Consider the following 72,089-nt stretch of genomic DNA (forward strand, 5'->3'; position numbering starts at 1 on the left):
GTGATAGAAATGGCAGGTAAGAGATGAAGTGACTGAGGAAAACAAAGGCTTGATCTTTGATCTATTAAGCAATTCATGACAATTTCCTAACAAATTGGGACCAGACCAGACAGCCTCAGCTTAGGATTGGACCATGAATACTGGGGGAGATAGACTTTTATACATTAAAAACAATTAATCAAATGTGACCAATTAATTAAAATGAAATAATACATTAGATAATCTGTTTTCTAATTGGATGAAAGATTAGGGACTTTCCAAATTGGGAGGGGCAGAGTGTACAGGTGCAATTCCTTGGATTCAGAAAGAGATGTCCCACTCCTCCCACCCCAAGTGTCTATGAATAATAAAAGTAACATGGAAACAATATCTGACTGATCAGTATGGGGCCAGTTTTCATATAAGACTTATGAATTTTGTGACATGTACAATTATGAGAAAATTCCTTGCATCAGTCTTTGGATCTGACCAAGTTTCTGATCAACACAACCTGGGTCGTTGGTTAAGAGTCTCAAAACAACAGGTAGAAATAGTCCAGTTTCCCGGCCACACAGGCTGATGTTCAAACAGTGCAATAAGGTTTTCTCCTAATTCCCACAATTAAATAAACTTTTCTCACAAGACACAATTTGGACTAGACCTATAATTGAAAAGACTAGAAAGTGAACTATCTCCAGGACTGAGTCACAAGATGGGGTCAGTGTGGTCACTCAATTCCCACAATTAAACAATTGCTATCTTAATCCCCTCAATTATCTCACAGAGATGCATGAAATGAGCATCAAAGGAGGAGAAGTTTCAATGAGATGGCAGCATAGGAAGAGATCTGAAAGGGGCAAAGAGTACAACAAACTCATGAGCCCACAGACACCAGTATAGTTTAGTGGAAAGGGTCAGAGGAGCTGAGTTCAGTTCCAGATCTTGACCTTGGACAGCTCATCTACCATCAGTTATGGATGCTGATGGCCCTTTTAGTTCTAACTCTATGGTCCCATGTTCTTACCTGTAGGACCTTGGGGAAATCATTCAACTTCTCTGGGTGGGGTTTTCTCATCTGTAAAATGAAGGAATCAGAATAGACAGTTCTATTTCAGTTACAGATCTCTGATTCACTTGATGACCTGTCTCCTGACCCAGCTGTGCATGAGAGAATGAGCACTCTAAAATAGAAGGGATGACAAAGCATCCCAAAGCATAAGAAGAAGTCCAGTATGTAAGATGAAAAGAGCGTGAGGGAATGAGTTTGGGATGAAGAAGGCTTTATTAGCAACAATGCTGAAGTTTCTGATGACACAAAGGAAAGGAAGGGTGAGCAGAATACAGATGGAGGAGGGCAAGACCGAGGTGGAGAAAAGGGGAGGCAGGCAGATAGGACATGTGCCTTTGACTCGAGCACTGGGATCTGAAGGTAGGAAATAGGAATTTATTGGCCATAAGAATGGGAAAGAGCCAGCTGACTCAGACCACCACAATCCAGGGTTAGTCAATTGGGCAGCCAGTATTTTAAAGCACCTCCTAAATGCTAGACTGGGGACATGAAGGACAAGAATGAAAACATCCCTCCCCTCTGGAAGCTTACATTCTACTGAATGAGACAACATGCTCATGAATAAAGTTACACATAATAAATACAAAGTAAATATATGGCAATTTTAGAAGGGGGATTGCTGCCAGCTGGCAGGGGAATGGGGAGCAGATCAGGAAGCACTTTAGGTAGGAGACAGCACTTGGGTTGTCTTGAAGGAACCAAGGGAGTCTAAGAGGTGAAGGAGAGATGAGAGGCATTCCAGGAATGTGTTGACTGAGAATGGCATCAGGGTGTGGGTGAGAGCACCGGCTTCTATAGCTAGCCACTCTAATCACTGGGTAGCAGAGGCTGCAAAGATTGGGTATAAATGTCAGGTAGTTTGGGCCTAGGATCTTGGTCCACAAAGAGCTGAGAGAAGTCCAGTTTTGTAGCTCAGTCGAAGGTTGCTGGGTCATAGATTTAAAGCTACAAGGTCAGATTTGAACTCAGGTCTTTTTGACACCGAGTCCCACTCTTTATCCTCTGCACCACCTAGCTGCCCCAGAGGTCACTGAGCTGCTCCATGAAGTCATGCACTGTCTTGCTTTTTGTTGTTGTTGGTAATCCAGCACTTAGCACAGGGCCTGGAATATAGTGAGTGATCAATGAAAGTTTTTTCATCCATTCATTCATCCCTTGATAATTGGCTCTGACAGTATCTAAAAACAAGACTGATTAAACCTGTGTCTACAAAGAGGCAATGAGATTTTTAAAAAAGTAATTCTGTGAACTCCCTAAGAAAAAATCTCCAAGGCCACATGAATTTACAAGTGAATTTTACCAAATATTTAAAAAACAATTAATTCTAATACCATTTAAACTATTTAAAAATATGGGTGGAGTCCTATTAAATTATTTTTATGACACAAATATGGTGCTGATACCTAAACCAGGAAGAGTCGAAACAGAGAAAGAAAATTATAGACTAATTTCCCTAATGAATATTGAAGCAAAAATTTTAAATAAAACATTACCAAAGAGATTGCAGCAATTTATCATGAGGATAATATACTATGACTAGGTGGGATTTATACCAGGAATGTAGGGCTGGTTGGTTCAATATTAGGAAAACTATCAGCATAATTGGACATATCAATAACAAAACCAACAGAAATCATATGATTATCTCAATAGGTGCAGAAAAAGCTTATAACAAAATACAGCACCAATTCCTATTAAAAAACACTAGATAGCATAGGAATAAAGGAAAAAATAATAAATAAAATAAATGAATAATAAATAATAAACTTACAAATAATAAATGAAGTTTTCCTTAAAATGAGAAGTAGTATCTATCTAAAACCATCAGCAAATATTGTATATCATGGGGATAAGCTAGAAGTTTCCCCAGTAAGATCAATGGTGAAATAAGGATGCCTATTATGACCACTATTATTCAATATTGTACTAGAAATTTTAGCTTCAGCAATAACAGAAGAAAAGGAATTTGAAGGAATTAGAACAGGCAAGGCAAAAGCAAAGCTATTACCCTTTTGAGATGATATGATGGTATACATAGAAAATACTGGAGAATTAACTAAAAAACTACTTGAAATAATTAACAACTTGAGTGAAGTTGCAGGACATAAAATAAACCCACATAAATCATTAGCATTTCTATATATAACCAACAAAAGTCCAGCAGTAACAGAGAGAAAGAAAACTTCATTTAAAATAACTGTAGACAATAAAAATATTTGGGAATCTACCTGCTAATGCAAGCCAGGAACCATATGAACACAATTACAAAACACTTTTTACACTAATAAAGTCAGATCCAAACAACTGGAAAAATATTGATTGCTCATGGGTAGGTTGAGCTAATATAATAAAAATGACAATTCTACCTAAATTAATTTACTTGTCCAGTGCTATACCAAACTACCAAAAATTATTTTATAGAGCTAGAAAAAAATAATAAAATTCATCTGGAAGAACAAAAGGTCCAGAATACCAAGAGAATTAATGGACAAAATGCAAAGAAAGGTGGCCTGGCCACACCAGATCTAAAACTATATTTTAAAGCAGCAATCATCAAAACTATTAGATAAGAAGATAAATAGAGTGGCTAAGACATAGAATGGTGGATCAATGGAATAGGTTAGGTAAACAAGATATAGTAGCAAATGATTATAGCAATCTACTGTTTGATAAAACCAAAGACTACAACTTCTGGGATAAGAATTTAATCTTTGACAAAAACTCCTGGGAAAGCCAAAAGAAGTATGGCAGAAACTATTCTTAGAAAAACATCTCACTTATATGCCAAGATAAGGTCAAAATGGGTACATTATTTAGACATAAAGGGTGATATTGGAAGCAAATTCAGAGAGGAGGGAATAGTTTACCTGTCATATTTATGGAGAACAGAAGAATTTATGACCAAACAGAGATAGAAAACATTATGAAATGTAAAAAGATATTTTATGTTAAATTAAAAAGTTCTTGCACAAATAAAACCAATGCAACCAAGACTAGAAGGAAAGTAGAAAGCTGGGAAACAATTTTTACAGCCAATATTTCTCATAAAGGCCTCATTTCTCAAATATGTCAAATTTATAACAATACAAGTAATTCCCCAATTGGTAAATGGTCAAAGGATATGAACAGGCAGTTTTCAGATGAAGAAATTAAAGTTATATATAGGCCTATGAAAAAGTGCTTTAAAGCACTATCGATTAGATAAATGCAAATTAAAACAACTCTGAGGTACCACCTCACACATATCAGATGGGCTAATATGACAGAAAAGGAAAATGATAACTATTGGAGAAGATGTAGGAAAATTGGAACACTAATGCACTGTTGGTGGAGTTGTGAACTGATCCAATCACTCTAGAAAGCAATTTGGAACTGTGACCAAAGGGCAATAAAATTGTGCATACCCTTTGGTCCAGAAATATCACTAATAGGTCTGTATCCCCAAAACATCACAAAAAAGGTAAAAGAATCTATATGTAGAAAATATTCATAGCAGCTCTTTTTGCAGTAGCAAAGAATTAGAAATGGAGGACATTCCCATCAATTGTGGAATGGCTGATCAAGTTGTGATATATAAATGTAATGGAATACTATTGTGCTAGAATAAATGATGAACAGGCAGACTTCAGAAAAACACGGAGAGACTTACATGAACTGATGCTGAGTGAAGTGAGCAGAACCAGAACATTGTACACAGTAACAGCAACACTGTGCAATGATCAACTGTGACAGACTTAGCTCTTCTCAGCAGTACAATGATTTAAGACAATTCCAAAAGACTCATGATAGAAAATGCTATCCACATCCAGAGAAAGAACTGTGGAGTCTTAATGCAGATCGAAGCAGATTAACCTTGCTTTTTAAATTTTTTTGTTTTGTTTTCTCTCTCATGGTTTTTTCCCTTTGTTCTGATTTTTCTTTCACAACATGACTAATGTGGAAATATGTTTAACATGATTGTACTTGTGTAATCAGATTGCTCGCTGTCTTGGAGAGGGGCAGGTGAGGCAGGGATTTCTTCACACCAGCATGTAATTGAAAAAAAAATTTAAAAAAGCATTTTAAAAAGGGGGGAAGGAAGGAGTTGTATGAGATTCTGTTGGTGTGAAGAAATCCCCCCATCCCAAATTTGGCATATCAGTATCCCATTTGCAGTCTGACACTCCAACAGAACTGTGATCTCATCAGTTCCAGTATTCTCTCCGATGATACAGATTGGGATCCATCCATGCCTGCTCTTCCTATGTGTGTTTTGTCCATTTTATCCCCCAAACCAGAGACAAGGGGTTTATCGTGCCATGAGGCCATGTTTACTTTCTCCTGATATTGGTTGGGGAACAACAGAACACTCTGGCTGTTCGCCCATCATCCCTCACTGAGATGTTCACTGTGACCAGCCCATCTTTTCTGTTTGTCATACAATTCTTTGATGATGGTTTTACTTCCGTTCTTTCTCAGATTTACTCATAGGTTATAGGATGACATTTGATCCTTTCCATTGTCCTATATATAACCTCTGGTCTCAGGTGTTTACTGATTTGTGCAAGATCACACAGCTAGGGCTTCTTGAGTCCAAGGGTGGTTCTCCATCCACTCTACTGCTCAGCCTTTCACTTAATTTTACAGATTAGCCAACTGAGGCTGGCAGATAAAGCGATTTTACTCAAGGTCACACAGCTAACGCTCTGCCTCTAACTTCTCAGTCCAGTTTACTTTACCACATCTCTCTGGTGGCAGGACAAATAGTCCTAATAAAGAGGTCCAAAAATAAAGTCTCAAAATCCTTCAGTACTTATCTTACTGCAACAGGAAACAAAATGAATTCTGGAATCATCCCAGTGCCCTCCCAAATGTTTTCCATCCTTGAAGTGATCCGTTCAGCTTCATAGCTTTCTCTTTGATTTTATTTTTCCATTTCTCATGAATGCCTGTGCCCCACAGTGCCCCAGGATGCCTGCTGATACTTGCTGATACTTGAAGATTGTAATAAAGTAGTGTCTGACAGGATTAGCTAGCAACTTGCCCGTCAGCTCAATAATGCAATCTCACTTAGGGACAGTCTTTGGAAGGCAATCCATCAGGTGGAGAAAAAGGCAGCTTGTTCTTCTGAGGGAGAATGTGAGATTTTATTTTTAAAAAGTGGGGAAAAAGGTTTTCTTTCATATTTCTCTTTGGCAAGTTTTATCATTAGGATTTCTGAAGCAGGACTGGGGAAAACAGGTTGTTCATTCAAGGTGGGAGGACCTGTTAGCCAGGGGAGTGAGACTAGAGAATAGCACTACTAAACGCATTGGGTCTCATCAAAAACAACAACAAACATCTGTGACACATCAGCTATGCACAGAGAATAGTATCGGGCACTGAGTTAGAGGAAGAATGTAGATAAGACATAGCTCCTGCCCTCATGAAGCCTATAGTCCATTGGGGGATGAGACAGAAACACAGAAGATTGTAATATATGGTGATTTAGAGCTCTACAGAATTGCAAGGCAAAGTACTGTGTGGAGTCCTGGACTTGTTACTGGCCAAAGGCTTCAGGGAAAATGGACTCAGAGAATTTTCATTTGAATGATATTCTAAAGGATAGTTTTAACATCACAAACAAAATATGTCAGATTTGTGTGTATATGGATTTGGGGAGGTGATGCAATTTTTTTTCCCAATTAGCCAGTATTTTCTTCTTCTTCTTCTTCTTCTTCTTCTTCTTCTTCTTCTTCTTCTTCTTCTTCTTCTTCTTCTTCTTCTTCTTCTTCTTCTTCTTCTTCTTCTCTCTCTCTCTCTCTCTCTCTCTCACACACACACACACACACACACCATCATCACTGAAGAAAATAAAGGAAGAAAAACCCCTTGTAACAAATATGCATGGTCTATTTCAATAAACTCCCCTACTGGCCATGTCCAAAACTGATGACTTATTCTGCACTTTGAATCCAGCAAAGTCCTTGGCTAATAAAGAGAAGTGGGGCACATTGTTTTTCCATTTCAGATGTTGACCATTCATCCTAAGAACCAGAGGATTATAGAAGCATAGAAGTAAGGACTGGAAGAGAACTTAGGAATCATCTAATCCAATCCCTTCATTTAACAGATGAGAAAACCAAGTCCTAGCCATTCAAAGTGACTTCCCCAGGATCATTCATGTAGCAAGCAGTTGAAACAGCATTTGAACCTAAGTCATAGTTTAACAGCAGAAAGGGACCTCAGAGCCCTGTAGCCCAACCTCAATATGCTATAGATTAGGTTCCTGAGGACCGAGGAGCAGAGAGATTGCCCATGGTCACACAGGTAGGAAGTAGCAGGCGAGGGACTATTTGAATGCAGATCCTCTCACTCAAAATACAGTATTCCTTCCTCCCCATTGCTGCATCATACATTTTCATGGAGGCAGGCTCTGTCTAGGATTGGTGGTATAGTTAGCAGAACAAAAAAGTGTTATTAAAAGCATTGACCACCGTGCATAACATTCACTGAACTCATGATGTGGTCTGCTCTTTTTGGGGGGTGGGGTGCACTGTGAATTAGTATAGGAAACAGCAAGAACTGAGCAAAAAGGCAGAAATTAGAGCCTTCTTTTTTTTTCTTTTTACTTTTTTTTTCCTTTTCAAAGAATGTTTTACTGAAGCTTCTGGGAATATTGAAAATAGACTCAGAATCATAGAAAAGAGATAAGACAGGGCTACTTGCTGGAAAGTCCCTTTTTTCAAGCTCAAAATCTGCCTCCCTAAAATGCCTTCTCACTGGTTCTAGCTCTGCCCTAGAAGTAACACAGATTGAGCTACTCAGGATTCTGGCCTCCAGGCGAGCCATTTAAGTGATACTAAATCTCTCTAATCGCACCATTATCTAGCTCCATCTCCTTTTCCCAAAGGAGAGCAAGGGAAACCTGATCAAATGCTTGGCTGCAATCTAGGTAACTTATAGCAACAGCATTTTCCCCCTAGATGTTCACTAACCATCTCTCTAATTACAGGTTCTAGAATTTCCCAGTGAATTAAAGTCAAATTCACTGGCTTATGGTTTGCAGAGTTTCAAGTCGAGAGCCAGAAGAGACCCCACAGGACACCCAGTTATTTTTTCTTGTTATCCTTCATCCATGGCACTCTCTCCTGCTTTCTTTCCTCTCTGCTGCTCTGAAATGCATTCCTCCCATCTCTCAGAATCTTTACTTTTCTCCCAGCCTCAGTTTGTGTCATTATATATATATATATATATATATATATATACACACACACACACACACACAAATAGATATAGATGCAAATATAGATAGATAGACAGGATAGACAGACAAGATAGATAGATAGATAGATGATAGATAGATAGATAGATAGATTTGTATGCATTTTAAAATATCTCTATAGGGACAGGCTATCTCCCCAGTTGGGTTGAAAGCTCCTTAAGGGACTTGCTTAAGGTTTTGCAGCTGTATTTTCAAACCACTCTCTCTGAGATGGAATGATGAGGATGAGGATGATGATAGTGGTTGTGGTAACAGCAATAACAATAATAATAGATGTCAGTGAATGTTGAAAACTAAAAAGAAATAATTTTTAAAAACAGTAGATAATGTTTACATAGCCCACTAAACTTTACAATACTATCTCATTTGATCCTCACAATGTGATAGTAATGGCAATTAAAGATTCCCCTGTATTGGCTTGGTTTTCAAATTGATTGTGTTAAAACCCAGAGTTTGTTAATCCCACCTGTGGGATGGGCTTGTTGATGTGAAAAGAAAGTCCTGAACTGGGAGGAGCTGGTGACGTAGATTTGGAGAGACACTAGAGAGAGGCGGAAGATTTTTTTTTTGGAAGCAGCACCTCGTGGAGAGAGAGAGACTAAGAGAATTGCTGGTGGCCGCTTTGAATTGCCCTGGACTTTTGAGACCTGCCCCCTGAGCTGCCAAGGACTGAGGAGACATGGCTGTTTTGCTGGTACTTTGTCTGTCTGTTTTGATGTTATTTTGCCAGATTTGTCCACTGGTGAAAGACTGTCCTGTTGAAGAAGTCCTGGAACCTGGCATTTGGTTAAGAAGGCCTGAGACTGTCCTGCAGACAGAGAGTGAATACTGTCCACTGGTGAGGGACAGTACTGTTGTTGCAGGGGTCTGGAGACTGTCCGGCAGACAGAATGAATACTGTCCACTGGTGAAGGACAGTGCTGTTGTTGCAGGGGTCTGGGAGCCTTTCTGTTGGTTCAGAAGCCCTGAAGAAGGATTTTCTTGTTGTATGTTTACAGAAATCCTGGGAGAGGGCTTTGCTAATGTGTTCAGGGGTTCTAGGACTGTTCTACAGACAGAGGATAAATTCATGAAGGGACTGGCAATGTATCTTATGGCCTTGCTAAGCCTTGTCTCCCCAGGAACTAAGATTGCTGAGAACTTGCCTCGTGTCAAGATGAAGAAAAGACCTCCATTTGGGTATTAAGTGCTGTGTTTAAACTTGATGTAACTCTGGGGTAGATTCAATTGTGATCCAGGGGTGGGGAACTTTTGACCTTTTTGTGTTCTATGGTTGAGCAAATGAATGTATTTTACTTATGTTTGGAAACTAATCTCCATTTGAGAAGAGGGGCTTTGTGGTGGACTTAATTAAGGTATAGCCTAGGGGTGGAGAAGTATTTAGAACAGAGACTTTGTAATTGATTGAATGATTGGAAGGTCCTGGGGTGGGGTAGTACTTGGAGATTATTTAATCATACTTAGTAAATACTGTATTTTGAATGATGTCATGTTTTGATCTTCTCTGTTCTGGGTTTGTTACTGAATAAAATAGAGAGCACCTATGCTGGTATTTTGAACCTGGGAAGTTGCCTTCGCTTGGTATTACATTACACACAATAACTGTGAGAGTTGGCTGCTACTATAGTCCCCATTTTACAGATGAGAAAACTGAAGCTAAAGGAGGTTAAGTGTCTAGGGTCAAGGGTCAAACAGCTAATAAGTATCTGAGAAAGACTTTAAACTCAGGTCTTTTTTCTGATCCCAATTGCAATACTCTTCTCACTGTGCCACCTGACTGCTTCTAATTGTTATCATTGAACATCATTTTTCCTGACTCCCAGTCTAACTCTAGACCCTGTGCATTTCTGCCACTTAACATTCACCAATGGTCTGGGAAGAGCTTTCTTTTTTGTGCTCCTAAATACATGTGGTCTGATATGAGGTAATCTCTCAGTCCCAGCAAAGGATCATCTAGACCAGCTCCCCTGTCATTCAGCTCACTTCTGTAACCAGATAAAAGCTGGATAAATTATGAGCTGGTGTAACACAGTAGAAAGGATGCCAGTGATTCTGAGTTCAAATACCATCTCCGTGACCTTGATTATGTGACTTAATCTATTTGGGGCTGTTTCCTCATTTGCAAAATGAAATGATTAGTCTAGATGGCCTTTAAGACATGTTATGTTATGTTATGTTATGTTATATGTTATCTTATGCATTTTGGTCATTTGTTCATTACTGATACTTTTCCTTCCTTGTTTTTTTCTCTTCATCAAATTAGTGGTTAAATTGGGCTGAGCAACACCTACTTTATAGGCAAGTGTGGGGAAGGGGATGGTAGACATCGTGAAAGTACAAGACAAGGAGAGATTAATGGAGGTGGAGGAACCGGAGGTAGAGATAATGATGTCAAAGAAAAGAAAAGTAGAGGAACGCAACATTTGGAGCCAGTTTCTATTGCACCTCTCTCTGATGGCTTAAGACAAGTCCTGAGGCAATCAGTCCAGGGCTGCAAAGCTTCTATTTCACTGGAAGTTCATCGGTGCCCCAGGAGAATAAAGATAATTAGCTGCTGATTGGATGTGCCTTCTTCTTCTCTGGATAATTAGGCACGTGGGGATCTGGCACATTCACAAACTTCAAATGCCATTATTCCATATATTATAAGGAAACATTAGCTGCAGTCAGTCAGGAAAGGTGGCCACCATTTTGGCAGTGACTTAAGGAATTAACTCAAATATCAAGTTTCGTGAGACTTGGGGAAGGTGGCTCTGTTGATGATGGGGCAAACTAGACCAGTGTAAACATGCGTTGCTTTTAGCTAAATTGTGTCTGAAGTTTCTGGTTAGTAACACATGTGTAGTGCTAACACCATAATATCATGTGTGTTTGCACATGTATCTCCCAGGATGCAGGACACTACCACATGTGAATCGTGCTACTATACATGCATGCCATAAGGCTATTCATGGTAACAATGCCTTCCTTCCCCAACCAAAATGCTTTCAGCTTGATCTGTAGGGGAGGGGAGTTGACACAGACACAGACACAACATACACACATGCCTTTGGAGAGAAAAAAATCAGATAAAGCATGTAAAATGCTTGGTAAATTGTAAAACACTATATAGATGAGAAATATCACTATTATTTCACCAGATGAGAGATAATATGGTGGGCAGCATAGTGAAATGAGTCCCAGAGTCAGAGAGATCTGGGTTCAAGTCCCTTCCCTGACACATGTAATTACACTCAAATGATCCTGGCCAAGTTATAACCTCCCAAGGCTTCAGAAATCTAAGACAGAAGTCTTGGAGCAGAGATGTTGGTGTAGACAGGTAGAGAGAGTTCTGCATAACACACACACACACACCACTAAACGGGGTCAGGACCATGGTCCATGCTTCAAACCCAGGATTCTGTGGTCAGCATGGCCCCAGAGAATGTTCTGTGGTTTGGTGTCATTGCCTTCCATCTTCGAAGGGGCCTTCCTAGAGGTCCCTTGGTCCGTTGCAGGACCTCATGCATGAATCTCATCTAGAGTGTCCTTGATAGATAAAAGCTATGTTTAAAGCCTTATAATTGTGGGTCGTACTCTACCTTACAACAAAGGGCATCCAGGGGCCCATGGGGTCCCCTATGTAGCACCAGTGCGAGGCACCTTATCGACATTTGCAAGTTTGTAAGATTGAAAGTTAAAGGGCACGTGGTCTCATTCTCCCTCTCTTTAAAATGAAGGAGTTGGTTAGTAAATTAGTTGGTCTCCCAGTTCCATCCTACCTTTAAATCTCATATCCTATGATCTGGACTCGAGGTGAGAAGATGGTCAGTATAGAATTGGATGAAACCCCAGAGACCACTTAGTGTAAACAACTCATTTTAAAGATGAGGAAACTGATGCAGCAGAGAGATTAAGTAACTTATGTAGGACCTCGTTGCTAGTAAGGATTGATCAGGTACAAGATATGGAGCCGGGTCTCCCTGACTCCAGGACCAGTCCTTTAACCCCTATGCCACACTGAGAGTGAACAGAAGAAGGACACACAAATGGAGCTTCTCTGAGAGCACCAGAGACCCAAGTTCTGAAGAAACCAACTGGGCAAAGGGTTAAAAGACAGACCCAGGAGCCGGGGCTCCTAGATGACCCTATCTCATTGTGTTTGATGGTGGGATGTCCACTGGCCATACCACCCAGGCTCTGCCTAATGACCAGCTGACTCGGTTTTTCTGTCGTGTGGAGATGATGTCTTCTTTGCTCAAAGGTTTCTCCAGCTTCTCATAAATTGGTAAAAAGTTGAAAGTGTAAGATTCACTCAATGCATGGCTTGTAGTTTTTCTTGGTCCCACATTGTCAAAGAGGACCAATGACATCACCGGTAATGTCTTGACTTGCACATGAATTGGATTTAAGTGAGCAGAGGTGCACAAAGTCATCTGCCTCATTCTCTCTTTCAGAGTCATTGAAGTTCAGTGGTAGGATGAAAGTCAAGATGATGGGACAGCCCAGGATGATGGATCAATATGACCTAACCATCCCTTTCTGCTCCAAGATTCTGTGCTCTTCATTCACCCAATGAAAGCTGATACTCAGTGCCACGTTACATGCTAGACATTGTGAGAGAATAGAGCTGAGCCTCAAGGATCTTACAGTCTAACACACCCTCTTGTCTTGGATTGAATCTTGGGAAGGGAGGCAGGAGACCATAGCTGCAGTCTCAGCTCTCCCTTCCCTTCAATTGCCTTTTTATGTAGAATTAGCCCGGGGTTCTTTCTAGAGCTGACATCTAGGATGCTGGAATCATGAAGGTTAAGCTGGTTGTGGCTAGATTTGTGCCTCAAAGTTGTAATGATAACATCATGGAGAGGCAGTAAATTGTTGCTTAGTCATGTTCAACTCTGTGTGATCCCATTTGGTGATTTCTTGGCAGATATACTGGAGTGGTTTGCCATTTCATCCTCTAGCTTACTTTTTACAGATGAGGAAACTGAAGCAAACAGGATTGAGTGATTTGCCCCCAGGGTCACCCAGCTAGTAAGTGTCTGAAGCCAGATTTACACTCAAGAAGATGAGTCATCCTGACTCCAGGTTTGGCACTCTATCTATTATGCCACTAAACTGTCACAAGAATCAGAAAAACCTGGGTTCAAATCCTGCCTCAGCCATTTACTAGTTGTGTGACCCTGGCCAACACACTTAATTTCTCTGGCCTCAATTTCCTTATATGTAAAATGGGGATGGGTCTTGAATTTATAACCCCTATAACCTTTAAGTTCAAAATCTATGATCCTATGAGCTATATATCCTAGTAAGAAATGAGTAATTATTACCTGAATAAGTTATAATTTTTTTTTGCATTTTGGAGGGGGGGGAAGTAGGGCAGGAAGGAAGGTTAAGTGACTTGTCAAAGGTCACACTGAGGCTGGATTTGAACTCAGGTCCTCCTGAATCCAGGGCCGGTGCTTTCACTGTGCCACCTCGTCACCCCTATAATTTTAGATTAATCATACCAAATACAGTATAACAAATATTTAAAAAAAAACAACAAGGAAATAAAAGGGTACATCACCAAAATGAAACACTGCAACGTAGGTAATGTTCTGTACCCATGGCTTATTTTTTTTGTTCCTTTGTTTAAATGTTCCAAAACTAAATGATTTGAAATCTGTGACGGGCACTGAAAAAATGGAGTTATTTCCATTTTTCCTCAAATTTCTTTCCTTTTTATCCCTCAAAGGGGTACAGTTTCACCTGTGGCTACAACATTTCCTAGAAATTCTACACCTGCCAGAAGGAGATAGGTTTGAAATTCAACCACTGGAGCTACTTAGAGGATTCCTTTAGAGATGAGGCCTCAAAATGGGTAACTTTGTGGTTTAGTGAGAAAGCAGGCAGCGGCCGGGCCACCGCAGAGGCTCCAGCAGCTCGCCTGGCTCACAGATAGCAGCAGCATCTGTAAGGTGGGCCCTTTTCCTTCTCTCTTCCACATTCTGGGCTCACAATATCATGGATCCAATGTTAGAAGGGGAAGAGATCCCAAGGGCAATCTAAGCTGCCCCATGAATGTTAGAGTTGAGGAAACTGAGGGACTTGGAAGGATTTGCTCAAGGTTCAAATGGATACTTGGCTCTAATATTAAAAGTCTTATTTTAAAAGTAGGGAAATAGTTGGAGTTTACCTTTCACAACCATGAAAGCAGGACCCGCCCTTTGCCTTCCTTTGTGTCCCCAGCAATCAGTACAATGCCTGGTGCATGATAGATGCATTAAAAATGAAGGTTTCTTGACTGACTAGAAATAAATTCCCCACCTTTTTCTTTTCTCTCTTTTTTTTGGCAAGGCAGTTGGGGTTAAGTGACTTGCCCAAGGTCACACAGCCAGTAAGTGTGTCAAGTGTCTGAGGTCAAATTTGAGCTCAGGTCCTCCTGATTCCAGGGCCAGAGCTCTATTCACTGCGCCACTTAGCTGCCCCTCCCCACCATTTTCTATCCCAAAGAAGAGGAACTTTCTTAGCCCTTTGATAGCTATCTCATTTCATAGAATTGTAAACTTAGCTTTAGTGAGTCCTGTTCCCCCCATGAGAGGCCTGATATATACTGAGACCTGCTCTCCTATTTGGTGAATTTGTCACCTGAAACATGCTTTCATGAGCAGCCTCAACCATGTTCACTTTAGCCTTGACTTGACTCACTCTCTGGATTTCTCGTCCTTGCCAGCATCCTGGTCCTCTCCCTTTCCATCTCCCTTTTGTGAGTTATGTTTCCTCTATTAGAATGGAAGGCTGTTGAGGTCCAGGGCTGTCCTGTTTGCTTATATTTGCATCCCTACACTTAACATAGTATCTAGAACAAAGTAAGCACTCTTTACAGGGTGTCCCCAAAATCTTAGAGATACCCTGTAAACGTTCTCTCTTCTCTTTTCTCTCTCTCTCTCTCTCTCTCTCTCTCTCTCTCTCTCTCTCTCTGTCTCTCTCTCTCTCTCTCTCTCTCTCTCTCTCATCGATCCCAAACTCTCAACTACAAAGAGTCGAAGGCATATTTTCAAGAAATACCATCATGTTTTTGAGAAAATTCCAAGGAAATACATCATCTTGGAATGGAATGGATCCTATGATCTCAGAGACCACACCAAGGATAGAACAGCTGTGTCAGGTCATGGAAAGGCTTTGAGCGTAAGCATAGTGATGGACAGTTTGTCTTTCATTAAAAGACCATCTAAGCTAAGCTCAGAAAGGCTCATCACCAGAGAGAGACCACCAGGAATGGCTGAAATTTCTGTACAAAGCCCCTTATGAAACTATCAACAAATCCATGGGCATTTGTGCTCCTCAGGAATACAAATACTCATATAAGTGAAACCATGAGTCCTGAAATACTGAAGTAGCAGCAGTAGTAGTAGATGGATAGATAAATAGATAGATAGATAGATAGATAGATAGATAGATAGATAGATAGATAGATAGATAGATAGATAGATAGATAGATGACTACCTAAATAAACTAATATTTATGTACTGCTTACTATATGCCAGGCACTGTGCCATGTGCTTTGTATTATCATCTCATTGATCCTCATGACAACTCCAGGAGGTAGGTGCTGTTATTATCCCCATTTTACAAATGAGGACACTGAGGCAGACAGATTAAATGACTTACCCAGCATCATACAGCTAATAAGTGTCTGAGGTCAGATTTCAATTCAGGTTTTTCTGACTCTAAGACCAGCACTCTTTCCGCTAACTCCCCTATGAGACTGGAAATCACGATCTGCTATATACCGTGCTGAATCAGAAGACCTGAATCTGATTTCTCTTCTCTACCATTTTTGTGACTTTGGGTGAGTCACATAAACTCAGTTTCCCCATTTCTCTTCTTTGGTTCTTCAATGGATCTTTGATTTGTTGATGGGGGCGATTCCCCACTATTATAGGTGACAGGTCATTCAAGACTTCTTATTCCAGTTATTCTTATCTATACTCTCTCATAACTATCTCACAGAAGATCTGTCCAATGTGCTAGTGCTCTTACTATAGAATATTTAGCTAACTGAACTTTTTTCTGTTCTTCACACATGACCCTCCATCTCCCATCTTCCTTTCCTTTGACTGGAATGCACGATTAGATTGCATTCCTTCCTCATCTCTGCCTCAAAGAATCCCTCTTCTCAATTCAAGGACCACCTGACACATGGACACTTTCCTGATCCTTCCAACTGCTAGTACCTTCCCTTCCCTCCTTGTCTTTAATTGCCCCCCTGTGTTCATGCTGTGTGCATATACTGCCTCCTCAAAAAGAATGTAAACTCAAGAGTAAGCATTGTTTCATTTTGTGCATTTGTACCCTCAGCACCAAGCATAGTGCCTGTCACTTGGTAAGTGTTTAATAAATGCCTTTTTATTGACTGAATCATGGATCTCAGTAGAGTACTCCAACTGTCCATTGCTATCTTTCACTCTTGCCAGTTGACTGGCATTTTGACCATTGTACCACTTCATAAGCCTATGTTTATTATCATATCATCATCATCAACTGAGAAAAATAACCATTGGCCTGCCTGGGTCAAAGGGCAATTTGGGGATATTATGAGAAAATGCATGTAAAAGTACTTTGGAAAATGTGAAGTTCTTAAAAAATACAAGGTGATAGTATTATTTTCCCTTTGTTTTCATTTTGAAATAGGCTTATAGTATTGAAGCATCTGAAATGAGCTGAGGTGACTGCTTAGCTGAAAATTTCAAAAGTGTTTTATCAATTAATTACAAAGAAAAATGCATTATTCATGATAACAGATAAATATTTATTTAAGGAAGACTAATGAAACCTTAATCACTTTAGAGTTTTCTAGATTTCCCTCAGTCCAATTCAGTACATGCTTTACAGGCAAACTACATTAAAATGGGATTATGTGGACAAGATAGAACACAACCCTTCAAATCAAGCCCATTTATGCATGCTTAACAGTAACATGTAATTTGAAAGAACTCATCTATTCAAGTCATGAGTCCTGATCTAAGAAAAAATGGACAAGTTGAGGGGATACATTTGGAATCAATGTACCAGAATGAAATCTCCAAATTGGTAAAAAGCAAAATGAAGTTGGCAGGCAAATATTTACCAAAACTATATGAAATGAACCACAGATTGTATCTACATGGCAACTAAACCATCACAAAACCACTTATCCAATGATTTAAAGGGAAAAAATAATCTGTCCAGTAGATTGTACAAAAAATAAGTAGAGATTGGTCCCCAATGAAAAATATCCTGGGTTCTGGTGATAATGCCAGGGAGAAAATGATAGTGATTATAGAAATGATGGTACTAGCTGGCTGCAAAAACCTTCCTGTCTGTAAATATAGAGTTGTTGCAGTTAATGTTTGAGTCCTTACAGTTGACATAATTAACCCTTTAAGTAACAAAAGGAATATTGGCTGGCAAACAAATACAAATAAAACAGTTCATGTGAATATGTACTGAGCACTGCAAACTCTCAATAAGTGACTGGTTGTTTCTGGTTTGATTTGGCTTTCTCCAGAATTCCAGACACTAAAGGTGTCTTCTTCTTACCTGCCCTACCTATTCTCTGACTTCCACTCCTGCTATCTACAACTTATACTCTATTGGCATGAACTCATTTCTCTGAAATGTGTTTGTTTCTGGATAATTTTTAAGAACTGACTTTAATGGACTGAAACCACAATAATGATAAATACTCAAGAACCACAAATGACTTGCTACTCAATGAAAGAATCTCCTCTAAAGCACCCATGACATATGAACTGGAATTTAGTAGATACCTAATTAATGCTTATTGATTGATCCAAAACTAACTTAAACACATATAGGGATGGAGACCTTACTACTTAATAAGGTGTCCCATTTCCTTTTTAAAAGAAATTTCTTATTTATGCAATATCGCCCCAACTGGCACTAGTTCTGCCCTTTGGAGTTATCTAGAAATATTTTGATTCCTCTACCACATGAAAGTTTTCTATTTGTTTTCCTGGCTAAATAATAATCAGTCTCTTTAACCATTCTTTGTATGACATAGCTCTAGACTCCTCACAATTCTGGTCAATGTTTCTCTTAAAATGTGGTGTAGATACACCCCAAGGGGGGTCAAGAGTTATTAAAATGATCCTATTTATGCCAAAATATTCATAGCTGCCATTTTCTTGGCAGTAAAGAGATGGAAACAAAACAGATGCTTACTGAAAGGGAAATGGTTGAAAACTGCTAATATATTAAGGTATTTCCATTTGCTGCACTGTAAGGTGTGTATGAACTTGTGCAAAGTGAAGTAAGAAGAAACAAGTAACAGAAAGAAGGACAAAACAAAGACAAACATTTTGTGATTGTAATGACCAAACTTGGTTCTGTAGATAGACGAGATGAAAAAATGTACTTCCTTCCTTTCACTGGAGAGGTGGGAGACTATGAGTAGAGAATGATGCATATTTTCTCATTCATGGAATGGGCAGCTAGGTGACACAGTGGATAGAGTGCTGAGCCTGGAGTCAGGAAGACACACACCTTCCTGAGTTCAAATCTGGCCTCAGACACTTACAAGTTGTGTGACCCTGGGCAAGTCACTTCACCTCATTTGTCTCACTGTAAAATGAGTTGGAGAAGCAAATGGCAGACCATTCCAGTATCTTTGCCAAGAAAGCTCCAAATGGAGTCAGGAATAGTCAGACATGATTAGAAAATATCTGAATAATAAAAACAACATCTACTGTAAAAGGTTACTTGGTAATAGGGTGAGAATGTATCTAGAAATGACTGTTATGAAAACTAAAAAAAGCCATTAACAGAAAGGAAGGGAGGGAAGAAAAGAAAGAAGGAAGAGAAGGAGGAAGAAAGGAACAATGAAAGGAAGGAAGGGAGGGAGAGATAGAGAAAGGGAGGAAGGAAGGGAAAGAGGTAGCGAGGAAGAAGGGAAAGTAGGGAGGACAGAAGAGAAAAAAGAGGGAGGGTAGACAGAGAGGAAAAGATACAGGGAGGGAAGGAGGAAAAAAGGAAAGGAGAGGGAGGAAAATGAGGGAACGATGGGCGAAGGAGAAGAAAAGGAGAGAGGAAGGAATGAAAGAAAATGAAAAAAAAATCTGGTACCTATTAGTTAACCTAATACTCCAGATGTGGTCTGACAAGCAGTCCAAAAAATAGCATTTGGGACGCAGCATTTCCCCCTCCTCCATTCACGATACTTAACGCTGGAGATTCAGCAGGAAGCAAGCACCTTCATCTCTATGAAATATTTCTCAATTTCTCATTTCCATACACTTTTCATTCCCAGTCCCTCTGCTGGGAGTGCAGAGCTGCTTAAGAAGCAATACGAAGATGACTTAATGTGTGTAATCTGTTTTCCTTCCTGGGGGAATGTGGACAGCATTTCTGCTTGTGGATTTCTCAGAAAGAAAAGCTCCAAGTTCACAGGTGCTGAGTTAGTTAGCACTTAGTGTCCACATTCCTAATGCGCTTCTCAGCAGAGAGAATGGCCCCCTTCTGGAATTGTGTTCTATTTAAATAACCTCTTGTTGCTCCTGGGGGCAGGTCCTCCACAGGCACCCAGTCACACAATATTCACAGAGCCTGTTATATCCACCCCACAAAGTGAGCAGAACTCTAAGGCAGGCATTATGGTACAGCGGAAAGAGCTCTGAACTTTGAGGAATGAGCTTAGAGCCACCAAATCTGACTCAGAATCCCAGTTCTGCCATTTACTTCTAATATGACATTGGAAAAGTCTCTTAACTTCTCTGGGCCTCAGTTTCCCCATCTATAAAATGAGGGAGCATGATTAGATGACTGCTAAGGTCCATTCTTGTTCTACATAAACAGTCCTATTTTTACCAGGATTGTCTGTGCATTTAATGCAATTTAATACGCATTTATTAAGCTCCTATTACGTCCGAGTTGAGAGGCATTTTAGCATAGCAGAGAGAAAGTCAGTCTTAGGACAAACTGTATTCTATTCCCACCTGTGACATATACTTTGTTAGCCTGGGCAAATTATTTAAACTTTCCGTATCCCAGGCCTCCCATTCTAAAGCTAACTTGCAGGGTAGTTGCCAATCAGCACTGATGGGAGACCCCTACATTGATGAAATGACAGGTCGGGATGCTCTACCCCAAAAAAATGTTTTTTTTTTAATTCATTCATTCATTCATTCTACTCATTTATTTATTCATTCATTCATTCTTACATCCATCTATTCAACCTGCTTTTAAGGTTTTAAAGGAAGAAGGGAAATGTGTACATGTAGATATATGTATATATGTATGTGTATGTGTGTATACTGTGCCACACTGAATAATCAGTCATTAAGAAAGCATTAGGCACCTATTAGGTACCAGGTGCTGTGCTAAACTGCTAGGCATACAGAAAAAGTAAAAATAAAATAGTCCCTGTTCTCGAGGAACTCACAGTTTTATAGGGGAGACAGCATGAAAACAAGTACAAATAAGATATAGACAAGGTCAACTGGAAAATCAATAGAGGGTAGGCACTAGCATTAAGGGGGATCAGCAAAGACTGTTCCTAGAAGATGGAATTTTTGCTGGAGCTTGAGGGAACTAAGACAGGCAGGAGGTAGAGATTAAGAGGGAGGGCACACCAGACAATATTCACCAGGGAATAAGCAAAGAAAATATTCAGAGTCTGCAGATGAGTGGCTTATGAAAGGAGCGGTCAATGAGGCAGCATCACTGCATCACAGAGTACTGGGGCAGTGGAGGGAAGGGGGAAGGGGGAGAATCCGAAGTAAAGTGTAAGAGGACTGGAAATGGAGGAGGGGGTCAGGTTGTGAAGTACTTTGAATTGCAAAGAGAGGGATTTGCATGTGATTCTGGAGGTCACAGGGAGGTGCTGGAGTTGATTGAATAGAAAGGTATCATACTCATATCTATACTTTATGAAGATTAGTAGCTGGATTGGAGTAGGGAGAGATTTGAGGCAGGCAGACCCAACAGAAGCCTATGGAAATAGTACAGGTGGGAAATGATGAGGACCTGTATTGAGATGGTGGCAGTGTCAGAGGAGAGAAAGAGACATATACAAGAGACATTATGGAGGAAAAATCAACAGGACTTAGCAACAGATTGCATAGGAAGATAGTAAGAGAGAGTGAGGGGTCGAGTATGATGCCTTGGTTGTGAGCCTAGATTGCTGGAAAGACAGTGATGCCTTCCACAGCAATAGGGAAGTTCAGGAAAGGGGGAGGGGAATTTTAAGGAAAAGATAATGAGTGAAATAATTGCAAAGGAGAGAGTGAATGCTTCAATGAAAGAGAAAGAAAAGTTACTGATCTCTCCAGGGTACAAGTCTAGGAGATGGGCAGGATGGTGGTCCTCAATCAATACGTATTTATCTAGCATCTATTATGTTCTAGGCACTGGGAGTAAAGGGACAGTGAAACAATCCCTTCTAACAAAGAGCTTGCATTCTAATAAGGGAGAAAATGATGCTATATTTGGGTGTATATAGAATAAATATAAAGCAAATAAATACAAAGTAGTTAAATACAATGTAGTTTGACAGGCAGCATCAACAGTTGAGAGGATCAGATAAAGCTTTATGTAAATAGTTATGCTTGGGCTGTCTTGAAGAGAGAGCTCCTATGAAACAGAGGTGAGGAGGGAGTGCAATCCAGGTATGAGGAACAGCCAGAGCAAAGGCAAGGAGAGGGGAGATAAAAGTGTTAAGTGAGGTACAGAGAGATCAGCTTGACTAAATCAATGTGTCATGAACAGAAATATTGAGGGTAGGAGGAGGAACAGGTTAGGGTAAAAGATAGTGAGTTTGTTTGGACATGTTGATAATGATGTGCTAATGAGAAGATACAGATGGAGAAAAAGAGGGATCTGGAAAAAATGAATGAAGCTCTGAGAAGAGGAGAGAGATCCATTTGGAGTCATCAACCTAAAGGTGGTGATTAAAGCTATGGGAATACATGAAATCATTGAATGAAAAAGGTTGAGACAAAAGAAAAGAAAGCACAGTATGGTGCCTGTGTGAACACTCATATTTAAAGAAAGGAGGATGGGGAGCCAAACAATGAAACAGAGAAAATATTGTCATGGAAGTAGGTGGAAAATTATTACAAAGCAGCATCACAGATGCTAATTTGATTCTTCAATGGGTGGAGGGAGTAGCAAGGAGAATTGGGATTTCTTGGATCTCATTCTGACCAACAAGGAGGATCTTGTTACTGTTGGAATGATAGGAACCTAATGGGAAATTCATGACTTCATCTTTGAATTAGATAGAAAAGAGGGGGAAAGGAAACACCCTGATATATATCTCATACTTTGGCAGACCAGGTCTTGAAGAGAATGAACCAATAGTATGCCAGGATCTACAATTCTTCAAGTTGACCCAATATTGATGGCAAATTCTCAAGAATGAATTACTGAAATCATGAACAAAAAATATTTCTCATTTGAGAGACAAAGGGAGACATATTAAGGAAAGCAGTGTGGAAACACAGGAAAGTTAAAAAAAAAACTGAACCTAGTTGAAATAAAGACATGGCCAGAAGGAGCATTACAAATATCTAAGACTAAAGTGGCAGAGCAGGTATTGATTTGCCCTGGTAGAGGGAGTTTCTCAGCAGGAGGAATTACATGAGAAGCAACTCACCAAGGAGAGAAAGAGATTGGCACAGTAGAGGGAAGTTTCAGGGTGAGAAAGATGAAGGAGTCAATGGATGACCCAGGGCAAGGAGACCCCAGGCTCTGAAGTAGCTGTGGCATGATGACAAAATGTGGAAAGTCAGAGGCAAAGCCAGGTGTGGACTGAAAAATAGCCAGTCTGTACTTCTTAAAATGTTGGCTCCTGGGGAAACTCACCAAAGGGAAAAAAAAGGTGCGCTTAGCAAAGGGGTGCTACTTCAGGATGAGAATGACACAAGGACCAGTGGATCCAGGGAAGTTGCCCTGAGGCATGATGTTGAATTGCAAAGTCAGAGGCAAAGCTGGGAGGGGAAATACAAAATCATGATCCAAAAACAATGTTGAAATCTTCAACTGATGAAATGAATCTAATAAAATAAATTTACTCAAGGTAAATGGAAAGGGCTAACCATAGGCTTACAAATTCTACTTCATGAGTAGAAGATGGGATAACTAGGAGAAGATAATTTATATGAAGAAGATCTGGGTGTTTTGGTGAGCTACAAGTTTAATATGAGTCAGTAGCACAACATGGTAGCCAAAAAAGTCAACGTGCTTTTGGGATTCATTGAGAGGAAGCACCCAGAACAATGACTAGGGCAGCACCATTTTGCCAAGGCAAGACTATTTTGAACATTTCTGGGCACTACATTTTAAGAAGGATATTGGCAAACTAAGGCTTGTCCAAATGAGGGAAAACAGGATATTTATTCTCTCTGTATCTTGTTTACACAGAGTTGTTTACATGTTGTCTCCTCCACTTGACTGTGACCTCTTTGAAAAGAGTGGTTGGTTTTTTGTTTGTTTGTTTGTTTTGTTTAGGGTTTTTTGCCTTTATTTGTATTTCTAGCAGTTATTATAATGGCTAGGACATAGTAGATTCTTAATAAATTCTTGTTGACTTGGTTAGATAATATAGAAGGATACAAGGATCAAGGGAAGGAAGTAGAGAAGAAAGAGAAGACCTCGGCTGGGCTTAGTAACTCACTCCAAGTGCTTGGAAGCCTCCCTGTGGATGAAGGATTGGATTTCTTCTCCTTGGCCTCAGAGGTTAGAACCAGGAGCAATGGGTGCAAACTCCAGGTAGGCAGATTGTATCATTTCAGCAAAAATATCCTAAGAACTAGAACTGACTGACAGTGAAACAAACCGCCACAAAGTACATTGGGACTCATACTTGAGGTCTTTCTATGAAAACTGGATAATAATGTCTTGGAGGAGGTTGGAAAGGGGAGCCTCTGATGTTGTGTCATGTCCCAGAGCCTCAGCTTCCTCATCTGTAAAATGAGGGGGTTGAACTTGATGACTTGCAGGTCCCTTCTGGCTCCAAATCTGCGTTCCTAGTTCCCATGATTGTGAGTCCCATGATCCACTTCTGAGATATTCTGCCTCTTTTAGGACACCAACATCATCCTGGTCACCCAGGTTTACAAACCCATAGACATCTTCGACTTTCCACCCTTCCTCTCCCCATACCCAATCAGTCTTATCACTTCTTCATTTATGGCATTTCTCCTGTGTGTCACCAGTTCTTCATTCTCACTGCCAACATCTAATCAGTAAAAGTTGAATTGCCCATCACATCACACATGGATTGCTTCAACAGTCTCCTAATTTATCCCCAGTCCATCCTGCACTCCACTGTCAGATTAATATTTATAAAGCACAGCTCAGCTCATGCTGGTACTATATAAAAATCCTTCCATGGTTTTCCACAGACTATAGAAGGAAGAAAAAACCCATATTTCCTTGGAAAGTCCAATATAGGGGAGAGAGAGCTGGCCTTTGAGTTAGGAAGATGTAATTCAAGATATATTCTGACTGTGGAAGTCTGGACACATCAGTTTTCCCCCTCAGTGCTCTGGGCAAGTCTTCAAGATGATAAGGTGCAAAGAAGGTGTTCACCTGCATGGACAAAAGGTGTTTCCCCCCCAAAAGTGTTTCCCAGATGAAATCACAGGTCATGCTTTATCCTTTTGCCTGCTTCATAGGAGGTCTGGCTTTCACATCCTCTACAAGCTGGCACTTCTCTCCTTTTCTAATTTTATTTCATATGGCTCCTATCTAGTTATGTTAGGTGCAGGACAAACAGGGCAGTTTGTCCCTTATACAGATCAAAGGCTTTCTGGCTTTCACACTTTTGCTTACAGGCTCTGTGGCTGAATTGCCATCTGTAATGGTAATGTAATTTTGAATTTGAAGATCCCTTTGTGTTAGCAAAAGTAGCAGGTACTTAATACTTAGTAACTGATCAAGCATCTGACTGGAGGAACACAAGGTATGAACTCCTGCCCCTTGTTACTGACATAACAGGAAGCTGGCTGAAGGAAGTGAAGTAGGTAATACTGGGTATATAAGAAAAGCCCCAGAGAGGCACAGTCAGAATTTCCTTGAGACTGAGATCTAATGGCAGAACAGCTACAGAAGAATGAAGAACTGAGTCCTGAGAATTTGTGGTAGTGGTGGAGGTTCTTCTGAACAGGATTCCAGGAGCCCAGAGCCCACAGCCAGGAGGCCAGGAGCCAGGAGCCCAGGAGTCAGGAGCCCAGGTGACTGAAGCATGACCAGGATGCTGAGACTTTGTTTGTTTGTGGCTTGGTTGAGCCTTGAATTCCTTGGAGCAGAAATGGTGAAGGATCTGACACGGACCAAACCCTGTGAATGCCAGTGTGGAGCAGGACCTCCCCAGAGAGCTGGTCAAGGAACTGGGAGCTGATTGCCATTGAACCCAGGTAGAATCAGGGACCATGGAAGGGGATCCAGGGAATCTGAGAACAGGACCCAAGTCAAGATGAAGAAAAGACCTCTCCTTGGGTACTGAGTAATTATGGAATTACAGTTTACTAGTGACCTAAGGGGTGGAGGATTTTGTGGATGATACTTAGTAAGACTTTACTGAATAAGTGACTGATTGTACTTTGAATACTTTGACTATTGTTATGATTAGTGACTGATTGAGTGAATCAAGACTTTGCCCCAAGAGTGGAAGACTTTGACTGTGTACTTTGATACTACTGATAAGTGACTGATTGAATTAAGAGTGACTATTTTGTGACTGATTGAATTAACTTAAGAGTGACTATTTTACTTTGAGACTATGTTGCGAATATTATATTGTGATTTTCTGTGATAAGTTGAAATATGGTGAATGCTGTATTTTGAATTATGCTGTACCTTGATTTTCCATGGATGTTTTGCTTTTGTTATGGAATAGAGTGATCACTATACTGAGCAATCAGAACCTTAAAAAAGCTGTTCACAGTAGCAGTTCTTCTGGAAAGCTTCTGTGCATGGCATTACACCGTCCAGCCTCCCATCATTCAGTGTTGAGCTCAGAGGCTGCCTCCTCAAGGCAGCCTTCCCTGATTCATCTAGTTGGAAATGGTTTCCCTTCCTATGACCTCACCTAGCACATCAAGGTCATCATATACTCTTATTATTTTCTATTCTGCACTGTCATTCTTATATATTTAGTGGGTTATGGCTGACCTACTATGAGACTATGTCTTCAAAGCTTTGTAATGTCCCTCCCCCCAGCTCTTTGACATAGTGGTTTACATATAAGGACTGCTTAATACATGGATAGTAAATGAATGAAGAATGAATTCCTATCTTCCCACCAATTTACACTGTTTACTATTCCTTGAGCTCAATATGTTATATGTCAGCCCTACACATTTTCCCAAGCTGTCCACCATGCTTGAAATGCCTCATCTCTACCTCTCAGAATCCTCAACTTCCTTCAAGGCTCAGCTCATATCCCACCTTTGCCAGGAAGCCTTTCCCAAACACCTGAGTTGTGATTAATCTCTCCCTCCTTAAATATAAAGAATATGAACTATTCTAATTTCTTCATTCTTTATGAGTTCAATAGAATAATTCACTTTAGTAGCTTTGGCAAAGTCATTGAGGAACCATTTTCCAACCTGTGCCTTTGTCTTGGATGTCCTGCATGACAGGAATGCACTCCTTCCTCACTTTCCCCTCTTAAAATCTTTCTCTTCCTTGAACACATAGTAGAAGTACTTCCTTCTACATGAAGTCTTTCCTAGCCACTTCCCCAACCCACCCAACTGTTACTGGCAACCTCTCTATTGTCTTTAGTTGTTATTTCTTTGCATTTATTTTCTAGAAGCTTATTCTTTGTATATGCATACATGCTCTCAGCTCTACTATTAGAATGTAAGCTTAGACTGTTTCATTCTTTGTGTTTCCATCTCCAGCACCTCGGACAGTGGCTGGTACTTGGTAAGTACCTCATAAATGTCTGTTGACCTCTAGATTTCTTACCTGGGTGTGTTGTATTCTCCCAGGGCTTCTTTTGCAGGTTCCCTGAGGACTGAGATTATTTTTGTTTTTATTTCCTATCTCTGGCACTTTGTACTGTGCTTTGCTCATAAGTATTAAATAAATTGAATGTGAATAGGAAGAATATTCAAATGGATCTGTGATCTCCTTGACTGGAATTCTCCTCCAAATGTATTGTGCAGCAAGGACAATAGCTCATAGCTGATATTTGCTTTGCCACATGTGGCTAAGTTTGATTCCCTCTCCCCTGCCCTGAATGTGTTTGAAAGCAATGGGGAGAAGGGGTGTGGCTAATGCCATCCACCCTTATTTAAGACAACAGGGCCGTGTGGAGCCTTGGGGCTGCTCTACATGAATTATCTGAATTTGGGGAAAGCTGCCCAGCTAGCCCACGTTTGATAAACACAGCGAAGCTGCCAAGACTTGGGACAGATTTATGGCCTAGGAATTCATCTTGCAAGCCTGCATATTGAGGAATCACAGTATATTTCCTGCCTAACATAAATATGCCTTTTTTCTACAGCTGCAAAATAAATGCCTGCCTCTTTTGACTGTTTATAAGTGAAATGATTCCACTCAATAGGGAAAACTCCATCCTCACTTCTGCCAGCAGCTCCAGAATTAGCATGAGTGAAGAAGGGAGGATTGTAGGTGTTACTTCCATCATGAGTCCTGCACAGTGGTTGTACCAATAGCAGTGTCAGAATTGCCTCTAAGCTCATGAACTGGAGTGGATTAAAAGGAGGGAGGTTGAAACCTCTGGGCTCTATTCTTGACTCCACTGAACCCGCTTTGTGAAATTTCATCTCTCTGGGCCTCCATTCATTTGTAGGAGGAAGATATTGAACTAGATTCCTAAGAGCCTTCATGAATTTGACATTCTAAAGCTTAATAGGAAAATTCTAAGATTATTTAGGGCAGCCAGGTGGTACAGTGAATAGAAATCTAAACCTGGAGAAAGACCTGAGTTCAAATCAAACTTCAGACATTTACTAGCTTTGTGACCCTGGACAAGTCACTTAACCCTATTTGTCTCAGTTTCTTCACCTATAAAATGAGCTGGAGAAGGAAATGGAAAACCACTCCAGTATCTGTGCCAAGAAAACCCCAAATGGGGTTATGAAGAATCAGATATTACTGAAATGATTCAATAATAGCAACATGATTATTTGATATTGTACCATTCAATTGACAACCACTGTGAATCCAGATGAAGATGTATATAAATAAGGGAAGATTTGGCAGGATGAAGTAGAGTTTACAACTCAGTCACCCAAGTGGAACAGTGGATAGAGTGCTAGGCTTGAAATTAGGAAGACCTGAGTTCAAAACTTGCCCCAAAGACTCGCTTAGAGCAAGTCCCTTAAACTCTCTCAATTTCAGTTTCCTCACCTGTCAAGTTAGCTGAAGAAGGAAATGGCAAACTCCTCCAGTATCTTTGCCAAGAAAACTCCAAAAAGGGTCACAAAGAATGGGACACAGCTCCAAAACAACTAAACAACCACAAAAATGGGTCTAATCATAACACCTACCATACAGGACAGTTGTGAATTTCAAAAGAAAAAATGTATATAAAGTGCTCTATAAAATCAGCTATTATTATTACTATGATTTTAAACTCTGTAGTAAAGTAGGTCAGGACTGATTTTCTAGTCTCAGAACTTAGTATTACTAATAATGGGTCAAGGTCATAGAAACAGAGATTTAGGACTGAAAAGGACCTTAGAGGTCAATTAGTTGAATCCCCTCATTTCATAAGTGAACAAACTGTGGGCCAAAAGTTAAGTGACTTGCCCATTGTCATACATGTCAATTGACAGACATTAGAAATGGGATTTAAGCTCAGGTCTTACTTGACTTCAAATTCAGCACTCTTAAGAGCCCTCAAAGACCATCTAACTCCCATTTTACCACTGAGGAGACCGAGACCTGGAGGAGCAAGTTATAACATAAGTGGTAAAGTCAATATTTGAACTCAGGTCCTGTGATTTGCAAAGCCATACAATGCCTCTGTTTTAGAATGATGAGAGAGGTTTCTTCTGTGCAGTGTGATCTGTGAATATTCCTGGCTTCATTATAATGTGTTAATCTTTCCTGGAAATAAGTTAAGTTGATTGTGATTTTCAGTCCTTTATACCCATTAATAGCATGAACTAATCAACCAATAGATCTATTTTAAAATACAGCCTTCCTCCATTCCTAATTAGACATGTGTAAATTAATTTGCAATAGTCTATTAGTCAGACACCTACTGAGTTGGCAAGTTTGCAACTGGGACATAATATGCATGCATCTTTAAACAGCCACAAGTACCCAACTCGGTTAAATGCATGGACTTTTAAAAATCGAGTGCATAGAATTATACAGTTTTAAGAAGAAGATAAGCCTTTGACTCTTTCCATAGGTTTGAGGCTGAAAGAATGTTTAAAGGGCCACAGGTGTAAGGACTTGGCATTTACATCACCTACATGTTTACATCATGCTTTCCCAATAAGAATATAAACTCTATATAAATCAGAAAGAGAGAGAGAGGACAGGGGGAGAAAGCATTTATATATTAAACACTTACTATATACCAAGAAGGGGCAGCTACATACTGCAGTGATAGAGGACTAGGCCTGGAGTCTGGAAGACTCGTCTTCCTGAGTTCAAATCTGGTCTCAGACACTCAGTAGCTTTGTGACCTGAGAAAACCACTTAACCTTGTTTGCCTCCGTTTCCTCATCTGTAAAATAAGCTGGAGAAGGAAATGGCAAATCACTTTAGTATCCCTGCCCAGAAAACTCCCAATGTGGTCATGAAGAGTCAGGCAGGACTGAAACAACTGAACAGCACGCACGGGAAACAATGCTGAGCTCTAGGGACATGAAGAAAAAGCAAACAAGACTGTCCTTCCCTTCAAGAGGCTGCATTCAAATGGAGGAAGCTCCTTTCGAAGAGGAAGAGGCGCTGGACAGGGAGCGGGAGGAAGGGCGGTGCTGGAATATCGGTACTTAGCCTACGCTAAGTCTGCTCACACAGCAAGCACTCAGTAAGAGTGTACTGGTGCGAATGAACTAAAATGTGCCTCTGGTTGCCAAGGCAGAGAAAATGGGCAGGTGATTTCAGAGATGTAGACTTGGGGCTTCCACAATACGTCTGGCTACAAACCATCTGGCTGTCAGCCATTACCTCCAAAATATGTCCCCTACACTCCAGCCATCACCCCCACTGGAACCTTGGAGTCTGTCCCAGGAACCACCTGGGGCTCTGAGCAGTGATGCCTTTTGGCCTTATGTTCACTGCAATCATGCAATGCACCTCATTCCAGACCACTGGCTCCAAACCATGCCACCACACTTATTTTCTTTACCTCACTTTCCATCTCCCCATTATGTGTTGCCTTCTCCCATTAGAAAGCTCCTCTAGGCCAAGAACTTTCCTGCTTGCTTGTTTTTTTTATCTCTAGCATTTAGAAAAATGCTTGGAACATATTAAGTCCTTAATGATTGTGTTTACTTATCTAGTTCAAGTCTCTAATTTTACATAAAGGAAACTGAGGCCAGTGAGGTTAAGTAACTTGTTTAAGGTCATACAAGAAATGTTAGAACCAGGAATTTAACCCAGCTCCTCTGCCTCCAAACCCAGAGTTCTCCTTCATTGCTCTATATTGATAATGTTAGTTTTATTTGTAGAAATGTCCAATTTGCAAAACATGGATTACAGAAAGACCCTCAGTAAAGAAGGGAATGTCTAGGGTAGTCATTGAAGAGCCTTCTCCAGCAACCTAAGACTTCAGTGTGGTGGGAGAGGAAAGAATAAGTCTACTAACCATCAAATGAAAAAACCTACTATAATATTCAGTAAGCTTTGATTATTCTATTCAAAATGTTCAACACTGGTTAAAAATAAAAGCACTCCATTCTTCCCCAAGTGTTCTCCACAATCAGTGTGGCACAGTGAGAAGTGTTCCAGGTTTTGGAGTCAAATTTGTCAGTTCTTTAATCTGGGTGACTTTGGCTAGGTCATTCTCCTTCTCTAGGTCTCAGTTTCCTCATTTGTAAGGTAAGGAGAGGGCACTAGATGAATCTAACTAAGGTCCCCTCCAGCTCTGTATTATGATCCCTGGTAGGAGTGACAAGGAAAGAATCTATCCAACTGGATGATATCACCAATGGAAACATGTAACAATATGGCGACTTAAGGAGAAGGACCACAGTGGAATGGGAAGAATAAGGAATTTAGAGTCAGAAGTGCAAGTCCAGGTCTGCCAATAAATGAATACCCAGATAGGTGGAAGCTGGGTGGGACCTGGGATGTCATTGGTACCAGGCTCTCCTCTCTACCAATACAGGTCAGTATCTTCTCTACAACATACAGTTTTGGAGAGCTGTCTAGAGCATTGAGAAATTAAATGTTTTGCCTAAGGTTACACAGTCAACTTGAGCCCAGGCTTTCAAGGCTCCAAGGTCACATCTGTATCCACTACACAACACAGCCTTTGCCAGAATTCCCCCATCCCACCACATATATTGGTCAGTTATGTTGAATTGTTTTATTTCCTTTGTTGTCGCTGTCATTCACCCTTTGTTCTCCAACAGGCTCAATAACATCATGGGGGTGATGTCTTGACTTGCTCCTAAACTGATGAGGCAGAGCTCCACACAGTCCTCAGCCTCACTCTCTCCTCCAGAGTTATCAGAGCCCAGTGGCAAGACAAGGAATGGCTCTCTAGGAGGAGGAAGAGGAAAAGGAAGGAAGACTCCACCAGAAAATGTAGGTGACATAAAAACAAATGACAACAACAAAAGAAAGGTGGAATTCATAACAGCACCCTTTGTAGGAGCAAAGAACTGGAAACAAAGCAGATACCCACTTAATGGGGGAATGGCCAACCAAATCCTCAGGGTACATAAAATATGGAATCTCACTGGGCTGAAATAAATGGTACATCCAGAGAATCATGGAAACAATGCATGAATTAATGCAAAACGAAGGAAGCAGAACCAGTAAACAATAAATACAATGACTACACCAAGATGATCAGAAAGTACAAACATGTGCTTAGGAGCCCACTAAACCAGAAAGGGAAGAATTTGTCATTATAATGACTCTACTCATTCCTGAAGAAGAGATGAGGAAAGCCACTCCCCTCCCTCCCTTAAACTGATGGTGAAATGTAGCTGCCAAACATTCTCTATATTCAGACTGTCAATGTGTTAATTTGTTTTGTTGAATTATCTTTTTTTCTCCCTTTCCCTCGTTTTTCATCTTTATTCCATGATTAGAGAATTACTCTGGTTAAAGGATATTTAGAAAATGATGAAATAAGAAAATATAACTTAAAAAAAACAAAAGAAAAGAGGCTTGAGTTTGAGTTGAGAAAAGGCCAGTAACCTGGTCTGGTTGAATGCAGAGGGGTGGGGGAGCACAACTCAATCAAAGAGGGATGCTGAGAATGAAAGGAAACATTTTGTTTTCTTTTAGAAAATGAAGGGAAACTGGAGATTTTGTTTTATCACCAAGAAGTTTGTCCTTCAGTAGATTGTTTAACCTTTTTGGCCTCAGTTTCCTTACTTACAAAATGAAAGTTGGACTAAATAATGCCTTAAGTCACATTCAGGTCTAGAAAATATGAAAGACTGGAGCCAAATTATTGGAAAAATGCTAATACAAACATGACAAACTCCCTATTCAATTTTTATTTTCCATTATCAACTTGTCAAAGAAAAAATATTTCCAACCGAGTGAGCATCTTCTCCCCTGTGTCTCTCCTTTGCAAATGAAACCCATTTTTAAGTCAGTGGACATTCTAAGTTTATGTTTACAGGAGTTAATATACCTGGTGGGAGAAAGAACACAGCTTGTTTTATTTTATCTCCAAATATCAAAGGCACCAATTTTCCTCAGCTCTATCTTGGATCATCTCATCTGTATGTGAGAGCAATATTCACATTTTTCTCAATTTTCCACTTGTCATTTGCCATTTTAATCTATATACATACAGCCGTTTTTAGGTTTGAAAAAAGTCTGAGAAATAAAATAGTGTATAGACCAGGGAGGGAGGGATTGCCCATATCCGGCGCCCCATTTGACCACTTTAGCACAATGCCAGACACATAGGAGGAGCTCAGTAAAAGCTGTTGACTTTGACTATGCACTTGTTAATTTTTTCTTGGGAGTCTCCATTTCCATCCCTGAATAAGGAGTTGGTAAATGCTCTAGATGTTCTCTACAGTTTCTTTTTTTATGCTTTATTAACTTCAAGTTTACATCATTCATTTCCACAAGATTTTGAGTTAGGAATTTTCTCCCCATTTTTTCCCCTACCCACCACCCCAAAAGAGCAATGCCACTGGATATCCCCTCCTCCAATCTTCTCTCTCCCATATCTTCTCCCATATACTCTCCGACTTTCCAGTAGGGCACAGTGGATGCCTATGCCCCAATGCCTGTATATCTTATTTCCCAGTTACGTGTAAAATAATAATAATAGTATATATATTTTAAACATTTGGTTTTAAAGCTTTGAATTCTAGATTCATTCCCTTCCTCCCTTGTCACCCACCCTTACTGGGAAGATAAGCAATTCAATATAGGTTGTACATGTGTAGCTATGCAAAACATTTCCATGGTGGATATATTGTAAAAGACTGACTGTATTTCCCTCTCTCCTATCCCACCTCCCACTTGTTCTATTCTCTACTTTGATCCCACCCTTTTTCAAAAGTGGGTACTTCCAACTTCCCTCACCCTCAGCCTTCCCTCCCTTCCATCATCCCTGCTTCTCACCCCTTTCCCCCTACTCTATTGTGGGGCAAGATACCATATTTAGTGTGTATGTCATTCCCTCCCTAAGCCAAATTCAATGAGAATAAGATTGACTCCTTCCCTTTTGCTTTCCTGTTCTTCCCCTACATTGTGACCATTTTGCCTTGTCTCTCCTATATGAGATAGTTTACACCATTCTGTCTCTCCCCATCTCCTCTCATTATATTGCTCTCTCACCTCTTAATTTCACCTTTTAAGCATCATCCCTTCCTATTAAATTGGTCCTGTGCTCTCTATCTATGTATACATGTACACATATATACATATATTCACATATGTATTCATATGCCCATATACCCTATTACATATACATATATGTATGCATATATATATATATATACACTTGTGTATACATATATATATATATATATATACATATATACACACATTTCTATGCCTTCAACTATCCTCATACTGAGAAAAGTTTCATATGTTACAATTTCCATGTAGGGATGTAAATAGTTCAACTTTGATAAGCTCCTTATGATTTCTTTTCCCTGTTTACCTTCTCATGCTTCTCTTGCTTCTTGTATCTGAATGTCAAATTTTCTGTTCAACTGGTTTTTTCAGCAAGAATGCTTGAAAGTCCTCTATTCCATTGAATTACCATATTTTCCCCTGAAACATGATACTCAGTTTTGCTGGGTATAGGATTGTTGGTTTTAATCTCAGCTCCTTTTACCTCCAGAATATCATATTCCAGGCCCTTCGATCCCTCGGTCTGGAAGCTTCCAGATCCTGTGTAATCCTGATTGTGTTTCCACAACATTCAAATTGTTTCTTCATGGCTGCTTGTAATATTTTCTCCTTGATCTGGGAATTCTGGAACCTGGATATAATATTCCTAGGAGTTTTCTTTTTGGGATCTTTTTCAGGAGGTAATTGGTGGATTCTTTTAAACTCTATTTTGCCCTCTGGTTCTAAAATATCAGGGCAATTTTCCTTGAGAATTTCTTGAAGGATGATTTCTAGGTTCTTTTTTTGATCATGGCTTTCACATAGTCCAATAATTTTTAAATTATCTCTCCTCGATCTGTTTTCCAGGTCAGCGGTTTTTCCAATGAGATATTTCACTTTGCCTTCTATTTTTTTCATTTGTTTGGATCTACTTAATAGTATCTTGATTTCTCATAAAGTCACTAGCTTCCATTTGCTCCAATCTAATTCTGAAGGAACGATTCTCTTCAGTGAGCTTTTGAGATTCTTTTTCCATCTGGCAAATTTGGCTTTTTAAGGCATTCTTCTCCTCATTGGATTTTTGAGCCTCTTTTGCCATTTGAGTTAGTCTATTTTTAAGGTGTTATTTTCTTCAATCAGTTTGTTGACTTTCTTTTCACAATTTTCTTGCATCATTCTCATTTCTCTTCCCAGTTTTCCTCTACTTCTCTTACTTGATTTTCAAAATCTTTCTTACAGTCCTCTTTGGCCTGTAACCAGCTCATATTTTTCTTGGAAGCTTTTGGTGTAGGAGTTCTGAGTTTGCCGTCTTCCTCCTGTTCCATGCTTTGATCCTTTTTGTCCCCAAAATCGGATTGTAAAGTTGGGTTGCTCTGTTTTCTTTGCTTCCTTTGCCTGCTCATGTTGCCACTCAATTACTTGACTTTTGGGCTTTTTGTCACAGTAGGACTCTGCCTCCACATGCTCTGGTAAGCTGGTCATACATGCCAGGACCTCCACCTTAGACTGCAATCCAGATCCAAGCAGGTTAAAGCAAGAGCGATTACCCCTTATAATGGTTGCTTGGTCCCTCTACACTCTGCAGGCTAGGAGCTGAAGCTTCCACGTGGTGGTGGCTGCATGGCCACGGAGCCTCAGCAAAGGCCAACTGCACTCCCAAACTACCGTATCCTAAAGTCCACACTGCACTGACCTCTCACTTTGTCCTTAGCATCTATGGGTTGATAATTCTGGAAACTGCCACAGATGCTGGTGATCTGAAGTCCCTCCAGCTGGTGGCTGGTCATGTCCATCCTGAGGCTAAACCTCTGGCTTGAGCAGGGTTGTGGTCAACTCTGAGAGCACTGTGCTGGCCACTTCCTGCCAGCCTGCTGGGCTGTCCTCAGTGGGAGGTTAGCTTCTCTGTGTCATTTTGTGGGTTCTGTAGCTCCAAAGTTTGTTCAGAGTCACATTTTACATGAATTGGAGGAAGTAGGAGCTGGAGCCCTGAAGTCCTGTTTCTACTCTGCCATCTTGACTCCGCCCCTCCCCCCCTGCACTTTCTTCAAGCTCCAGTGTTATGATGCTATGACCTCTATGGGCCTCTGTTTCCTCCTCTGTATAATGAGAGGGAAGAACTAAATGGTCTCTGATCCCTTCCAGAACTGACATTCAGTAGTCTAAGGTTCCATGACAGGTAAAAACAATACACAAGATATATTCCATCCATCAATCATCACTCAAACATTGCTGCTGGACAGAGCCACTGGTAAGTTGCACATTCAGCTCTGGGCATAGAGTGGATTGTATTTATCTTTCTAAGCCACTGCATATTTGAAAGAAATTCAGAAGTGTATTATTCACTTTTAATATGGACATGATGTCTGAACTTTTCAAATGCTCTGCATTTATTCAACTACTAGCAAAGTGTCTAATGAGATTGCAGGCAAAGACTTTTCCCACCCACATAATTGAGCCTTTGGCTTCCCAGGGTGGTGGTTGTCAAGAGGGATATTGTCTCATTTGCAATCAATTTAAAAACCTTCATGAAAGATGCCTGTTCACCAAGAATGAAAACCTCAGCTGTAATCTTGAGTCATGTTTTTGGACCTAGTTTGCCACAGATGAGACTTGATAATGACAAGAAGCTAAAACTAGACTTAGAATTGTAAAATTTAAAAGACAGGAACAGACATTCATTCTCCTGTTTGTTATTAGGGAACTGACGTTCTTGCTGTAAGTCATGTAACTTGATGTTACAAAATACATATCTACCAGCCAAAGAAAGTAGAGGTTTCTGGCATTTTAAAATATGTGATTTTTATTTTAAAAAATAGTGTTTTAAAAGGTATCCCTTGTGGTATCCTACTGTGAGTCAACCTTACTAGCCTAGTGATGGCCCTCTCACTTCCATAGTCTAGGACTGTTGGGTTCTACATAGGGACCCCAAAGAAGTCCTAGCAACTTGGAATATTATGATTCCACCACTGCTGTTAGCTACCTGTGTCCTTGGGCAAATCACTTAACTTGTCTGGGACTCAATTCGTTGTTTGTGTTGAATCATTTCAGTAATTTCCAACTATCTGTGACCTCATTTGGGGTTTTCTCAGCAAAGAGACTGCAATAGTTTGCCATTTCCTTCTCCCAATCATTTTACAGATGAAGAAACTAGGCAAACAGGGTTAAGTGACTTGCCCAGGGCTACACAGCTAGTAAGTTGAGACCAGATTTGAACTCAGGAAGATGAGTCTTCCTAACTTCAGCTCTGGCACTCTATATACTGTGCCACCTAGCTGCCGTGGGACTCAGTTTCCTCATCTGTAAAATTAGGAGATTGTATTAGAAGACCTCAGAGGATCCTACTAGCTCCCTAAAATCAAGTTGTCTTCTTGGTACACAGTTTCCTCAATGATAAAACAAGGGAGTTGGAGGAGGTGGCCTCCGAGGTCCCTTCCTGTTCGAGAGCTATGATCCTAATATTCAAAGTCATTAGAAAGTTCAAAGGAATATGGGCTTATAGCTCGAAGGTACCTTAGAGTACCTTACAGTTGAACAGCCCCCCAGCTTTACAGAACAGGAAAATGAGGCCTTGGAAACAAAGAGACCAGCACAAAGTTACATGATTTTAATTAACTTCTGACTATATATCTTTCCTATCCCCCACCCAGAGAGCCATCCCATGTAACAATAAATAAAAAGAAATGGAAGAAAAATGTGATTCAGCAAAACTAATCAACATGTCAACCAATTCTGTCAGGGTCTGGCATGTTCTATACCCATAGCTCCCCCCCCTCAAAAAATGTACAAAAATGGGAGAAAAATGCATTTTCTCAATTCTTCCTCAAAGACAAGCTAGTGAGCATCAGGGTCAGGATTTGAACCTAGATCTTCTGATTCCAGAGTCACTTCTCCTTCTACTATATCTCCCTACCCTTCATTATTAGTATTGATACTAATTACTCTACTTAGTATATATTTTAATAATTGTGAGTCTTATTATCAATAATTCTTTTATGCTCTTTCATTTATGACTGATAATCTGGCTTTGGGGAGCCCTAGAGATGTATTAAAGTAGATGACCTTCTCTCTTTACTGCCAAAATAATCTCCTTGCCCCAAGACTGATAGTTCTAAAACCTCCTTTCAGTCATATCACTCCTGGCTGAAGAAATCTTAAATGGTTCCCAAATGCCTAAGGATGAAGTCCATATTCCTTATTCTGGTCCTCAGCCTTCATGGGAGACATATGACTGCCAAGAGGAAGTGGTCACTTGTAATTCTAAGTTGTACTTTGGGGCAGATTTTGCAATAGATGGGAATTTATAGTGATAATAGTGTCCATTGACCATCTAGTGTCACATTTCTAAATGTATTCCTGAAAGATAACCTCTTGCTCCAAGCAAAAAGTTCTATTCATCATTCCCTAAACACTCCTTATGACTTTAGACTTTGGATCATTTGTGCTCATCTCCCTATATGGAAATACTTTCCCCCAACCTATAGTTTCCTCTCAAAAATCCTGCTAGTCCTTTTAAGGCTGAGTTCAAATGCTGCCCCCTCTGTAAAACCTATCCTGATCCCTGTAATGCCAAGCAAAGGCAACTTCCCAAGGTTCAAAATACCAGCATAGGTGCTCTCTATTTTATTCAGTGACAAATTAAGAACAGAGAAGATCAAAATATGACATCATTCACAATGCAGCATTTACTAAGTGTGATTCAATAATCTCCAAGTACTACCTGATTTAATCAAGTACTACCCCACCCCTGGACATTACATTGATTTAATCAATCACAAAGTCCCTCTTCTAAGTACTACTCCACCCCTAGGCTGTACATTCATTTAGTCCATCACAAAGCCCCTCTTCTCAAATGGAGATTAGTTTCCAAACATAAGTAAAGTACATTCATTTGTTCTATCACAGAGCACAAAAAGGTCAAAAATTCCCCACCCTTGGATCACAATTGAATCTGCCCCAGAGTTACAACAAGCTTAAGTACAGCATTTAATACCCAAATGGAGGTCTTTTCTTCATCTTGATATGAGGCAAGTTCTCAGCAATCTTTGTTCCTAGGGAGACAAAGCTTAGCAAGGCCACAAGATACATTGCCAGTCTCTTCATTCATTCATTCTCTGTCTGCAGAACAGTCCTAGGACCCCTGAAAACATTAGCAAAACACTCTTCCAGGATTTCTGTAAACATACAACAAGAAAATCCTTCTTCAGGGCTTCTGAACCAACAGCAAGGTTCCAAGTCTTCTGCAACAACAGCACTGTCCTTCACCAGTGGATAGTATTCACTCTCTGTCTGCAGAACAGTCTCAGTAGCTCTGAACCAACAGCAAGGTTCCAAAACCTCTACAACAACAGTACTATCTTTCACCAGTGGACAAATCTGGCAAAACAACATCAAAACAGACAGACAAAGTACCAGCAAAACAGCCATGTCTCCTCAGTCCTTGGCATCTCTGGGTGGCAGATCTTAAAATCCTGGGCAATTCAAAGTGTCCCTCAGCAATCCTCTCAGTCTCTCTCTGCCTCCAAAGGTGCTGCTTCCAAAAAGTTCTTCTGCCTCTCTCTTGTGTCTCTCCAAATTTACGTCACCAGCTCCTCCCAGTTCAGCCCTCTCTTTTTACGTCAACAAGTCCATCCCACAAGTGGGATTAACAAGCTCTGGGTTTTAACACAATTAAACCAAAAACCAAGCCAATGCAGGGGGATCTTTAAATTCCATTCCTATTACAATCCCTCACCCCTACTCCAACCTTTTCTTACTCTTCATAGCACATGGTTTATACCAATGTTATGGTACTCATTGCATACTGCCTTATATTGTAGTGAGTCATAGAATCATAGATTAAGGTGACTTAATGGGAAGGGACATTAGAAATTATTAAGTCAAACAGCCTTATACACACACACACACACACACATATATATATATATATAATGTATGTATGTATGTGTGTATGTATTTATGAGAAAACTGAAACAGAGAAAAAGTTAAATGACTTGCCTAGGGTTGAATCGCTATTAAGCATCTGAAGCAGGATTTGAGCACAGGTCTTACTAATTAGGGGCAGCTAAGTGGTGCAATTGTGCATAGAGCACCAGACAAAGTAAAAAAAAAAACTCATCTCCCTGAGTCCAAATCTGTCTTCAGACACCTACTAGGTGCATGCCCTTGGGCAAGTCACTTAACCCAATTTGCTTCAGTTTCCCTCATCTGTAAAATAAGCTGGAGAAGGAAATAGCAAACCACCCCAGTGTCTCTGCCAAGAAAACCCCAAATGGGGTCACAAAGAGATGGTCACAACTAAATAACAATTTACTGATTTCAAATCCAGTGGCCTAAAACCTCCATCAAGACATATGCTAATTGTCTCTTTCCTAGGAATCACAAACTCTGTGGTCAGGGATAATATTTTCTACCTATTTTTATGCCTCCACAATGCCTAGCTCAGGTCTGTGTCCAAAGCAAATGAACAGCAAGCTGTTGAAAGAGTGAATAGAGGCATTATGTGTATTGGGTTGGAACTCAAGAAGACTCAAGTCCCATACCTAATGTAAACTGTCTTGGTGACCCTAGGCAAGTCACCTCACCTCTCATTGCTTTAGGCAATTTTGATAAATTGGAGAGAAGATGCACTGATAGAGAGTTTTCTCATTAGGCAGGAGAAGCCTTTACCAAAGAAATCAGAAGTCTGAGCTAAAAAAAAATATATAAATGAATCAATAAGTTCCATAAAGGCTGAATTATCTCCTAGAGATCAGGAGTATGAGGCACACTACACCTAGTGTTCAGCTCCTTGGAGAGGAATGGGTTAATTTTCAGTCTTCCTAATTACCTTATATTGAGTTTTGTTTAAAAAGAAAAGACACTGATGTTTAATTTATCTCCTCTTGGGAAAGGGGAAATACTCCTTCTGGAAAGAGAGATATCAGCACTAAACATTCCACCACAGTCTTTCATGAGATATCACTGTGACCTATTTCTCCAGTCAAAGAAATTTCTGCCTGTTAGATCATCTACTCGGCTATTTCCCATTCTATTACTTAGGCTCTGCTGACAGGTGTCCCTATAAAAAGAAAAATAATAAACCCACTTGTTTATTATTATAGAAGGGATGTAGTGATGCCTCTGTGAAATTGAATTAATCTCTTACAAATCTACCCAGCAGAGGTAGAAGGGAAGAGAGAGCAGGTCCCTGGATTATTCTCCAGAGACAGTATAGTATGTCTAGCATTCCCAGCTATTCCCAAAATGTCATGGGAAGGCTTTTAATCACCCCCTACTGTCCTCCTCCTCCCCATGTCTAGTCACATAAAGACCCATCAGGGGGTCTAAAAAACTCACTCAGCAGCCCCAAGACTGGATGCCTCCCATCCTGTTCCATCATATACTTCCCACCTCCAAGAGCCCTATGCTGCCCTCATGGTGACATAAGTGGGGGGGGGGGGAGGGGTGAGTGGGAGGGAGAGGCTCCAGACACCAAAGAAACCCAGGATAAATGTGGGATTTAATGAAAATGGTCAGTAGTAAAAATTTTCTACTCCCCTCACCCCAATCTGGTGAAAAATGTCCAGAGAATTTCCATTAAAATTCTCATTTTATTTACAAAGAAGGGAGGGGCAATTTTAAGCATCCTAGTTAGGACAAGTGATGTGGATTTGTGATAGCTGAAAGAGCTAACATACGATTTTAAGAAATCTTTATTGAAATTATGGACTATTCTGCTGTAAAATGAGACAAACATGCAAAAAGCCTGAAAGAAGCTAAAAACAGTTGTGAGGGAGGGGAGCTGGGGACCTCAGTGAGTCCCAGTCCCTTCGAATTTGACAATCTGGAAATATCCAGATACAATAGCAATTGCTTCTTGGGAAATATATAGTTATATTTTTAAGATCACAAAATTGTGAGGGTCTATTTCCATTCATGCACATATGCCTATGCATATAATTAAACACATATATGCATATATGCACATTTCTCTGTGTGTGTAAGTTACACACATAGAAAGCTTCTCCCAGTAAGTGTATACTTGAGTGTTCCAAAAATCACAGGGCATTTTTAAACCATTAAAGCTAAGATTTGGGGACACTATAGCAGGCAGCTAGGTGAAACAGTGGATAGAACGCCAGGCCTGGTGTCCAGAAGACTCATATTTCTGAGTTTAAATCTGGCCTCAGATGCTTAGTAGTTGTGTGACACTGCCCAAATCACTTAACCCTGTTTGCTTCAGTTTCCTCATCTGTAAAATGAGCTGAAGAGGGAAATGGCAAACTGCTTGAATATCGTTGCCAAGAAAACTCCAAATGGGGTCACAGAGAGTCAGACACGACTGAAATGACTCAACAATCACAAAAGACAGTACTTGTAAATGTGTGTGTATGTGTGTGTGTAGTGATATTCATTGTAACAGGAGTTCTTGACCCAAGGTTCATGAACTTATTTTTTGTAATTGATAACTATTTCAATAATACAAGTTTACCTTGTAATCTTTTATTTTATTCTATGCATTTACAAATCTTATTCTAAGAGGGAGTTCATAGACTTCACTAGACTACCAAAGGAATTCAGGACACAAAAATGGTAAAAAGTATCTGGGCTGACATGTATATACACATGTCATATTTTACATAAGTAAATGTTAGCATATATTTGTTTATGTTTAGTTTTTAACTCTACATGCACATATTGTCTCTCTTCTGACAGAATGTAAGCACCTGTATGGGAGACATCATTGTGTATGTGTGTGTGTTTGTGTGTGTGTATGTGTGTTCTATGTATCAGTCCCTCTGGTCATAATCAACCCTGCCATTCCTGGAACACTCTCCCTCTTCAATTCTTCCTCCTTCCTTCCCTGCCTAACTTTAAGACTCAGGCAAAGTCCCATCTTCAGCAAGAACCCCTTCCCAGTCCTCCATCTTGGTGCCTTCTCTCTGAGATTACTTACAATTTATCTTGCATTTATAAGGTTTGTACATAGTTGTTTGCATGTTGTGTCCCTTATTAGACTGTGAACTCCTTGAAAGGGATTGCCCTTTGCTTTTCTTTGTCTAGCCAATGATGAGCACATTACCTGAGACACAGCAGGTGCTTAATACTAACTTCTATGACTATTGCTTTTTATGAGCTAGTATCAATTGTAGAAAAATGGAGACATTCCACCAGTTACAGAGTCAGAATAAAGAACAAAGTATTCTTGATTAAGTTATTATTGAACAAGCATCCTTTAAAAAGCAGCAACATTTGCAAAGTCTGCTGTTTATCTCACAGCCTTTGACTTAATTCTTCACTCATGATTTCCCATCATGTATTGAAAATATGGAAAATAGGGGCAGCTAGGTGGCGCAGTGAATAGAGCACCGGCCCTGGAGTCAGGAGGACCCGAGTTCAAATCCAGACTCAGACACAACACAAAAACTAGCCGTGGAAACTTGGGCAAGTCACTTAACCCCAATTGCCCTCCAAAAAAGAAGAAGAAAATATGCAAAATAGATCTGATTATACTGAGAATACAAAAGTATTTGACATCCATATTGAACACTATTATCTATTTAAAGTGCACCACCGATAATCGATAGTTTGAAAAGGAAGAACACTTGAAAAGTAATTAACACTTGTGCGATTCTTGTCTTAAGGTATGAATAAGAAACTTAAGAACAATAGATTGAGAAAATGCCTAGCAAAAAGCTGTATGATGCTAGCAAGACACAAGGCCCATAACCCTACATCAGCTCTAGAAAGTTGGAAAAATTCCATTGCAAAAAAAGAGGAGAAGAGGATTGATAGAAAGCATAGAAACATATGCTCTTAGAAAGCATATGAAACAGGTCAAAAACTCTACAGAAATATTTTTAAAATAAGCAGATATTCCATTAAGCAAAAGTAAAAGCTAATAACACATCTACACCATTGTATTTGTTGAGTTAACCTAAGTTGTTTATCTCCAAATGGACTTATTAATCAATTAATCAATCATTAAGCATTCATTTAAGCATATACTATCTTACATAACTATGCCAAATACTAAGAATACAAAGATAAAGGGAAAATACTCACTGCCCTCAAAGAGCTTACATTCTAATGGAGGTGACAGCATGTAAATATACACATAAAATATACAAAAAAGATAGTTTTGGAAAGGTGAAGGAATCAGAAAGGGTTTCATGTAGAAGGGTGGTGCTTAAGTTAAAATGATCAAGATATAAGTAGAGTCAAAAGCCGTCCCCATCTTGCCCCCAATAAATAACGTCATGAATTGAATGCCTTATGAAATGAGTCAAGCAAATAATATTTTGACAAAGAGCATCAAAGAAATGGCTGTCATTCGTATTTGTAGAAATGGAAAGGTTTATGGCAGCAATTCAAGACCAAGTCATTGCTATAATCAAATAAAAAAGATTATTCTTAAGATTAGATTTAGTAATCAGTGTCACTAACAAGAAAGTAGTAGAGATGCTGGAAGCTGTAATCATTTTGCACCTACTGGATACCTAATAAAATGTGACCTGGTGACTAGAATTATATGTCAGAAGTTGACTGTTCTTTAAAGACTGATAAACAACACTTCACATGATAAATACCACAAAATATATTTAAGAACTCAACCAGCTGAACTAGAACCAAATCATTATCAGAGGCCAAACTACTACCCACAGACACCTGGACATCGTACTGATTCATAAAAGCTTAAGAAAATGTTTTCACATATTGATTGGGGGGTTCTGAGCCAGGACTTTTGTGAGGCTCCCAGACTGCTACCATTTCTTTGTTGTTCAGTCATTTTTTCAGTCATGTCCAATTCTTTGTGACCCTATCTGGGCATTTCTTGGCAAAGATGCTGGAATACCATATCCTTCTGCAGCCCATTTTACAGATGAGAAACTGAGGCAAACAGGTTTAGGTGACTTGCCAGGGTCACACAGCTAAGACGTGTCTAAGGCCAGATTTGAACTCAGAAAGATGAGTCTTCCTGAAGCCAGACCCAACACTCTATCTACTGGATCACCTAGCATCATCTCACTTTCAAGGTTTCTCTATGCTCCTGCCAGCAGTCATGTCTCTTGAGATACCTTCACACTTGGTACAGCTCTCCTGGTTAGTGAGTCCCTAACTGAATCTGATATTTCACAAAGGACTAGAGCTATACTCACTTTCCTCCCAACTCAATTCACTCTCCGACATTCCTCTTCTTGTTCCTCCCAACACCTCACTCATTTTCCAGTTTGTTTTTTCATGCTTTATCTACTCCTCTTAGTATATAAGCTTCTTAGGGGCGGCCAGGTGGCTCAGCTAGTAAGAACACCCGCTCCAGTGTCGGGATGACCTGGGGATCAAATCCAGGCTCAGATACTTAGCACCACATTAAGAAATAACTGGCTGTGTAACCTTGAGCAAGTTACTTAACCCCTATTGCTTAAAAAAAAAGGAAATAATAATAATAAACATGTCGTTTAAAAAAAAGAATATAAGCTTCTTAAGGGTAGATGTGGTCTTGTTTATTTCTGTTTATATCCCTGGTACTTAGCAAAACCCACAGTAAAATGTTTAATAAATTCTCTTATACACTCCAAGCTATATGGAATGAAAAATTTTCAAAGTGTAGCAACTTGGCTGAGGAGATTAAGATCACATACACTGAAAGAGGATGAGGTAAATGCAACCTCTGTTGTCCTGTCTACTACTAGAGCTTTACCAAGGATACTTTCAATGAACCAAGAGAGCCTAATACTTTTACTAATTTTTAACTTTAACTAATACTTTTACTCAATTACCAAAAAACCCCATTTAGTTTATGTAGTCCATAGAACACCAAATAAAAGGAATAATAGAAGAATGTCCTGGGATTATTTCTCTCTCAACTCTATCTTCTTCCTTCTTATCCCCTCTGAAGCCTTTGACATTGTTGACTATCCTCTTTTCCTTGATATTCTCATCCCTGATGGTTTGTACAACACTGTTCTCTCTGGTTTCTCTTCTACTTGTCTGACCACTCCTTCTCAGTCTTCTTTGCTTTATCTTCACCCAGGTCCCATCCACTAACTATAGGAATTCCCCAAGGCTCTATTATGGGCATTCTTTTCTTTACCCTCTGTACCATTTTGTTTATTTCCACCACATCCCATGAATTCAATTATCTCTTTGCAGATGATTCTCAGATCTACTTATACAGATCTAACCTTTCTCTTGACCTCTATCCAATGACTTGGATATTCCATAGACAATTTAAATTCAGCATATACAAAACTGAACTGGGTCTTTCTCCCCAAACCTTATCTTCTTTCTAACTTACCTATTACTGGCAATAGTATCACTTGCCTCCCAGTCACCCAGGTTCACCTAAGAGTCATTCTCAGTTCCTCACTCTCTTTCTCCTCCCTCTGTATCCAAACTATTGCAAAGTCACATTATTTCTTCCTTTATATCATTTTTGCATACATCCCTTTCTCTCCTTTGATGCTATCACCACTCTGATGGAGACCTTCATCACCTTACACCTGGACTATTGCAATAGCTGCTGGTCAGTCTCCCTGCCTCAAGTTTCCCCCCACTGCAGTCCATCCTCTAGTCATCTACCAGTGTTGTGTTCCTAAATGTCATCCTTCTAATCAATACATTATACTGGTTTCCTTTCATCTCCAGGATCAAATATGAACTTTCCTGTTTGGGTTTTAAAGCCCATCATTATTGAGCCCCTTCCAAACTTTACAGTTCTCTTAACCTTTACAATCCAGGGACACTGGCCTCCTTGCTGTTCCTCATATAAGACATTCCTCTTCCTGACTCCATGTATTTTCACTGACTGTCCCCCATTCTAGCAACATACTCCTTGCTCACCTCTCTCTCCTAGATTTCTTCAATTTCTGCTAAAATTTCACTTTCTGCAGTCACCCTTAATGCTAGCACCTTTCCTCTAGGATTACCCCTAATTTACCTGCTCTCTATCTTGTTTATACATAGCTGCTTTCATGCTGTCTCCCCATTAGACTAGGAGCTCCTTGAGGTGAGGGACTATTTTTGTTTCTCTGTATCCTCATGCTTTGTCACAGAACCAAGCATGTTGTAAATGTTTAATGGATGCTTGTTGACTATTGAAAATAAGAATCAGATTACAAATGCTAACCCTCACAGAGTCCAACTCATTGTCCATTCAGTGAAGAGGACTTTTCCAAGAAGGAGGAAGATTGATAGACATTCTTACAGCGCATAAATAAATTAATTGATTGACCCTGGCTGCTTCAGCTGGCACTTAAATTCTAACTTGCCTGCTTAATTTTGTGTTTATGCTATTTAATGGGTTGTTATTTATAAAACATTTTCTTGGCCAACAAACCTGTGCTGTTTGCTGTGTTTCTTGAATTATACAGTGATAGAGTGAAGGAATTTTCCCCCTATAAAATAGAACATATTTTTACTTGGTGAAGTTGCATTGAAAAGAGAGGGGGTGGGGAGGAAAGAGAGGGGAAAAGATAAAAGAAGAGGAGAAGTGACGGGGAAAGAAGGAGAGAGGAAATAGAAGTAGGAAATAGAGAAGAAGGGAAAGGGGAGGGGAGAGAGAAGAAAGAGTAAGAGAAAGAAGAGAGGGAAAGAGAGAAAAGAGACCTTATCTTGTTCTTTTCCAAAAGCTTTGTGTGGTACATGAGGTAGAATTGCCTAGTAGATAGAGAGTCAGCCTTGAAACCAGGATGACTTGGGTTTAAATCCCGCTTCTGGTACACAATGACTGTGCAACTTTGGGAAAGTTACTTAATCTCTTGGTGTTCTGAACAAAAGAAGTTTCTGGATCCTGGAGCTCCCTATACCAATGACCTACAAGGTTCAGCCCTTATCTTCATGGGATGCACATGAACCTTACAAAGGTACCCAAGTGCAGTAGAAATATTCCTTGACGGAGAGCCAAGAAAAGCCACATACTGGCCACCCTGAGTTCCCTGATTCTTTGCTTCACAGTTGATGCCAAGGTCTTCTTTGAGAACGAAGGCCAAACAGCGACAACAACTTCACAGTTACTTGAAATCCACAAAAGCTCTAGACTTTGACAGACTTGTTAGGTTGAGAGGATTGAAATTCCACACTTAGAGGCATAGGGCTAGCAAGGAGAAGTGACCAGACTTCAAATTAGTAGACAAGTTGGACCCTGGTCAAGTTGCTTAACTTCTCTGGGCCTCAGTTTCCTCATTTATAAAATGAGGGGTTTGAGTAGGTGACCTGGGGTCATCCATGTCCCATTTAGCTTTCACTAATCAAAGTCTCATTCAGTTTTCAACCCTCTGGTTCCAAATAGCAAAAGTGGGACTCAATCTCTGGATTCCCAATCCATTGCCTGTCCATACCACCTTATACATTCTGCTTCCCCTCTCTAGAGACACAAATAACACAAATTCTAAAATGTCACCTCTCACTGAAAGCATGCAGCATTCCCAGTTCCTCCCCTACCAGCATGACCTCCCTTTGGAACTTTGCTTCCCCAGAATCCTGCACCTCTTACAGAGAACAGGCATTTGAGAAATGTCTCTGAAGTGTATTCAATAAGATGAAGCAATAAAAGTTCCTTTCATGATCAGACAAATTGTTAAATGCACATTTCTGTAGCGCACTGGACTTAGAGGCAGGAATACCTAGGCTTGAATCCTGCCTCAGACATTTACTAGCTGTCAGACTGTGAACAAATCACTTAACCTTTCTGGGCCTCAGTTTCTGTATCTGAAAAAAATAAGAGGTTTAGAATCAATGACCTGTAAGGTCTGTCCATTCCAGTTTTAAATCTATGATCCCACTCAGCCAAGAAATGCTATTCTTTTTAACTCTTGCCTTTCTTGACAAGGATAGTGTTTCTCCCAAATGACAGAGGAGAAAGGGACAGAGGAAGAGAGAGAGGAAGATGGGAAAGGAGGGAGGAAAGGAAGGGAAATTGATGAAAGAAATCTAATACAACTATTAGATCTGGAAGAGGTCTTAAAAATCATATAATCCATGACCTTCATTTACAGCTGAGGAAACTGAGATCCAAACAGAACTCCAGGTTAAACTGATCTTACAGATCTGTACATCAGGCCTGTGGCCATTTCCATTGAATCATAGCCACCAGTAGTGCTATGTGACAGCTGAAGTTACTCAATGGAAAGTAGACAGGAATTTTAGTTCTGGGAATATGGCTAATAAACTTAAAGAAATTCCAATCACCAACTGAATGGGGAATGAGTCTATTTCCACTACTTTCTTCCTCTCTAGGTTAAAAAAAAAATCCCTTTATTGAAATTTCTTTTCGACTTCTGTGTTTTCCTGTCTATGTCAGGATTTACACAACAATACTGCTTTCAGAGCTAGTACCACAAGGAAAGTCTTTTGTGTGTGTGTTGTTTTTCTTCTCTCCTGATGTGGGATGAGTGGGGAGCCCTGGAAAACCATGGCAACAGTCACCTTGCACAAAGTTGTAGTCTTCCAGGGAAATAAATGGGCACAACAGTCTCAAACATTTTTGTTGGCGATCACCATAGTAAATCCAACAATGAAGCTTTTTAGCTTATAAGTAACTGAATTTTCATTTCAGTGATGGAAACCATTGATCATCTCAACTAGCTATTCAGGATCTAAAGTCGAGAGTTCCCAGAGGAAGTAAATCTGTGCAGGAAGAAAAGAAAAAAAGGAAATGTATCTTTTCCCCAGATTCTCTTTCTAATCAGAGCAGATTGTTAGGAAAGGAGGTGGGGAGGGGGCAGAGAGCAAAGGAGGGGACTGGGGACCCTTGCTGAGACAGGAAACCTTAGTTAGCAACCCTTGTGGATTTCTTTCACTCCTATAAAATACTATAATACTCAGCTCTATTCCCCTTCTGACAGGTGAAGATGTATGATTTGGGAATTCAAGTTAATAGAAACCAGAAATAAACCTCATCATTGTTGAAAAGAAAGAAAAAAAAACACAGTTCCTTTGTATTCTGTGCTACAAACAGGAAGAGTGAATATAGTGGGGAAAGTCCTACCTTTGGAGTCAGAGGATGTAGGTTCAAATACTTCTTCTGCCACTTACTTGAGAAAGTCACTCTCTTTGGGCTCCAATATCCTGAATGTGAAGTGGAGGTTTTGGATTAGATGGCATCTTTTCAAGGACTCGTTGCTAAAGAAAATCTATCTAGCACACTGCCTCTCAGAGACTAGATATCATACAGAAGATATAACCAAATATTTTCCAAAAACATAGACAGGTGGATAATAACTTCCTACCATTAGAACTAGTGCATGATTGGCTGTGAGCAGATAGGCAGAATGTAGGGTTAGTACGGTTTAAGCTCAGAAGGTTACCCATGGCGGGTATATTTATTAAAGAAAAGAGAACCATACAGGTGCTATGAGTCCTGGGGTGGGGAAACAATGCTGGGGTCAGAGTTTCAAGTGCGAGGCTAAATTTGAGGATACAGGCTGTGGATTGGGGTGTGCCAAAGACAGTATCCAGCATCCACAGCATAGGTAATTTGGTAAAAGCTGAAGGGTGATTTCATGTCAAAATTCACATACCTGAGAAGGGGAAGGATAGGACCTACACATACAGGTGATTAAGGGCAATCAACAAAGCCCAAGGGAAGTACTGACCCAAGGGCAACAGACATAGTTACGGCCATAATCTAAGCCAACCAGAAATTGATCAAGGTTAAGCCAGAGTGCCCAAGTGCGCCAACTCTTGTACTAATTCTAGAGTACTTTAATATGCATATTAATACTACCTCAAACACATTAATTATTCAGTTGAACTTATTCATTTCACATGACCTTCACCCCACCTCAACTATACACAGAGATAGCCATACCTTTGATCTACCATCAACCACAAATGTACCACTTCCATGTTTATGAGCTCTTAAATTCCCATATCTGATCACAATCTGTTGTCAGGCCACCTCTTCCTCCAACAAATTCTGTTCTTCATCCTGACCATGACCTCCAATCCTCCCACCCCTTATTTTTTTTTCCCAGGTCACGTCCCCAGCATTAATTACATGCTCATTTCTTTCCCATCTTGACCTCAAGATGAACAGGTTCAACTCTACAATAGCCTCTTCTCTCAGTTCCTTTGATTTCTCATTCTATTGCCTTATTGCTCATGTATTTATATATGCACACACAAAATTGGTATGTATATATGTATTTAGATGTATATGTACATATATACATACATATATAGACATGTACACACAAGATACATACCTGCATATACACATACATATATACACTTACATACACATACTTAGATATCAAGAATCATACTCATATATCGACATAAACATTCATATTCATCTATGAAAGACCATACTAATTTGTCCTGTTTCTCTGAGGGTGGATAACCTCTTCCTTCAGAAGACCAAGTCTCTCCATATTTTTTTTTAAAAGCAATTGAGGTTAAGTAACTTGCTCAAGGTTACACGGCCAGTTATTATTTCTGGGTGTGGTGCTGAGTATCTGAGCCCGGATTTGATCCAGGTCATCCTGACACTGGAGCCGGTGCTCTTACTCGCTGAGCCACCTGGCCGCCCCTAAGCAATTGGGGTTAAGTAACTTGCTCAAGGTTACACGGCCAGGTGTTTCTGGGTGGGTGCTAAGTGTTTGAGCCCGGGATTCGATCTCCAGGTCTTCTCAACACTGGAGCCGGTGCTCTTATTTGCTGTGCTACCTGGCCGCCCCTCTCCATATTTTTCTAAGTCCACCAACTCATCATTTCCTACACCACAGTAGCATCCCAACCTTTGTAGTTATTTTAAAAATCTAAAACAATCTTGATTAATATGGCTGACATATAGTGTAGCTTCCCTATTTTTCTCTTTTGATTGAATCTATTTTAGCTATAACTTTCTCTGAGCTCATGATTACTACCCCTGTTTTTTCTTAAAAAATTTTACTCCTGATCTTTATGTTTGTGTATATCTCATTTCCTATCTATCCTGCCTCCTCTACTTTATTACTACCCACTACCTTGCCCTCCTACTATTTAACCTACTCCCCCCAAGGAACTCTCCCTTTTACTATCATGCCCATTAATCTAAACACCTTTCTATTACCCCCTTAATAATCCCTAACCCACCCCTTTAGATATCCCTCCATTATCCTCTCCACCTTCTTATCCCCTTAGCCTTTTATTTCTTTCTGAATTTAGATGACTTATACACCTTTCTACCCTCTTAAACCCATTCCCGATCAAAGTAGGGCTCCAGAACTACCAACCCTCCTCCCCCATCTAATTCCTCTGTGTTAATTCTTCCTCTTGGATCTCATTTATATAAAATAATTACTCTTTTTACCTGTTCTTAAAGGGTTTACTTTTTAAAATCATATCGCATCCAGGTCTACCCCAACCTTTCTTATGAACTACCCAATTACTAATAAGAATCTTAGACATAAATTTTATATTTCCTTATATAAAAAGTAAGCAGTCTGCCATTATTAAGTCCCTTATAATTAACATTTGATATGTACCTTACATTTCTCTTGGATTTTATATGTCAAATCTTCTATGAAGTTCACTCTTCTTTGTTTGTTTTTAAACAAAATCCTTAAAGTCTGACAATTCCTTAAATATCCTTTTATTTTTAATCATTCAGGATTATACTTAACTTTGCTGGGTATGACATTTTTGGTCACAACCCCAGTTCTTTTACTCTTCAATGTATAGTGTTACAAGATCTGTGGTTTTTAGTATGGCCTCTAGGTCTTATGAGAGTCTAATTATGGCACCACTGTATTTAAATTGTTTTTTTTTCTTATTGCTTATAATATTTTATTCTTGAGCTGGAGTTTTGGGATCTTACAATTATATTCTTGTAGGTTTTCATTGTGGAATCTCTTTCAGGTAGTGATCAGTGGACTTTTTCTATTTCTACTTTTTGCCCTTGTTCTAACAGTTCAGGATAATTTTCTTTACATTTTTGTTGCATTATTGTATTGAGATTCTTTTTTAGATCGTAGCATTCAGGTAGTCTGATTATTCTTATGTTTTCTCTTCTTGATCAGTTCTCCAGATCACTTGTTTTTCTTGTGTTTCATGTTCTCTTCTATTTTTTTCATTCTTTATATTTTGTTTTATTATTTCTTGGTCTCATACATTCACTGACTTACCCTTGTCCAATTCTAATTTTCAAGGACTAATTTTCTTCCTTAAGATTCTGGATCTTCTTTTAAAAAAATTATTTTTAGTTTCCAACATTCATTTCCATAAGATTTTGAGTTACAAATTTTCTCCCCATCTTTCCCCTACCCCCCCACCCCAAGATAGTGACCCTACTAAATACCTCTTCCCTCAATCTGCACTCTCTTATATCCTCCCCCTTAACCCCTCTAAATTTTTGGTAGAGCAAGATGGATTTCTATACCCCAGTACCCAAATATTTAATTTTCCAGTTGCATGTAAAAATGTTTTTTTAAACATTCGTTTTTAAAACTTTGATTTCCAGATTCGTTCCATTCTTCCCTCCTCACCCACCCCCACTGGGAAGACAAGTAATCCAATATAGGTTGTACATGTGTAGTTACGCAAAACATTTCTATAGTAGTTATATTGTGAAAGACTAAATATATTTCCCTCCATCCTATCCTACCCCCCCCACTTATTCTACTTTCTATTTTGACCCTGTCCCTTTTCAAAAGTATGTGCTTTTAACTACCCTCTCCCCCAATCTGCTCTGTCTTCTATTACCCCCCCTTTTGCTGTTCCCCTCTACTTTCCTATAGGGTAAGATACCCAAATGAGAGTGCATGTTGTTACATCCTTAAGCCAAATCCAATGAGAGTAAGTTTGACCCATTCCCTTTCACCTTCCTGCTCTTCCCCTTCATTGTAACAGTTTTCTCTTGCCTCTTTTATGACATAATTTACCCTATTCTATATCTTCTTTTCTACTTCTCTAATTATATTCCTTTCTCACCTCTTAAATTTATTTTTTAGATATCAACCCTTTCTTTTCAATTCATCCTGTGCCCTCTGTTTATGTATACATGTACATACATACACACATGCACATGTGTATTTACACATACATAACCCTCCTATACATACATACATGTATGCATACATATATACATATACATATTCCCATCAACTATCCTCATACTGAGAAAAGTCTCATGAGTTACAATTATTGTTTTTCCATGTAGGGATGTAAATAGTTCAACTTTAATAAGTTCCTTATGATTTGTTTTTCCTGTTTACTTTCTCATGTTTCTCTTGCTTCTTGTATTTGAAAGTCAAATTTTCTATTCAACTCTGGTTTTTTCATCAAGAATGCTTGAAAGTTCCCTTTTCCACTGAATGACCATAATTTTCCCCTGAAACATGATACTCAGTTTTGCTGGGTAGGTGATTCTTGGTTTTAATCCCAGCTCCTTTGATCTCTGGAACATCATATTACAAGCCCTTTGATCCCTTAATGTAGAAGCTGGTAAGTCCTGTGTAATCCTGATTATGTTTCCAAAATACTCAAATTGTTTCTTCCTGGAAGTTTGTAATATTTTCTCCTTGACCTGGGAACTCTGGAATTTGGCTATAATATTCATAGGAGTTTTCTTTTGGGGATCTTTTTCAAGAGGTGATCAGTGAATTCTTCCAATTTCTGTTTTGCTTTCTGGTTCTAGAATATCAGGGCAATTTTCCATGAGAATTTCTAGGCTGACTGCACATATGTATTTACATATGCACATACATAACCCTCCTATACATACATACGTACATACGTATGTATACATATATATTCCCATAAATTATCCTTATACTGAGAAAAGTCTCATGAGTTACAATTATTGTTTTTCCATGTAGGAGTGTAAATAGTTCAACTTTAATAAGTTCCTAGTTTAAGGAGTTTAATAAATTCAATTAGTTTAATTAATTTAACAAGTTTAATAATTTTCTAAAATCATCCTAGGATGATTTCTAGGCTATTTTTTTTATCATGGCTTTCAGGTAGTTCAATAATTTTTAAATTATCTCTCCTGGATCTATTTTCTAGGTCAGTGGTTTTTCCAATGAGATATTTCACATTGCCTTCTATTTTTTCATTTGTTTGGATGTTTTATAGTATCTTGATTTCTCATAAAGTCATTAGCTTCCATTTGCTCCAATCTTATTTTGAAGGAATGATTCTCTTCAGTGAGTTTCCATCTGAACAGTTTGACTTTTTAAGACACTCTTCTACTCATTGGTTTTATGGGCCTCTTTTGCCATTTGAGTTAGTCTATTTTTAAGGTATTGTTTTCTTCAGTATTTTGGGAGGTTTCCTTTAGCAGGCTGTTGACTTGCTTTTCATGATTTTCTTGCATCTCTCTCGTTTCTTTTCCCAATTTTTCCTCCATTTCTCTTACTTGATTTTCTAAATCCTTCTTGAGCTCCTCCATGGCCTGTAACCAATTTATATTTTTGTTGGAAGCTTTTGATGCAAGTTTTGACTTTGTTGTCTTCTTCTGGTTCTATGTTTTGATCATTTTTGTCCCCAAAAAAGGATTCTATGGTCTGATTTCACTTCCTCTGCTTGCTCATTTTGCCAGCCAATTACTTGACTTTTGAGCTCTTTGCCATAGTAGAACTCTGTCTCCAGAATGGGGAGAGGTGTGTCCCAAATCACTGTGATTTTTGCAAATATTGTCAGAGGTATAAGAACAGCACCCTCTCTACAGATGCCCCAATTTCTGGCACACTGATCACACATCCCAGGACCACCACCCAAGACTGCAATTTAGATCCAAGCAGGTCAAAGAAAGAGTGATTACCCTCTGAATGGTCACTTGGTCCCCCTACAATCTGAAGGCCAGGAGCTCTGGAGGTAGCCACCAGGCAGCAGCTGCAGCCACCACACCTCTTCCACGTCTTGTTCCAGAGGCTGGGGCCAGATTGCACTCTTCCTTCACATGGTTCTAACAGCATTTCCCACTGACTTTTTTTTTGTTTTTACTTTCTTGTTGGTGTTTATGGGTTTTGAAGTCAGGAAACTGCCACAGCTGCTGGTGATTCACTCTCCTGAAGTCTGCTCTGGCCAGTCTGTGCCACTGGTCGGGGCCACCCCAGGTCCAGAACCATGGGACTCACATGGGATTGCCCTGGGCTCCTAGCTTGGTGCAACAGACACTGTCAGCCTTCCAGGCTACCTTCAGCGGGAGATTTGTTTCTTTCTGTTACTTTATAGGTTCTGTAGTTCTAAAATTTGTTTAGAGTCATATTTTGCAGGTATTGGAGATGATTCGAGCAGAACTCAGAAAAGTTCCTGTCTTTTCTCTGCCATTTTGGCTCTGCCCCTTGGATCTTCTTTTCCAGTTGGTTGACTTTCTTTTTGTTATCTCCTCATTTTTCTTGGATTATTCTTATTTTTAAAAATTTTTCTTCAGTCTCTCATTTGATTTTTAAAGTCTTTTTTAAAGTTTTTCTATGAATTCTTTGGGGGCAGGTGGCAATTTGATCTTTTTCTTTGGGATAGAAGGGGCTTTTTCCTTCAGTATCCTCCTCTGGAGATGAACCCTGGTCTTTTCTATTCCCATAGTAACTTTGTATAGTTTGATTCTTTCTCCTTTGCTTATTAAAAAAAAAAAATTTGTAGGCCTAGATGGCAGAGGAGAAACAGAACTTTTGTGCAGCTCTGGCTTCCACTTCCTCCAATACATGTAAAAAATGACTCTAAACAAACTTTGGAGCTACAGAACCCACGAAGTGACAGAGAGAAACAAATCTTCCACTGAAGGAAGCCCAGCAGGCTAGCAGGAAGGGTCCAAAACAGCGAGCTGGGAGCAAAGCGCAGTCCTGACTGAGCCGTGGTTTTAGTCCCAGGGTGGCCCCAACCAGCAGCCACGGCTAGAACTGACTTCACGGAGGGGAAGAGCAGCAAGGTGAAAGCGAATGGGACAACCTGATTCTCATCGAATTTGGCCTAAGGAGGGAATAACATACACACTCAAATGGGTATCTTACCCTACAGGATAATAGGGGGTAGGGGATAAGATGGGGGAGCATAGAAGGGAGGGCAAATTGGGGGAGAGGGTAGTTAGAAGCAAACATTTTTGAAAAGGGAAAGGGTCAAAGGAGAAAATAGAATAAGTGGGGGTGGGATAGGATGGTAGGAAATATAGTTAGTCTTTCACAATATAACTACTATGGAAATGATTTGGGTAACTACACATGTACAATCTATATTGAATTGCTTATCTTCCCAGTGGGGGTGGGTGAGGAGGGAAGAAGGGAAAAACAAATTGGGAACTCAAAGTTTTAAAACAAATGTTTAAAAATTATTTTTACATGCAACTGGGAAATAAGATATACAGGTTTTGGGGTATAGAAACCCATCTTGCCCTATTAGAAAGTTAAGAGGGTGAAGGGGGAGGATATATGAGAGAACAGATTGGGGGAAGGAGTATTTAGTAGGCTTGCCTTTTTGCGGTGGGAGGTAGGGGAAAGACAGGGAGAAAAAAGTGTAACTCAAAATCTTGTGGAAATGAATGTTGAAAACTAAAAATAAATAAATTAAAAATTTGGAAAAAATGTGTAGCAGTTTATTTTTTGTAATTACCTTTAGTGCTGGGGAATGGGGGATGTTGCCTCTGGTCTCAGATCCTCCTTCAATTCTCCCCTCTAGCTTGGAACCAAAACCAAGAATTCTGCCCTCCTTTAAGTGTCCACAGCCAGTGGAGTCCAGCCTCATTGAATCTGCACTTATTGGCATGTGCTGGTTCCTTCTTATCCAGAGGCTGGCATTCTTTATCAGCAGATGTTCCCTCAATTTTCCCCAGTTCAGATGCTTGGCTCCTCACATTTTCTGGAAGGTGAATGTTCCTGTTACTAGGGTCACCTCCCAACCCAGCAAGCCCCAGGCCTTGCTGCTTGTTATTTCTGCAAAACCAGCCTGGATGTGTTTATTCTTCACAGGGACCAAACCTCAGTCCTGGGATTTTTCTTCCAATCCTCTGCAATTGTCCCAAGAGGATGCCTTCTGCCATTTTATCTTCCTTGGTCTTTGTCTCACTTGAAGATGTGGCCCTTCCCTTTGCCAAGAAAAACTGTTTTACATGCACAAGTGACTCCATTCCATACCATCTTCTCTGGCAAATTTCCTCTCTATTATCCCCATTCTGTCACTAATCCTCAAACCTTCCCCATCCAGTAACTACTTCCCCACTGCCTTCAAACATGTGCACACCTCCACCATCCTCAAAAAACTCCCATTTGATATTATCCCTTAACTGTCCTCCCTTTTGTGAACAAACACCTTCAAAACGTTGTCTACAATTGACTTCTCCACTTTCTCTTCTCTACTCTCTTAACTCCCTACAATCTAGCTTCTGACCTCATCATTCAATAGAAACTGCTTTCTCCAAAGTCAAGAACGATCTCTAAATTCCCAAATCTAATGGCCTTTCTGAAATTCTCAACCCTCTTGATCTTTTTGCAACCTTTGACACTATCAATCATCTTCTTAGTTATCATCTTTTCTAAAACTTTAGGACACTATTCTGATTCATCCTTTACCTTATAGACAGTTTCTTTTGCTGGATCTTCTTTGAGGTCATGCTGGCTTACTCTGGGTGTACCGCAAGACTCTATCTTGGTCCTTCTTCTCTTGTCTTCCTTCACTTGATGAACTCACCAGCTCCCATGAATTCAACTATCCTTTCTATGCTGTTGATTTTCAGATCTACTTGGCCAGTCCTAACCACTCTCTTAACCTCTAAACTCACATCTCCAGTTGTCTATTGGACATCTTGAACTGGATGTCCTATAAACCTCTCGCATTGAACATGTATAAAATTGAACGAATCTTTCCCCCAGGTTCTCTTCCTTCTCTATTAATGTTGAAGGTTTCACCATCCTCCAAGTTACCCAGGTTCACAGCATAGGTATCATCCTTGACTCCTCAGTCTCTCTCACCCCCACTCCCATATCCATATCCAATATGTTGCCAAGGCCTATCGACTTTGCTTTTGTAACATCTCTTATAAATATGCCCACTTCTCTCCTCTGCTACCCCCTTGGTATGGGCCCTCAGCACCCCACTTCTAGCCTACTTAAATAGACTGGTCCTTGATCTTCCCTGATTCAAGTCTCTCCTAACTCTAGCCCATCTTCCACTCAGCTGTCAAATTAATCTTCTTAAAGTGAAAGTCTAATTATTTAATAGACTTATATTCAATATTCAACAGATCTCTGTTCAATAGATTTCTGGATTAAATATAAAATCCTCTACTTGACTTTTTAAGCCCTCTATAACCTAACTCTGTCTTATCTTTCCAGTTTTTTTTACACCTTACATCCTCCCTAATCCAACCCCATTGTGTAGTCTGTGATCAAGTGACACTGGTCTCTTTGCTGCTTCTTGCACACAACATCCCTTATCCCAACTGGTAATTTTCACAAGTTGGTCTCCATGCTTGGATTTCTCTCTCTACTTGTCTTCTCCTCCTAGCTTCTTTAGCTTCCCACTTTTTACAGGAAGAAATTTTCTTGATTCCACTTAATTCTAGTGCCCTCCCTCTGTTGGTTATCTCTAATTTATCATTATACACACATTATGCGTGTATATATGTATGTATGTATATGTGTACATATATATGTTCATATACATATATACAAACACAAGAGAGTCTTACATATGTGAAATGGATAAGCAGGTAAATACAGAGTGCTAGAAAAAAGCTTGTATTATACCCCCTGCTAATTTCTTTTTTAATGTAAGCTCTCTCCTGAAATATCAATTTCACCCTTTCCAATTTGAAACTATGCAATGATGAAGAGGTTTCTTGAAATTATATGCTGTTAGGGATGTTTAACCTATGGAAGACTGAAGGGGAGCATGATAGCTATCTTTTAATATCTGAAATGTTGTAAAGTGAAAGAAGCATTAGAACTGTTCTTGGGGTGGCTAAGTGGCTCAGTGAATAGAGTACCTGCCCTGAAGTCAGGAGTACCTGAGTTCAATTCCAGCCTCAGACACTTAACACGCACACACACACACATACACACACACACACACACACACACACACACACACTAGCCATGTGACCTTGGGCAAGTCACTTAACCCCAATTGCCCCTCAAAAAAAGAAAAAAGGGCTGTTCTTGACAGCAGAGAATAGGACTGGAACCACTGAGTGGAACTTTGAGAAAGGAAGATTTAGGGTTTATATAAAGAAAATCTTTCTAATAATCAAGGATGTCTACCAAAGAAAGAGTTAAGATAGGAATTTATAAATTCCTCATCATTAGAAGTGCTCAAGTAAACACTGGATGACCACTTGTAGGAGATGCTGTGTGGGTGATGTATTTTTAGGAGGAAGACTGGATCAGATGAGCTCTAAAACTTGAGAATAAGACTTACTTATCTGGCTTCTCCCCAACCCCCATCCTCCACCCCCTGCCTCTTCTCATGTACTTTGAGAGTCTTCTAAGGTTACATGTTACATTTGCTACCTTTCTCATGGGGGTAATATCTACCTAAAACTTTTAATTGTGTTCTCAAATCTGCAACAGAATTCACAAAATATGATAATGACCTCACTGAGGACACTAATCTTGACATTGTTGAACACAAATACTATATAGAAGCTTATTCTTTGGAAAGTGAATCATCTCTGGAAAAGTAGCTGGCCATAGGGTGTACTTCTGGCTGTCCATATTATCACCTCATTAGAATTAGCTCTATGACCTAGGAACAAAACCCCTGATGTGCTTAGAGGACAGAATCCAGATGGAGACAGATGGAGGAGAAAATTCTCCCACTGGCCATCTGTCTCCTTCCTTGTAAGAATAAAAAGATGAAAGGCATATTTTTCTTGAAATGTTACCCATCTTGTTCTTGAAGACCCTGTTTTCTATTGTTATACTTTTCTTGACTATAGATGAATTATTTATCAAGATGAAGGAGCATCTGAAAACAGAAAGTCAAATGAGAAAAAATAAATGGTCTAACTCCACTAAAGAGGTGCATAGACACACTATTTCCTATTTGAAATGGTTAAGACCTGGAAACTCAAAAGACCTACAATCAAGAATAAACCTTTAGTAGTTAGAAAAAAATTCCCTTGTATTGCTCAGGTGCTGCTGGTGATGCACTGGACCTGGAGTCAGAAAGAAAAGGTTCAAATCTGGCCTCAGATATTTACTAGCTCTGTGACCCTAAGCAAGTCACTTAACCTCTTTTTGCCTCAGTTTCCTCAATTATAAAATGGGAATAACAATAGCACCTACATCTCAGGGTTATTGTGAGGAACAAAATGAGATAGTATTTGTAAAAAGTACTTAACATAGTGCCTTACATATAGTAGGAGCTAAATAAATGCTTATTCCATTCTTTCCCTTGTATTATAGTAAAATTCTCTATGGATATTCTCTGTGGCCCTAGGTAAATTGTAAGCCTCAGAAGCTCAGAGAGGAAATAGATTCTGACACAAGAACATATTTTTTACTATTGCCTTGTGTAAAAAAAAAGTATTGATATCCTCTGATTTTTTGTTGTTTTAACCCGACAATAAGTTCTGTTGTAGTCCTTAATTTTAATTCTGTTTATATGTTTCAAATGTGTACCTAATAAATAATATATTTTTGTTGTCTCTTTTATAATCTAGTCTACAACATTCTTCTATTTTATGGTTAAGTACATCCCATTCACATCCACAGTTATCATATTTAGTTATATATTTCTTCTATAGTATCCTTTTATTATTTTACCCTCTCTTTGTCACCTATACCCTTGCACACACTTTTCAAGAAATGTGATGAAAGATAAGAAATGTGATCAGCTCTAGTAATCTGTAAGTGAAACATCTATTTCCATTCTGCTATTCCTCAAATCTTCATCTAACCCAGATATTAAGAAGTGATTATTACACATTCTTCTTCTCCTTTTAATCTCCCTTTACTATCCATCTTCCAAAGTTGATGCTTATGTTATTTGAACCTCTTCTCTCCCCCATTTTATCTTCCCTCTCAATTTCTCTTACCCCATACATGCCTATTTACTATTCAATTCAGCACATTTCTACACAAAACTTTGTCTATATTTTAGCCCTCCCTTGAAAAATTCAAATACAGGTGAGATTCATCAAAAGTCCACTCACTCCAGTTCCTGCATTTTGTATACACTTCTCATACAAGTCAATTATAAGAAGTAGGATGTTTCTCTTTCTCCTCCTTCAATTCTTTCTTAATTAATTCCTTTCTTTTCCTTTTTTTTTCCTAAAATGTTCAAAGCAAAACAAATGGAGCTTCAGGTCTTCTGTTTTTACTTTTAAACACGTACTATGACACTTGAAGACAATAAGATACTTCAAGGACACTTATCTCTTCTCCCTCAATGGAATTCAATTACTTATTCATTAATGATCTTTTACAAACATTCAAATGTATTATTACCTTACTAAATTTCTTTTGACTCCTGTGTTTATATTTTAACATTTCTTCTCATCATTGATCTTTTCATTAGGAATGCTTGAAAGTCTTCTATTCCATTAAATAATGTCCCCCCCCCATAGGATTACACTCAGTTTTTTAGGGTGATTATTTCCCTTGAGGTTTTACTTGTAGTTATCATGGAGTTATTCTCTTCTCTTGGGTTCACGTCTTGAGAATATTAACTCATAGTATTTATTTTTGATATTATCTTATGATTACTCATATCTCTAGCCTCACTTTCTGGTTTGGGACTTTGAGGAAGGGCCAGGTTTCATCCCCTCCTGCATTCTTGAATGCTACAAGGCCCTGTTTGATTCAATTCCCAATTCCCAGAGTTCCCACAACAGGCTTCCATTTTCCCTGTGGTTTTTTCATTAAGAGTTTTGGCAGTGTTCAGGTTTCTTTGGAGCAGTCTTGACTATTTCTATGTATAAAGATATAGGTTTATAAGGGGGTGGCTAGATGGTATAGTACATAGAGCACTGGTCCTGGAGTCAGAAGGACCTGAGTTCAAATCCAACCTCAGACACTTAATATTTACTAGCTGTGTGACCTTGGGCAAGTCACTTAACCCCAATTGCCCTTCCAAAGAGAAGATATAGGTTTATTTATATCTTATGTAGATATATAGATTTCTCTGCCTATATATTTTATATACACATCCATATAGAGATCTATAGGTATATATTTTGATATGATTATAGATGTTATTTATTATACATATAAATATGTATATACAGTACTTGTCATAAATGTGTGTCTATGTGTGCATGTGTGTGTGTTGTCCTTGTTATCTCCCTTATTGAAATTCCTCAAAAGGGGAGACTGTTTCAGTTTTATCTTTGCATCCTCCTTTGCAGTGACAGTATATGGCACATAGTAGGTTCTCAACAAATGCAAGCTGATTAATCAATTGATTGATTGCCTCAAAAGGCCAGAAACTTCCTTTTATCTAGTGTCTCCTGTCACCTAGTATAAAGACAGAAGTGTCATGAAAAAAAGAAGGAAGCATATTCCTATGTCCATCTTCTCAGCTTTTAGTTGTCAGATCTAGTCTTTGTTTCTACAATAAATACAATAAACCATACATAAACCCATACAATCAGCTTCATGAAGGTACCCTAGGACCTTAGGGTCTTAGAAGCTCCCCTTTATCTGACTTCTTAAATTGCAGTTGAGTGTAACAAGGGTTACATAAAACCATTTACTAAACCACATATGTTGTAAGGACTGACTGATTCTACAAATTAACCCATAAAGAAATCTCTCAGACTACTAATGTCCCTCACACATAACAGAACATTGTGACCAGCAAATTAAGAAAGAAATAACTAGGTTCATGAAAAAGAAAACGAAAGAGGTACCATTGGTGCAACTGTATTGGCCTCTCATTCTTCTGGATTCCTAAATACCTATGTTTCAAAATCATACAAGGCAACACTTCTCAAAGCAGGATTTGCTGACAGACAGATGTATGACTGATGAAGATCTGGTGGTGCTAGTGTGTCTCCAGCTTAACATGTGTCAACAGTGTGACCTGGCAGCCATGAATGCTAGTGAGATGCTAGGCTACAATGAGAAGCAGAGAATCCCAGAATAAGGAGATGTCATCCTATTACTCTATCATAGTCAGACAACACATGGATAATTGTGGTCAGCTGATGTCATTCACATTTTAAGAAGGACACTGAAAGATATTCCAAATTATCCAGGTGAGTGCAAACATGATGGTGTAGGGAATTGGGACTATGCCATATGGGAATAAGTTGAAAGAACTAGAAATAGTCCCCATAGGTTGGAAAAAAGAAGAGAAGGTTTGGGAGGAAGGGATATCCTGTATTCCACTTCTTCCATGTAGAAGACGGATTAAGTTTATTTAATATGTCCCAAGATGGCAGAGTTAGGAAAAAAGGCTGGAGGTTTCAGAAACAAGTGGAGTTAGATTTGATGTAAGGAAACACCCATTCACCATTAACTATCTCAAAATTAAATGCACTGCCTTGGCTGAGGTGCTATGTTTTCCCTCACTTAGAGATCTTCAAGGAGAAAACAGATGACCATATGTTGGGAATGTCAAAGGGAGTATTCTTGTTCGGGTCCAGGATAGGTTGGACTAGCTGGCCTCCAAGGTGCCTCCCACTTTGACATTCTGTGAGTCTATAGTCTTTATTTCATAAGGTTTTGATGATAATCAAGTAAGGTATGTGAAAGTACTTTTTACACTACTAACTCTGATACAAATGGCAAGTATGATAATGATAATACAATCAGAAATGCATTACAGGGGATATCAATTTAATTAATATAATCTTTACTCATTCACATCAGAATATTTCTCTATTCTATTCATTACAGAGTGGAATTAACTACAAGACCCATCTATCTTGTACCCTACCCAATGGGAGTTTAAGTATTAAGGCATCTAGATGAGCTCATATCATGGCCTTACTCTATGATGACTATTGAGTTCTATCATTCAGCTAAATTGACCTTGTTCTTTATCCCATGTAGCATTCTGTCTCCCATCTCTACGCCATGGCACTGGTCATCTTCCATGCTTCTTTCTTGCCTCTAGCTGTTAGAATTCCTTGAATAATACTCAATACAGTACTGTAGCAGCAAGCACCCCAAGCATCCTCAGGGTGGCTGCCCATACAGGTTCTTGGATCTGCTTTGTTAAAGGAAAGCAACTCAAAATGGGTTAACAAGCTTACTTTAATCAGTCAGACATATATCGTTTACCTTGTTCAGGGGAAAAGGTCAGCACCCCGAACTTTTATATATAAAAGTATACAGGCAGAATTATCAAGACAGAAACAGATCAAGTAGACAGATTTCCAAACTGTCCAACCATTACATCCATACCCAGTCAACATCTGGGTTTCCACATCTGGGTTCTTCAAAGCGGGGCTGGACAACGGCTTCCCAGAATACAGATCAAATCACAGAACACTTCTCAAAGTGAGCCCCCAAAACAAAGCCCCACATTAGGGCTTATATAGCCTTCTCCTGGCTCGGAGAATGTAACAACCTTTTGGACCCACTGGCCAATCAAAAAGTATCTACTGAAAAACAAGCCTCCCACCCCAGGCTTCAGGTGCACTTTAGCCTAGGGGCAGGGAAGATCTTCCAAATTTGCATTCCCATTACAAGTACTCAGCTCAATAGTTACCTTCTGCAGGAGATCTTCTTGGTTACCACCAGTACATAGTACCCTCTGCCCAAAACTAACTTGTATTTACTACACATATATTTTGCATATATTTTATTTGTGCACTTTTTCTCGTCTAGTAAAACACAAGCTCCTTGAGGCCAGGGGCCATTTCATTTGGACATTTGATTCTACAGCACCTAGCACATTGTTGGCACTAGTTGATGCTTCTTGATTAATTGAATTGTAAGGCAGTTACGAATCATGGTACCCAAATGTCCTGAGTGTTTAATACAATAAAATAAAATAGAGTAATACAGATTAAAAATAAAATGCTATATGTCTAGAAAGATACCTGGTCAAAAAGAAAAGAAGATAATAGAAAAATGAAGAAAAGAAACAAAGAAAAAAGAAGAGAAAAATAAAAGAAAGAGGTCTGGTTTTAGGAATCAGGTAGTGCTGAACTTTTGTCCTCGCCCTGGTGCTAACTTGCTGCATGATTTTGAGGAATAAAAATAATGGTTATAATATTCTCACTAAACAAGGTGGCACAGACCTGTTTTATTGCCTTCTCCTGGGGGAGGCTGAGGCATCATTGGAGTTGGGGGAGGGAAGAGATTCTGAGTTTCAATAGGACTAAAGCATGAATGTAGTGGACCCCTGGGAGTGGAAGGCCACCAGGCTGTCTAAGGAAAGGGCAATTGGTCCAGGTTGGAAAAGCATGTGAAGTGAAAGCCTCCGCTTTAATCAGAAGTGGGATAAGGCCTATACTCACTAACCTGGGTCGGATACTCCCAAAACAGTGGGGATGATGAAGACAAGAAAGAGGATGGTTCTGTTGATTTGAACTTTACATTCATACTCAGCATCTCATTCGAGCCTCACAACCCAGTAACGAGGAAATTCTGGGTATGATTATTTCCATTTTACAGATAAGGCACCTGAAGTTTGAGCAAGGGTAAGTGATTTATTTTAGTCAAGCTTCATAACGATTCGAGCTGTCCTAAAGTTGAATAGGCTACCTTGAAAAGCAGTGATTTCCTATCCCTGGAGCTCTTAGAGGACTGGCGATGGGTCCTATGGTCACACCTGACTCTAGATCCAGGACACTTTCTACTGAACTATATATCACGTTTTACATAAGGATGTTCTTGGACATTCTATACCGGGGCAGGGGGGGGGGAGGAGACTGAAGTTTCGAGGCCACATGAGGGGCACATGTGGCCTCAAGACTGCAGTTCCCCCTACCCACCCATTCTATACTATTATTACTGATTTTTCACTTTCATCCTCAATTCATTCTGGAATATCTTAAGCCCAGGTTCTGACAAAAGTCAAACACGGAGGATTTACTTGGGATTGATTCCATGGGGTTCTCAACTGGAAATGTGCATAAAACAAGGGATTTTTTTCTCTTGTAAAAGTCATTACCTGACAAGTATCCTCATGATGATTTGAAGTGATTCAAATTAATTTCATGGCATCTGCTTCTACATTTCCTAAGTCTGTAGTGAATCTGCATATCACTCAACCAATGAACACATCTGAAATGCATCTTGTGCCCACTCTGCCCTTGGCTATACTCTGGGGAGATCAAGAGATGTCTTTGCCCTTAAAGATATCACAGTCTAACTGGGAATACATGGTTCAGAACTTTGAAAATGCTGGTGTTGACAACTCAGCACTCCAGTACCCAGTTATATGGTTTTCATTCAATAATACAAACATTGGTTTAATGACTACCATGCACGAGGCACTGTATTCAGTATGGGAACATAGACACACAAACAAGCACATTTTTGCCTCTAAGGAATTTATCCTCTACAAGAGAAATACAACAAGTATTTATTAAGTGCCTACTGGAATAAAGAGATTACAATCTCCTGATGTCCTGATGCACGCATCCATTCCCTCTCTGGAATATGGGCTCTCCTCTCATCCTGCCAAAATCAACACACCTGTATGCTACCATTTTATTTCCAAATATCATCCTCTCCAGTCTACCATGGTGCTATAACCTGCCCCTCTCCCCCCTCCCCATATGAATGGCTAACAAATGAGGGAGAAGACTCTAGGTTACTGAGTGAGTAACTGAAAGAACTGGATGATGCAATCTCCATGAATAGCTTTCTCTTTTATTTTTTAGCATTATTAATCATTTTGACATATTTAAAATGAGAACACTGTAAATTTGACTAACTACATATATCCAAGCTCCAATCTCCCAACCTTCAGTGTTAATTATAATTTCAATCTTGCTACAAATGCAGCATACTATTCGTTTGACCTTCTATACTGATTTATGTTTTAAAATCTGCCAGGCCTGCATCTTTATAGATGATTCATGAGGAAAACTTAGTGAATAGGATGTGCCTTCATCCATGTATGGAGATGACATTCCAGACTTGCTATCAGGCAGGAGAATAAGGGTTCTCAGCTAAATTCTTAGCTGTGTAAACAGAGGACAATGAGCTGGGCTACTACACTTTTCCCAACTCTTCTCCCTTTCTTTCTGGTCCTTTTGTCACCCTTATAATCAAGGTCAAGATAACTGTCAAGCTCATGAGAAGCTGCCTTTGGCCAATATCAAGGTACAGTCTGTGCCTCAAGTCAGTCCTGTGCCCAATTTGGGAGTCAACCAGGGGATGGAATCATTCTGTGATGAGGGCCAGAGATCACTCAGTGGCCAGTGTTAGGAGCTCAGCTTTTCCAAGACTAGGGATTACTGTGCTTGAAGTTAAGGATCACTCTATAGCTAGAGTTAGAGCACCAGTTTTTGGCCAGGGTTGGAGATTAGCTGGTGACTTGGGTTTCATTTTAGTGTCATGATTAGAGGTCATTGAGTAGCTAAGATTGAGGGTTGATTCAAGAGGTATTTCACTAAAAAATAACTTTCCAAGTTTACATTGACCCCTTAATGATTTCTTTTGGGTCTAAATATTGGACTAATTGCACACTCATGTAACTGTACTACTGTCTAGTCCACATCTCTCCATCAAATGCACAAGGATAGACTAAGAGGTTTTATTAAATAATTTGTCTGTTTTTAGTTTGATCTTTGGGGGCTTTGTTTCCTTTTTGTGCAAGTATCCCTCACAGAAAAAATTTGAATGGACTTGATAAAAGGAGCTGATCTCTGGATCCACTAGTGGTGAGTTTAATGATATTTAAGGAAATGTTTTCAATTAATGCCTTAGTGGGAGCCCAGATTCCAAAAAGGTTCATCCCCAGTTACAAGCTGACCCTATTGAAAATTGGATAAATTCAAGGCTGAAAGAGCTCTTTTTTAAAAGTATGATTTCAATAAATGAGAAAAGAAAAAGCTCAAGAAAGCTTTCAGCTGATGTTATTCCATGAACCTTGGAAGCAGGTAAGGCAGTTTTCCCCATTCTGGAACAATCTGTCTTTGGCAATGAAACTGGGTTAATTACTGGCACAGCAGGACACTGGATGCCCTTGGCCATTGGCTCTTCCTGCTTGTTTGTTTGTTTTTTTTAAATGTTCAGCAGTGAAAAATGCCTCATTTCCCAGGGGACAGAACAAATAAATTGCAATGAGCCTCATTTAATTGTGGTTCAAGCATTAGCCAACAGAAAAAAAAAATACTTGAGTTTGGGCCATGGGAACAGGGAGGGCAGAGAAAATAACAGAGTAAAAGAACAAGAAAGGAGAGAGTTCTTGAACAAGTGGAAGGAGACTGTGTGTCTGGGAATTTATTTCAAGTCAAGGACTGCATGGGTTTAATAGATTTCTATACAGGCATGTATAGGAATCTGAGGGTAGGCATATGTGAGTTGGGTTGGAGAGTCTGTAAATATGGTTTTCTCTTCTTTTTCTTTTGTTTTTATTCTGAGCTTAACATTAAGTAAAATGAGCATTTCCATTGTCATTGTAGAATGGGAAAGGATTATGCTTGAAACTGTGAATCTCTATTCTGTAGAGCTTTCCGGTTATGTTATGTGCACATGTTAGAGTGTGTGAATGTGTGTGTATGTGCGCGCGCGTGAGAGCGCACAGGGGCAATCACACACATTTAGTAGAAGGAATTGGCATGATGATAAAGTATTTGTAAGAATCTGTATATAAGAAAATTAATTTTCTTTTCTTTACCAAATTTATGATTTCATCTTAGTTGAGTGAGGAGCTCCATCTACCAATGCAGTCAGTCACTGCTCTGGAAGTTAGTTTTAGAGAGCTACCTGGGGTACAGAGAGGTAAATGACTTACCCAGGGTTACATCGCATATATGTGTCAAAGGCAAAATGGGAACCCAGTTCTTCCTGACTTGAGATCGTCTCTACCTACTTGCAGAGTGAAAGTCTATGTTTGGAGAAGTATCTATAATATGTAGGGATCGACATATGTCTGACTATATATTTTTGAGTATTGGGCAAAGGAATTTATTTATCCTATTTCCTCAGTAACTTGAAGAGTATTCCTCTAGACCCTCCTTCTTTGCTATGTCTAAAGGGAGAAAAAGCAGGAAGAAGCCTGGGTGAGGACGAAGGCATGACCAAGCCTTGGCTTGGGGGAGGAGCAAGACAGAAGGTGGTTTCAAGGAGAGAAGGAGGAATGGGAAGCACAGGAGCTTCTCTTCTACACTGGCCTACCCACAAGCCCCATCTACCTCTCCGCTATTGATAAGCAGCAACAAAGATCGCATGTAACCCACGTAATGAGTCATCCACATCAGAAGCAATCAGATAAGAAGATCAAAAGTGCAAGTCAATGACAAAGTGCCAAGTGTGGATAAGTGACTGGGAGATCCCAAAAATGCCCTTACTGACCAGACCCTGACTCTGCAGGTGACTGTGAGCACACCTGCTAGCTCCCAGGGGGAGCAGCTGTTGAGGAGTTGTGAACCTTAACATGTGCAATGTGGCCAAGATCTCCTGAGCTTGGCATGCACTCACAGACTTATTTGGGCTCTGCAGGTTTGGGAGGAGTTTGGGACACAGCTTGGGTAGTAGCTGTGTTATTCTATTTGATTGTATTTATTTTTGGTTGTGGGGTATTCCTTTAAAAATATTGGGTCTTCATGGTTATTGGGGTCCACTGAAGTGAAAAAAGGAAAGGAAGAGGATAGAATCATGACATTAAATGGGTAAATCATCATTCCACCCAGGTCACATCATCAGACATGCATGAGATGAGTACCAAACACGGAAAGTGGGAAGTTCTAGGGGGTAGAAGTTGTCAACTCTCGAAAACCAGTGTTAGTGTAGTCCCCAAAGGTCCTGTGATGTTGGTGAGTGGAATACATAACATCAAGGTGAGCATGGGATTTGCAAGTACCTGGTCTTCATCAATGAATAAGGTTGGGTAACTTGCCAGTAATGCCCCCTTGGATTTAAATATGAGTATGGTTTTGGGTGTGGGAAATGAGTAAAGCAGGGATACCTTGTCTCTCTAAATGTAAAAGTTTCATAAAATAACAATATGGGTCCTGGTTTAAGTTTCTACACCGTAAAAACACTCCAGATAGGCAAATAAATCTTGTGTCAGACCTCAAAAGAACATCTCTTGCTTTTTATTTAAGGTTTACAAAATGCTTTACATTCATTATCTTATTTGGACCTCACAACACCTCTATAGATAGGTGTTAATGTTAGCTACATTTTACAGATGAGGAAGTTGAAGCTGAAAGAGGTGAAGAGGTTAAGCCCAAGGTCCCAATAAGTATCTGAGGCAGAATTTGATCTCACATCTCACTGACTTCAAGTACAGCATCCTATCTTTTGTACCAGCTAGCTGGTTAATTCTTTCATTCTTAAACTTGCATTCCATATGTTGTCCATCAATTCTTGAGTTCCATCATTTACAATAAGCAAAAGTCCACGTCAGTTTCCATTCAAGGATATCTCTTCTTGGCATTGAAGCTACAGTCAATGCACCAAGAGGTGCTCTTGGCAGGCAAGTGGTCTTCTCTAGACCCTTTAGATTTGAATCTCCCATATCAGCATTTCCCAGTTGTGTAGGGTATGGAAACACTCGACTGGGAAAATATTTCCTTGAAAGAGGAGGTAAGAATCAAAAGGCTACTCTCCTGTCCAGCCCTGACTTCGTAAGCCTCCCTAGCATCAAAGACAATGAAGAGAAATCAGGCAATGAAAAGAAGCAAATGCCAGAAAGCCCAGTTAGTCTGTGAGTATCGAAGCTCTCTGCATCGTGGTGCTCCCAGGAAACGTTCACATGAGGAAGCTGAAAGTTCCAGCCCATCGTGCTCAAAATCCCTACTCTCAGTTACCATTCTGAATTCTTTAAGTCATTTCCTGGTACAACTCAAAGTACACAGACATGTTTCACACAAGTCTGTG

The sequence above is a fragment of the Petaurus breviceps genome, unplaced genomic scaffold (genome assembly GCF_028583685.1).
Source record: "Petaurus breviceps papuanus isolate PSGF00001 unplaced genomic scaffold, PetGlider_PUasm1.0 186, whole genome shotgun sequence".
In the NCBI taxonomy this organism is placed as follows: domain Eukaryota; kingdom Metazoa; phylum Chordata; class Mammalia; order Diprotodontia; family Petauridae; genus Petaurus; species Petaurus breviceps.